Below are 65077 nucleotides of genomic sequence, written 5' to 3' on the forward strand. Positions count from 1 at the left end.
AGTGTCTGACTTGACCTCAGCTCAGGTCATGACCACATGGTTCATGGGATCAAGCCCTGTGTTGGGCTCTGAGTTGACATCATGGAACCTGCTTAGTATTCTCTCTCTCTGCCTCTTCCCTGCTCACTTGCATACTCTCTCTCTTTCTCACTCAAAATAAATAAACTTAGAAAAAAAAGTACACTGAAAAACAATTAAGCAGAGTAAAAAGAATGCAGAATGCCAGAGTGAGTGAGAATTGAAGCACTTCCTGTTGTGTGTTTCCTTTGGTTTGTTTCTCCCCACTAGAATATAAGCTAATGAAGGCATGGATTTTGTCTTTTTGTACTTTTCCCTATCATCAGTGGTCAAAACAATACCTTTGTATTCTAGAACCAAAATATGGGAGAGTGGACAAAAACTGGGATTCTTCTGCCAAAGTGGTAAGTTCTTCAGCCACCTAGTCAGCAGTGCCCTGACTTCTTGTCCAGCCAGAAAAATATGGCCAATAATTCTGGACAAAGAATTATTTGTCAGGTTGCTGTAGAATGAGGTAAAAACCAAGAAGCTTCTCAACTGATTTTATTAAGGAAAAATTTGCAGCTAGTAATTAATAAACAACTAGCTTTATCCAGGCTGACACATTCCACTTTAGGTTTATATCATCTCAGGCCACCATAACAAAGCACTGAGGACTGGGTGGCTTAATCAATAGAAATTTATTTTCTCTCACTTCCAGAGACCAGAGGTACCAGATCAAGGTGTCGGTAGGACTAGTTTCTGGTGAGATCTCTCTTCCTGGTTTGTAGATGGCCTGTTCTCTTTTCACACTAGCCTTTTTCTCTGTGTGCTCACAGAAAGTGGGAGGTGGGGCTTGGAGGGGAGAGGGGAAAGGGTAGAAGGGGACCCGGGTCAGGGAGAGGGGGGGAAGAGATATCTTTAGTATCTCTTCCTTTTATAAGGACACCAGTTTTATCTGATTAACCCTCTTAACTTGATTTAACCTTAATTACCTCCTTAAAGGCCCTATTGCAGGGCATCTGGGTGGCTTAGTCAGTGAAGCATCTGACTTCGGCTCAGGTTATCTCACAGTTCGTGGGTTTGAGCCCCATGTTGGGCCCTGTGCTAACAACTCAGGATCTAGAGGCTGCTTTGGGTTCTGTGTCTCTGGCTCTCTCTGCCCCTCCCTTGCCTGTCCTCTCTCTCTCTCAAAAATAAAATAAAAACATAAAAAAAAAAAAAACAAAGGCTTCTATCTCCAAGTATAAATACATTTGGGGTTAGGGTTTTAACATATACATTTGGTTGGGACACAATTCACCCCATAACAAGGTTACAAATATTATGTTATTAATTTTATGTTTTTATGAGGCCAATATGGAACTCCGAAAGTGCTCAACTTCAGCATTTAACTTTCAAAGCAAAACTAAGGATGGAGCCAGGGTGTGCAGCCAGCTGTTTCCCCAGGCCTAGAATTCCCCCAGCCCTGGAATTTATTTTAGACACTTATAATTGTTGAATGACAGAGATAGGTAGGGAATGTGCAAAGGGAAGTTTCTTTTTTTTTTTCTTTACTTTTTTTGATGTTTATTTATTTTTGAAACAGAGAAAGCACGAGCTGGGGAGGGATAGAGAGGGAGACAGGAACCGAAGCAGACTCCGTACTGACAGCCGAGATGTAGGGCTGGAACTCAGGAGCCAGGAGATGACAACTTGAGCCAGGCAGTAGCTTAGCCAACTGAGCCACCCAGTTGCCGCAAAGGGAAGTTTCTTTTTTTTAATTGCTTTCTGTCACTCGAGTGAAAGATACAGGATTACTATCACTTAGCTAGTGTTGCCCGAGGCCCCATCTTTATTCTTCTGTGGCTAAAACTCCTGCTGAGATCAATCACCCCTGCCAAATGAGGACACTTTTTTTAAAAAATGTATTTTTGATCTTGATTTCATTTATTTTTATTTTTGAGAGAGAGCAGTGGAGGGGCAGAGAGGGAGACAGAGCATCTGAATCAGGCTCTACGATGATAGCAGAGAATCTGATGTGAAGCTGGAATTTATGAACTGTCGGATGATGATGTGAGCCAAAGTTGGACCTTAACCAACCCAGGCACCCTTGATCCTGAATTTAAAACCTGGTTTGTGTTTAAATCCAATTCCTACCCAGCAGCCCACAAAATCTAACCCTGATAAAGCTATGACACATACTCAGTTTTCAAAAACTCACTAAAATCCTATACTTGTCCCTCATATACTCAATACAGAAAATATATAATCTCCAAAAATACTCGCTAAATTCCCTTCAGTTGTCTTCCATTTCCTGCCCTCAGGCACTGCTGAAAATGCAAAATCTTTTGGATTTCTTGCCTCAAATTCTTTTTGAGGGGAAGGGCAGAGAGAGAGAGAGAGAGAGAGAGAGAGAGAGAGAATTCCAAGCAGGCTCACTATCAGCTGGGGCTTGAATTTGCAAACTGCAAGTTCATGACCTGAGCTGAAATCCACAATCAGTCGCTTACACAACTGAGCCACCCATGCACCCAGCCTCAAGTTTGTTCTAAACGTGGCCTAGGATTTCCTTACCAATCCTATGCACTTCTAAACTCTCTTGTTTTCCTCTCCTTCAAAAACCAAGAACTAGTCTGAAAAGGCATTTTTTGAGGAAGGGAGGGAGAGAGAAAAGATAATAACACTGATATGCCAGTAATATTTTTCCCTGTTCCTATATCCTATCTCACCAACATAAATAATTAATGTACACTTATGAGGTTAACACACTGATTTCAGTAGATAAATGGTTAACCTTATTAGCACTAGATAAGAAAATAGTGTTCCAACCAATGATATTGAACACTGTAAATCAAAAGATATATGCACCCCTGTTTACTGTAGCATTATTTACAATAGCCAAGATATGGAAGCAACCCAAGTGTCAACTAAAAGATGAATGGATAAGGAAGATGTATATATATATATATACACACACAAACACAGTAGACTATTATTCAGTCATAAGAATGAGATCTTGCCATTTGCAGCAACATGGATGGATCTAGAGGGTATAATGCTAAGTGAAATAAGGCAGAGAGAAAAAACTGCCATATAATTTCACTCATGAAGGATTTAGGAAAAAACGAGCAAAAAAAAAAAAGAGTCAAACAAATAAAACAAAAAACAGACTCTTAGATACAGAGAACAAACTGGTGGTCATCAGAGGGGAGGTAGGTGGGGTACAGGTGAAATAAATAATGGAAATTGAGAGTACATTTATCTTTTTTGTTTAACAGAATCTCTTTAATGTTTATTTTGAGAGAGAGAAAGAGAGAGAGAGAGAGAGAGAGAATGTGTCCGTGTGCACGAGCAGGGGAGGGACAGAAAGGGCAGGAGAGAATCCCAAGCAGGCTCCACGCCGTCAGCTTGGAGCCCACACAGGGTTGGACCTCATAAACTGTAAGATCATGACCCCAGTGGAAATCAAGGGCTGGACACGGAGCTGACTGAGCCACGAAGGTGCCCTGAGAGTACACTTACCTTAATGAGCATTGGGAAATGTATAGAATTTTTGAATGACTATATTATACCCCTGAAACTAATACAGCACTGTATATTAATTACACTTGAATTAAAATAAAAAATGCAAGTTAAAACTCTATTATCATGAAAAAAATTTAAGGTTTCAGTGTATGGGTGAAATTTTAAATTGGATTAATCTTTCGTAAAAAGAATCTAATAAAATAGGACAAGAAAAACAGGGTGTCGATAAATGGGGACAAAACTACGGTAAGTAAAATCATGTAAATTTTTTAAAGCTGTTCCGAGCTGCATTATTGCAAAACGTAACAGACTCAACAACCTAAATGCCAGCACCTGAATATTAATTAAATAAATTGAGAAAGAATACGGCGAACTACTAGACTCAAAGGGTTTTAGAAGTGAAAAGGAACCATGCCTAAAAATGATTGTTACTGGGGAAAAACAAGGAGGCACAAGACCCTAGGTACAATTCCCTAAAATACACTTCAAAAAAGGGTTCCCCGATGATGATGATAATGATGAGACTTACCCCAAGTTCTCTTTATTGTTCTAACGTTTTAGTGTCCTGTAAAAATTGGCAAATGAAAAATTGGAAGACAAATGAAAATGAACAACTACACCTTTACCTTAATGTGTATTTGTACAGACATTTGAAAGGCGGTACGAATAACGGAAAGAACTTTATGAAGCTCCACCTTGCGTCCTTTGCAGAGGCGCGGAAACCCGAACTCGGCCAGACAAGCCGCGAGACCTCCAACGACGCAAGGCAACCTCTCCCGCTCGCCGAGGAAACTCGGTTGGTCCCGTCCCGCCCTCCCGGAACGCCTCCCGGCCTCTGCGACGAGGCCGGAAGTGACGCACAAGCTGCGACGCCAGTGCTGGCAGTCCGCTGTCGCCGCCGCAGCCGCCGGAGCGGACTTCAGGTAGGTTCGGAGACGGCGGGCTTTCACTGGATGGTTGCAGCAGGAGGATCATGACGGGGAAGAAGTCTTCCCGGGAGAAACGGCGAAAACGAAGTGGTCAGGAGGCGGCCGCGTCGCTCGCGGCACCGGACCTGGTGCCCGCTCTCGCCAGTAGCGGCAGTGGAAGCACCAGCGGCTGCGGGAGTACCAGCGGCTGTGGGAGCGTCACCTGCTGTGGGAACACCAGCTTCAGTGGAAGTGTCACCGGCGGTGGGAGCGGCGGTAGCTGCTGGGGCGAGAGCAGCGTGGAGCGCAGCGAGCGCCGGAAGCGGCGGAGCACTGACTCATCTTCCAGCGTCTCGGGGTCCCTGCAGCAGGTGCGTGTGCGTCCTCTCGCTGCTGCCCGAGCGGCTGCGTTCTCCGACGGAGGCGCGCGGGGGAGCTGGCTGCCGCGACGGATGGAGGTGTGGTTGTAGCTCAGTTAGCGCTGCGACCCAGAGGTTCCATCCGCTCTTGAGGTTCATTTTCCTGAGTACCGGTGAACGGCACACTCCCAAGTCTTGAACTTAAGAGTTTCTGATTTGCTGATCGTCTAGCTCTTTGAGTTTGGCCCCTTGCACTCCTGGGGCAGTCTGTCTGAAAAGTATGGGTCGGGGGCTAGCCTTCAGTGCCCATGAGAGCCACGCTTTACTTCTCTCTTCGTCTTCACCTTTTAATAGATTATGATTAATTTCACGCTACGGGATGAGAAAATTGAGGCTCAAACAGGTTAATGAAGTTTACCCCCCAGTCATAGTTTGTTAATAACACTTAAATTTGAATCCAGTATCTGATTGTAAAGTCTATGTTCTTTATACTTTAGCTATCTACCAGGATACCGCCATTAAAAAAAGAAAAGAAAGGAAGAAAGAAAACATTTGCTTATAAGACAAAAGCCTGAATACCTAAACTTCATACAACACAGAAATAAAGAAGAAAAGTCTCTCTTTAAGTTTCCCCATTATTTGCTATGCAGCTCTTCATTAACTCGTCTTATGGGTGTATTTAAGTTCCTACATGTAAACTTTATTGTGCTGTTGCCCCTGTTGAATAATACCTTATTTTTCAGTGACCGCAGGATATTTCATTTTGTCTTTATTGACGAATGTTTAGGTTTTTAGGTTTTTTGCTATCGGAGAGATAATGCGTAAATGAACTGTTGTACATACATATTGTGTAACAGTTACTTTAGGTTAGAATCTTAGAAGTGAAATTGCTGGGTCAGAGTTGATGCATTTAAAAAGATTTGGTAGAGGGGCGCCTGGCTAGCTCAGTGGTTAAGCCTAGGACTCTTGATTTAGGTTCAGGTCATGATCTGTGGGTTCCAACATTGGGTGTCTTCGCTGATAGCATGGAACCTGCTGGAGATTCTCTCTGTCCCTCCCCCACCCACTGGCTTTCTGTCTCAAAATAAATAGACCCCAAAACAACAACAAAAACAATGAAAAATAAAAAGATTTGCTAGGTACCCCCTAAATGCTTTCCAAAAAAGGCTTCACTCATTTATAGTCTAAACATTACAAAAGAGTATCCATTCCTGCAAATATTCGCTATATCTGTGTTTTAAAAATTTGTCAGCTTAATGGGTGAAATTAATATTTCATGATTTATATATTCTTGATTAATAGTGAGATCGAACATTTTAATATTTTTATTTACCATTGGATTCCTTATTATGTAAATTGGATATAAATATTCTCAGGCCATCTTTCTTTTTGGTTATTTTCAGCCTTTTTTTTTTTTTTAATTCAATTTTGAGCGAGAGCACAAGTGGGGGAAGGCAGAGAGAAAAAGGGAGACACAGAGTTTGAAGCAGGCTCCAGGCCCTGAGCCATGGGCACAAAACCCAACACGGGGCTAGAACCCACGAAGTGTGAGATCATGACTGAAGCTGAAGTGTAGGGCTTAACTGACTGAGCCACCCAGGTGCTCCAGTTATTTTCAACTTTTTATTGATAAGTTCTGAATCTTTCTAAATAAACTCTTAGTTCTGATCCTCTTTGTAAAGTATATTGCAAAAGTTACTACAACTTTATGGGGCACCGGAGTGGCTCAGTCAGTTAAATGTCCTCTGACTTCCAGGTCATGATCTCATAGTTTGTGAGTTTGAGCCCCACGTCAGGCTCTCTTGCTGTCAGCACAGAGCTCGCCTCGAATCCACTGACCCCCACCCTCTCTCTGTCCCTTCCCTACTTGCGCTCTCCTTCTCTCAAAAATATGTAAACACCAGAAAAAAAAAAGGAAGATCTTTCCATATTCCCTTTCCAACCTGTCCTAAAACGATTCCTTATTCTAATATTTTTAAACATTACATCTTTATTTTTTAAGTTTATTTATTTTGAGAGAGAGTGCATGGAACGGGCAGAGAGAGGGGGAGAGAGAGAATCCCAAGCAGGCTTTGTACTGTCAGCATGGAGCCTGATGTGGGGCTGGAACCCATGAACCATAAGATCATGACCTGAGCCAGAGTCAGACACTTAACCAACTGAGCCACGGGATGCCCCTAAACATTACATCTTTAAATTGGGAGTTGTGGAAGCACAGAAACCCATTTATTTATATGCATTTTCTTGTATGTAGCATTTCTTGTATGTAACATCATTATTAGTTTCAAATGACTTAGAAAAATAGGTGTTAACAGGGAGTTTTGTCTTTTCTTTTTCAGCACTAATATTTCTTGTTTTTTGTACTTTTGCATTATCTAAGACTTTTAGTGTAGTGTTTAACAGAAGCAATGATAGTAGACATTTTTTTCCCATTTGTTTTTTAGTGGGAACGTTTTTTTCTTTAGTTTTTTCTTTTGTTTTGGGGGAACATTTTTTTAAATGTTTTTATTTATTTCTCAGAGAGAGAGACACACACACACACAACATGAGCAGGGGAGGGTCAGAGAGAGAGGGAGACACAGAATCTGAAGCAGGCTCCAGGCTCTGTGCTAGCTGTCAGCTAACTGACATGCTAACTGACATGCTTAACTGACTGAGCCACCCAGGTGCCCCTTGGGGGAACATTTCTCATATTCCACCCATAAGCATATTTGCCAAAGGTTGTGAAAGATAGTTTTAATCAAGTTAAGGAGATTTCCTCCAATTCCTAGTTCACTGAAGGTTGTAAAGTGTTATTAGATGCTTCTATGGCATTCTGTTGAGATGATCACATAATTCTTCTCCTTTAATCTGAAAATGTAATTAAAATTTTTTTTTTAATGTTTATTTTTGAGAAAGAGACAGCACAAGTGAGGGAGGGTCAGAGAGAGAGGAAGACGCAGAATCCAAAGCAGGCTCCAGGCTCCAGGCGAGCTGTCAGCACAGAGCCCGACGCAGGGCTCGAACTTAGGAACCGTGATATCATGACCTGAGCTGAAGTCAGACGCTTAACCATCTAAGCCACCCAGGCACCCCTGAAAATGTAATTTTTGATAAGTTGATAAATTACGTTGAACTATCTTATAGTCTTGGGATAGATCCTATTTGGTTTGTTGGTTTGGTATTGTACTCAGCTGGAATTTGGTATTCTTCCTTTTGTCTTATGTTCTTAAGTTAAATCAGTCTATGGTTTTTATTTGTGTAAGTATCCTGTCTGGTTTTGGTATCAATATTATGCTAGCCTCATGGATTGATTTTTGGGAAACTTTGCATTTTGGAGATGTGTTCCAGAATAGTTTATATCTTTTCCTTTTTTCTTTTTTCTTTTTCCTTTTTTTTCCCTTTCCTTTCCTTGCCTTTCCCTTTCCCTCTTCTCTTCTCTTCTCTTCTCTTCTCTTCTCTTCTCTTCCCTTTCCCATCCCTTTCCTCTCCTCCCCTTCCCTCTCCTTTCCTCTTCTCTCTTTTTCTTTCCTTTCCTTTTGAGTGCAAGCTGGGAATGGGCAGAGAGAGAGAGGGGGACAGAAGATCCAAAGCAGGCTTTGCACTGACAGCAGTGAGCCTGATATGGTGCTCAGTCCCTTGAACTGTGAGATCGTGACCTGAGTTGAAGTTGGATGCTCAACAGACTGAGCCACCCAGGTGCCCCAGTTTGTATCTTTTTCTTGAGGGTGTAACAGAACTGGACTATTGGACCATCAGCTGTGTGGGTCTGGTGGGTTTTTAGGGACAGGTTTTATCTATCTTTCTATTTTTACCTTTTTTCCCTCCAATTCTTTGATAGTTATAGATCTATTCAGTTTTTCCAGAACCTTCTAGATTTAATTTTGGATATCATCATTCTTAACGTAAATTGTTTCCATATCTTTTGTACTCTTTATCATGATGAGAGGCCAATAAGCTCCATATTGTAAACATTCGCATGCAGAACTAAAACCTCATTCTAATTTATGAAGAAAAAAAGAGGTCAGTATAGATTAGGTATGTAGAGAAGATCTCAGAATTCTGAATGCCATTCTATCTGTTGTATATTGCATTCCCTATTATTGTTTTTGTTGTTGGTAACAGCTTTATAGAGGTATAATTCATACACCATATAATTCATATCTTTCAAGTATACAGTTCACTGGTTTTGAGCGTATTCATGGAGTCATGCAACCATCACTGTGGTCAATTTTAAAATAGTTCATCACCCCCAAAAGAAACCCAATGTGTACCTTTCAGCTCTCATCCCTCCTACTCACCCCTACCATATTCCATCCCTGGGCAGTCACTACTTCTTATCTTTCTAGATTTATAGATTTTCCTGTTGGGGACATTTTATGTGAATGGAACAATATTTCATTGAATGGCTTTTCCACAATTGGTTTTTCCATTTTTCACTTGATGGACATTTGGATTGTTTCCACCATTTGGCTATTATGAATAATGCTGCTATGAACATTTGTGTGCCAGTTTTTGTGCAGGCATGTGGTTACATTTCTCTTGGATGTATATCTAGGAATGGAATTGCTGGGTCTTATGGTAACTTTTTGAGGAGCTATTTTTCCAAACATTTGTACCACTTTCTATTCCAACTAGCAGTGTGTAAGAGCTCCGGTTTCGCTACATCCTCACCAACACTTGAATTACTTTGTGAGCCATTAAAACAAGAGCTAACGTTCTTTACGTTTTCAGTCTGGTTATCATAGTGTTCTTTAAAATTGGCATGTGTTTAAACCACTTTTAAAACAATTCTGTTAGAAAATATAATAAACCTACCTGAACTATATAATCAGGGAAATTTTTCTTGAAGAAATGCCTTTTGAATTGATACCCAAATTTGTTAATTTCAGGAGTATAGTATGGGGGAGGGGGAAGGGAAGGAAAGACTGTTCTGGGGGAACGGTACATACGGAAGCCTTGCCTATATGAAGTGAAGGGGGAACAGGTTACATTTGAATAATTCAAAGAAGGTTGTTGTGTTTGTAGCACAAGAAATGTACATGACGACCCAGAGAGGCTTTATTACCCAAAGATCAGTGTGAATTCACTGAAAGGTTATAAATAAGGAGGATGAATATACGTACATTTAATAGAATGGAACAGTATACAAAACAGATTGGAGAGACAGATTAGATGTAAGACATCCAGTTAAATAGCTGTTAAGGTAATCTAGGCAAAAGTTGATGGTACTTTGGACCAGGGTTATGGTAGTAGATTTGTAGAGACTGATAGATTTGGGAGATAGGAGGTAAAATTGACAGAAATGTCTTAAATTACTTGGCTGCTTTGAATATGATTAAATTACAAAGCATTTTAAAAGGAGCATAGCTCCTGATAAGCAGTAATATTTTATAATATTTTGCTTCCATCACATTCCTTCTTATGAATTTAAGAAGAATAATCATACATAAAATTTTGGGTTGAGTGACCTACTAGAGTAATATCCTAATTCTTCAGAAATCTAAAATTCTAGGAGATCACTCAATAGTGAGTATATTTTCTTTTTTTGTTTCATGTTGAGTGTGTTTTCTTTTATGTGTCCTCAGTATTATTTTTTCACTTAATATCACCTTACCGAGTTAATTGTAGTATGGAGAGTATTAGCAAAGAATATTGAACAACTAAATATACTTATTAATGGCTTTAGGTAAATAATCTATACAAGCAAAGAATTTGGAAATGTTTAATGACGTACTTGTTAAATATAAGTGTATGACTTCATATACATACTCCTTTATTTAATGGTTCATTGTCTCTTTTAATTTTAGGATACCAAATACCTTCTGCCAACTTTGGAAAAAGAATTGTTCTTGGCAGAGCACAGTGACCTTGAAGAAGGTGGACTGGACCTGACTGTATCATTAAAACCAGTTAGTTTCTATATATCAGACAAAAAAGAAATGCTTCAGCAGTGTTTCTGTATCATAGGCGAGAAGAAGTTACAGAAGATGCTTCCTGATGTATTAAAGGTATTTCGTTACATATATCATTGGATTGTACGCATGTATAGAAATATACAAGCACCTTCTTTGTAACATTCATTTTACTTAACATAAATTATATAATTGGATGTTTTCAACTAAAACAAGCTACTTCAAAAAGATTAAAAAACGGATTTTGGAGAATTGTAAATGGTTTTGTATATTTAAAAGTTTGCCAAGAGGGGCATCTGGATGGCTCAGTTGGTGAGCATCTTACTTCGGATCAGGTCATGATCTCAGTTTCTGAGTGGTTGGTGATTTCGAGCCCCACATAAGGCTGATGGCACAGAGCAGTTTTCAAATCTTCTGTCTCCCACTCTCTCTGCCCCTCCTTCATGCGCTCTCTCTCTTTCTCACAAAAATTAAAAATAAATAAACAAAAGTTTGCCAAGAAAAAAGGTAGCAGTGTACTGTGTTTATGTAAGGAATTTATTGGCCTTTTGGAAATAGTTCTATTAAATGCAGGCAATTTTAGTCACTAAATTAGAGGTATAATAATTCTGATGCTGTAGGAAATAATAATTCTGTGTAACAGGGCACAATATTGGTTGGTAAAAGCTTACATTTCATTAAATTCAGAAATATTTTTGTATATGCTATTCTAATTTTACAGTTATGGAAATAGGGCTTAGAAGATCTAAGATGTTTAGAACAAGCCCTTGAGTATTTAAATCATTAGAGAACTTACCTAACAAATAGACTGTTATTAAAAACATCTGGGCACTTGACTTACTCCTTAGTTTGGTCTTTCATATAACAAACAGGACTTTATTCTCATCAAGTATCTGTAAATTATGTTTACACATTAATTGACTGTTTTTCAGATTTCATCTCATGAAAAATTTATGTGGCTTTTAATTTGTTTTAATCTAAGATTTTGCTAACTAGACTTTTTTTTTAATTGCTGTTTTCTAGTTTACATTGGTGCTGTCTTACATTGGTGCTTTTTTAATGTCATTTTCTTTAGAACTGTTCAATAGAAGAAATTAAAAAACTGTGCCAGGAACAGTTAGAACTCCTATCTGAAAAAAAAATCTTGAAGATTCTTGAGGGTAAGAACATATTTCTACATTCTGGTAACTTATTAGTTAATATTATATTTAGTATAAATTCCAGGTTCTTTTTTTAACTTGAATATTACTTTAATTTCATTACTGGGTAATCATTGAGTAATTTTACTTCTGTTTGTACTTTGAAATATAGCTTACATATCAGAATAGCATTTCAAGAATAGACTTTTTGAATCATTTTCTGAAATCCAGTGTGTAGGTAAGAGCATAAGATTGTACACAGTAATAAAGTGAAATAAAATTATCGAGATAGCTTTTCTTAAAATAATATTTCTGCTTTACATTTTTAATGCTTTTAATTGCCTGTTGCATACTGCTTTTGATCTAATAAGACCTGGATGTAGAGTGGGAAGAATTTCTCAGTTTGCCTACATTTATCTGTCTGCCTGAAGTGTGACTCTGTGACATTACCTGTACAATTTTAGATTTTCAAGCTTTTTTTTTGGAACTGTAAGGATTTTTGCATTAACATTACAAGAGAAGAAGCAGAAAAATGGAGCCTCTGAATTTCCAGAGATAACATGTTTTTTAAAACGTAAAATGGTTTAATGGGGTTACCTGGCTGGCTCAGCATTGTGAACTTGAGCCCCATGTTGGGTATAGAAGTCACTTAAAAATAAATCCTTGAAAAAAAGAGAAAATAAAAAAATTTAAATGGTTTAGTGGAGTTTGTAACTTTGCTAATAGATGTGTACATCAGGGTATAGTCTGTAAGTATACACATACATACACACAAAACATATCTATAAAATAGATCAAGGGAAGGCAATGAGAAATACCTAATAAAGCACTAAAAAAACTCTTTTTAAATATAAGCAATTAAAAACGTCCTCTTTCAATAGCTATAAATTTCTTTAATCCGCATCACTTTTCTGGATGACACTTTGTGTAATGATTAAATTGTTCTGACATTTTATAAGCATGCTTTCAATAGTTTATTTTATTTATAAGGTGACAATGGTATGGACTCTGATATGGAAGAGGAGGCAGATGATGGCCCTAAGATGGGATCTGATTTAGTCAGTCAGTAAGTTAAAAACTTTCATTTCCATTTCAAAGTTTCTTTGGTGTTCCTTCAGTGATTTCTTATCTCGAGAATGTGATTGTTTTTCTGTGTTGTATTTATATAAAATGACCCAAGAATGTAAAATTGATTTGTTTGCTTGTAATAATTGGTCCTTTTGCTGTATATGATCATACAGTTAATTGCTTTCAGGATTAAGATGATTTTTCTTAAACTACTATTCATGGATATAAAATAGTGATGCCAGCTTGAAGCTGAATCACTTCTGTCATTTGGAATTTGAATTTACTACTAATGATACCCACAGTCATTAAGTACTTTCTCTACCAGGTATTATGTTAGTAGTTTAGAGCACTTTAACTCACTGAATTCTTCTTGTAACTGTTTTTTTTTCCTAGTACCTATTAATGTCAGGTAATAATTGTCTCATTTCACAGATGAGATAGTAAGGTGGTTCATTTTGTATAGGTAAATAAAATTTATTGTGATGACAGAAAAATGCCCAGAGTTTTTGGGATGCTAATATAAACCTTTTTAGTTTTGAAAATTTCAAACTTACATAAAAACTGAATCATATAATGAAATCAGCCACATTAACATTTTGCTATTTTTGCTTTCTCTGTTTTTATCATTTTTTTTTCTCTCAAAGTTCCTTGCATTAGTTTGTTAGGACTGCCATAGCAAAATATCATAGACTGGTTGACTTAAAAGTTCACTTACTTCTAGTTCTGGAGGCTGGAAGTTCTAGATCAAAGTACTGACAGGGTTGATTTCCTCTGAGGCCTCTCTTCTTGGTTTGCACATGGTTTGTTGCTGCCTCTTGATTTGTTTGCCCTTCTCTCTGTGTGTCCTTTGGTGTCTCTCCTCATGTCCTGATCTCTTAGAGGACACCCGATTGGATTAGGGTGGCCCATAATAGCCTCATATTAACTTAATTACCTCTTTATTAAAAAAATTTTTTTAAGTGTTTATTTATTTTGGGGATGGGGGCAGAGAGAGAGGGAGACAGAGAATCTGAAGCAGACTCCAGGCTCTGAGCTGTCAGTACAGAGCCTGATGTAGGGCTTGAACTCACAAACTGTGAGATCATGACCTGAACTGAAGTCAGATGCCTAACCAGCTGAGCCACCCAGGTGCCCCACTTAATTGCCTCTTTAAAAGGCCTATCTCCAAAATAATCATATTCTTTTTTTAAAAATTTTTTTAAGTTTATTTTTGAGAGAGAGACAGAGCGAACAGGCGAGGGACAGAGAGAGAAGGAGAGAGAAAATCTCAAACAGGCTCCACACTGTCAGCTGGAAGCCCATTGTGGGGGGTTGAACTCACAAACTGAGATCATGAGATCATGACCTGAGCTGAAACCAAGAGCTGGACGCTTAACTGACTGAGCCACCCAAGTGCCCCCAAAGTAGTCATATTCTGAAATACTGGGGTTACGGCTTCAACCTATGAGTTTGTTAGTGGGATGAGACAGGTAAGCCTATAAATCTGTTTTTTTAAATATGTATTAAAATTTATTTTATTTTATTATTTATTTTATTTTATTTCGTTTCGTTTCATTTTTTAAATCCAAGTTAGTTAACATACTGTGTAGTAATGATTTCAGGAGTAGAATTTAGTTATTCATCATTTATGTATTAACACCCAGTGTTCATCCCAACGAGTGCCCTCCTTAATGCCCATCACCCATTTATCCCATCCTCCCTCCCACCCATTAATTTTTATTTTATTTTATTTTATTTTTTATTTATTTATTTTTTTTCATTAATTTTTATTTTAAAGAGAGAGAGTGGGAGAGCAAGCAGAGGAGAGGGGCAGAAAGAAAGAGAATCTTAAGCAGGCTCTATGCTCAGCATGGAGCCTGGTGCAGGGCTGGATCCTACGACCCAGGGCTTAGACCTGAGCCAAAATCAAAAGTCCGTTGCTCAATTGACTGAGCTACCCAGGGGCCCCATCCATAAATCATTCAAAAATAAGTTGCAGATGTCATAGCAAGTCATGCTTAATTCAGTACACATTTCCTAAAAATAAGGACAGTCTACTGCATAGCCATAATACAACATCACTTTTAAAGAAATAAACAGTATCACTTAAAAAAAATTCAAATGTCCTCTAATATATTGCTCATATAAAATTTCCCCCATTACTAAAAATATATTTTATAGTGTATTTGTTTTTTTTAATTAATGAACTGATTCTGATCCAGGATCCAGTTAGAGTTTATGTATTACATTTGATTATCAGCATCACAAAGCTGAGTTTAAAGGGAAGGTTTATATATGAGAAATAAAAACTTAGTGACTAGCCTGGGAACTTAGTGCATATCTTAAAGGAATTTAAAAAATAACATAGGAGGGGCCTGGATGACACAGTTGGTTGAGCCTCTGACTCTCGATTTCTGCTCAGGTTGTGATCTTAAGTGTGGAGCCTGCTTGGGATTCATTCTCTCCTCTCTCTCTCTCTCTCTCACTCTCACTCTCTCACTCTCACTGTCTCTCACTCACTCCCTCTCCCTCCCTTTCTCCCCCTCTCCCTCCTTCCTTCTCCCTTCTGTGCTCATGTGCATGTGTTCTCTCTCTCTCAAAATAAATAAACATAAGAAAATAGCTTTAAAATAACAAGCCAGAAGAAAGTTGGAAAAAATGAAACAACCAATGTAAACATTAAAACTAAAGAAATAGGAAACAAACAAAAGGATGAATAAATATCTAAACTTCTCTTTGTAAAGACCAGAACATAGATTAACTCCTTGGTATAAGTAATGACATCAGTGGAGAACAATTATAATTGATATTAGAAAGAAAGAAGATAAATCATTATAATTATAAAATCACATAATTATAAATTGGTGTGAATTCACACATAGCATTGTTTAAACAAAGTTGAAACTACCATATGGATGATTTTCTATCAAAATACAAATAAACCGAATTGATTTACTGCAAAAGTAGAAAATTTGGAGATTAACAAAGAAGAAATTGGAAAGTGAATAGGGATCTACTGTTGAAGAATCTCCAAGACAGGTGAATTCACAGCCGAATTATTACTTAATGAGTCAAAGCATGTAATGTGTTTACAGCTATTAAAATATTCAGTAATGCCTTCTGTTGTTATTTTCAAACACATTACACCTGTGTTATTTAAATTATTCCAGGCCCTAGGAAAAGTTATAAAGGTCTTCAATTTACTTTAGGACTTGCATAGCTTTAATACCCCAGATCTCATAAGTAGTGACAAAAAAGTATATGGGAGATTATAGGCCTTCTCACTTGTGAATATAGATGTAAAGATTGTAAGTACAAATTAGGATGTAGAATCCAGGGTTGTATCAAGTGAGTAGTTACACCACTGACGGAGTAGAATTTATCCCAGGAATTTACAGGAAATTTAATTAGAAAGTTTATTACCATAATTTATATCAGCAAATTAAAGAAGGAAAATTATATGGCCCAATAAGTAGATGCTAAAAAGGCCTTTGATAATATTCAGCAGTCATTTCTAATATAAGCCATAGGTGAAAAAGGTACTGTAGAAAATGATTCCGATATGATGAAGGCATTTGATTAATTTTAACTACCCACTTAGTGAATTAAAATGAGGAACTAGATAGCAAGCCTATTATGGCCAATAATTTTAAACATTTTCTTGGAGGTTCTAGCAAATGCAGGTAGACCAAAAGAAAGATGAGTTGTGGAGAGTAATTAATTTTGATATGATAAACTTTGGAAAAGAAGAAATAACAGTATTTCTCTTTTCAGTTTATAAGATTATAACCTAAAATAGCTGAGAGATTCTAGACTTTTTAAAAAAGACTAGAATTTGGTAAGATGGACTACATATAAGCACAAGAAAATCAAGAACTGTTCTCTCTCATAGTAGAAACATCTATAAAGGAAATGCATTAAGGTTTTCCAGACAAATAGGTGTATACATGTGTGTGTTTAGGATATGTATAGGTATATAAAAGAGATTTATTATAGGAATTGGCTCATGTGCTTAATGGATGCCAAGAAGTCCCATGATCTGCTCATCTGCTCTCTGTAAGCTGGAGAACCAGAAGAGCTGGTGGCAAAATACAGTCTTAGTCCAAAGGATTCCAAAAGCTCAGAAAGCAGGAGTGCCCTTGTTCCAGGGCAGATAGATGTCTGAACTCCAGCAAACCAAGCTAATTTGCCCTTCTGCCCTTTTTATCCCAGCCCTGAAGGGATTGGATGATGACAACTATCAGGGCTATCTACTTTATTCAGTTCACCAGTTCAAATGCTAATCTCTTCAGGAAGCATCCTCACGAACACCCAGAAATAATGTTTTACCAGCTATCAGGCATTTATGTGCTGTCACAGGGAACTAAAAAAATTCTCTTCCTACAAATTATAAAAACTATGATGTACTTTCAAATACATTTTACAGGAAACTTAGGAAGATTCTAACATTTTATTAAAGACAAAAATCATCTGAGGAAATAGAAAGCATAACTTTCTTAATCATGTAATCTGTGATGGTAGTGGGTGAAGTTCTTAAATAAGACAAAAAACCCAGATACATTTGGGTAAAGATACCAAAATTTAGGTACATTAAAAAAAGATGCATTTGTGTGAGATTTTTTTTTTTTTAAGTTTGGGAGTTAAATTATGCCATAAATAAAGTCAGTAACCAAACAAAAGATTGGGGAGAAATACCTGGAATCAAGGTATGACGATCCTAATAGTGGTGAAGGTTGAATTCAGGGCAAAAAGATTTATGCAAGACAATTAAGGGCAGTTTATAATAATGTGAAATCAATAATAAAAAAAAGCTTTGTATAGGTTTTATGAGGCAAAAACTATAGGAATCATGATGTGAAACCAGAAGTGCATGAGTAATACGAACTTGACTTTATCTTTTTCATCTATCTAATGATAAATCAACTGAATGAAAAATAAATCAAGATTTTAAACACCTAAATGAATTAATTGATATAGACCATATTCTGTATTCTGAAAACAGAACATATCTCCTGTAGACTATTCACAAAAAAATGTTAATAAGTTTAGTCATAAAAGGTCAATAAAGTTCTCAAAGAACTACTGTCCTGATTTTAGAGCAATAAACTAAAATGAACAGAAAGGCTGTGGAAACTCACTACCTATATATTTTTTTAAAATTTTTTTAACGTTTTATTTATTTCTAGGAGAGAGAGAGACAGCATGAGCAGGGGAGGGTCAGAGAGAGAGGGAGTGACAGACTCTGAAACAGGCTCCAGGCTCTGAGCTGGCAGTCAGCACAGAGCCCGACCTGGGGCTCGAACCCACGAACTGCAAGATCATGACCTAAGCGAAAGTCGGACGCTTAACCGACTAAGCCACCCAGGCGCCCCTCATTACCTATATATTTTAAAACTCAACAGCTTTTAGGTTAAAGAGGAATTACAAAACTAACCAGTTCTATGGGATACATTAAAAGTAGTACTCAGAGGAAAAATTTGCCTTAAATATAGATAACTAATCCCCAAATAAAATAAGTGAACTGAGTATTCAATTCAAGAAGTTAGGGGAAAAACCCCAGTGAAGTAAACTTAAAAACAAATGCATACAGATAATGGCATACTTAATTTTGAAAATTTGCTTGGTTTCTTTGTAAGATAGGATCAAACAAAAATACCTACTCTCATTACTCCTATTCAGCAATGTACTGGAAGTCCCAACACACTCAGTAAAGCAAAAAAAAGAAAAGTCATGTAGATTAAAATGAAAAAGTAAAACTCCCTATTTGCACAAGGCTTAATGTGTTTTATCTGTTGGGACAGCTATAACAAAATACCACAGACTGGATAGTTTATGAACAGCAAAAATGTATTTTTTTAGTTCTATAGGCTGGAAGTCTGATATCAGGGTGCCAGTATGATCAGGTGAGGGCTCTTCCAGCCAGATTGCAGACTTCTTATATTCTCACATGGTGGAAAGAGCTGTGAGATCTGTGGAAAATGTTTTATAAGAGATAGAATCTGTGCCTGGCCGACTCAGTTGGTAGAGCGTGCAACTCTTGATCTGGGGACATGAGTTTGAGCATGAAGAGTACTATGAAAAGGAGAGATATATAATCCCATTCAGAAGACCTCTAGTCTCATGACCTAACCACCTCTAAAAGGTCCCACCTACTAACACCATCAGTTTTGAGGATGTTTTTTCTTTTTTAGATTTTTTAAATTGTATTTATTTTTTTAAATAGTTTATTGTCAAGTTGGTTTACATATAACACCCAGTGCTCATCCCAACAAGTGCCCTTCCCCATGCCCATCATCCCCCTTCCCCTCTCCCCCACTCCCATCAGCCCTCAGTTTGTTCTCAGCATTCAAGAGTCTCTCATGGTTTGCCTCCCTCCCTCTCCCCCACTATTTTTCCCCTTCTTCTCCCTCATGGTCCTCCATTAGCTTTTGAGGATGAAGATTTTGATATATGAACTTTGTGGGGGACACAAACCTTTAGACAGTGGCACAAAACCATCTATCTAGAAACATCTCAAGAATTTACCAAAAAACTCCCAGAACACAAATATGGTAGACAGAATAATGACTTCTCTCCAGAGAGGTCTACATTCTAATCTCTAGAACATACGAAATATGTTAATTTACATGCAGAAAGGAACTTTGCTGCCGTAATTAAATTAGGAATCTTAAGATCTTGTATTAACCATTTGGGATAAGTGTGATCACAAGAATCCGTATGAGGGTAGTAAGAAGGTGAATGGCATCCAAAAGAGATGGGATGACAGAAACAAGTTCCAGTGATGTGCTTGGAAAGGAGTCACAAGCTAAGGAGTGTAGGGCAGCTTCTTAGAAACTGGAAAAGACAGAGAAATAGATTCCTCCTTGGAATCTCAGAAGGAAGCATCACTACCTCGATTCTCCTGTGCCAAGACTCCTTTGGGATTTTTGACTTCTGTAAGAGTAGTCAACAACAGAATAAGCTCATGTTGTCGTAAACCACTAAATTGGTGGCACTTTGTTACAGTGCCAATAGAAAACTAATGCAAGGTACTTGATTAAAATGTAGATAGAAGCCAGAATTACAGATTGGTTGCCTAGAGCCATAGGGAGGTTTTGTTTGATTTAAACATGTAAAATTTCAAATGGTTTCTAGCATTTAAAGATCAAGTGATATCACACCAAAAATCTGTACTTCAGGGATTTTTGAAAAATCAGATCTAACAACTTTTCCTAGGAGGGCAAAAAATTATTTGTAGCTGAGTGTAGCCATTTTTGTCTGGTATGTCTGGTATGTATTTCAGTGTGCTACATAGTGCTTCATTTGCCTGAATGCTTACTGTACAAAATATCTATAAAATAAAACTCTGATTGAAGAAAAATATAGGAGGGCCAAAAGGTTGGCATTGGAGCAAATTATGTGTTTGTCAGTGCCTTATCAACTGAGACATGTACCTTTTCTACCTTTTTATCCTAATTTTAATGAATAAAAATAATTTCAAGTCAGTCCAGCTAAAGTAATCTGTTACTAAAATATATGAAAATTTGGTATTTTATATTAATGGGCAACCTATGTGCTTTTATTACAGTTTTTATTGGAAGCTTCCTAGAATTGTCTAAGAAGCTATAAAGTTACAATTTTCAATATAAGGTGTGTGTGTGTGTGTGTGTATATGTATATGGTATTTAATATGCCCTATGCAAATTAATCTTTTTCTAACTACTAAAAATAACAAGAAGGCAGAAGCAGTAGTTAAGAGGAATTTTTGACAGTGTGCTACTTTGAAACTTGAAATTAATGAGTGTTAACTTGTAACAATTTTTATAGAAATGAGATTTAGGAACTATAAAGATAAAACTTCTATAGTTTCTAACTATTCATTTTCAAAAGGGTGAGGATGGGGTTTTCACTTTAGTTCACCTTAGGTAAGCAAATGAGCAATTTTATATTAACACTCCAAAAACCTCAGCATCTCTAGTTTTGCAGTGTTTTAGAACTGGTAGGTATTGTGACAAGATTTGAAAAGATTACAAATTATGGCAGTCACTTAACAAGAACAATAATTTTAAGTAAATAAAGTAATAGATCCAGAATCAGGGTGCTGTCTTCATTTGGAATGTTCTGGAAAAGAAGTTTTATAGTTAAAATAGCACTAAAAATGAGGATAGGTACTGGTTTGGCCTATGATGGAAGATGATTTTGCTCTAAAGAATATGTTTATATTGGTATTTAAATCTTGAATAGTGCAATAAAATAATCAGGATTGAAGTTTTATATATAAAGAATAAAAATACAAACACCTTAGGGAGATCTTAGCAATGTTTTAGAATTGCTCTTAAATAACTTTTCATGAGGGTTTTTTTTTGTTTTGTTTTGTTTTGTTTTTATTTATTTCTAGGAGAGAGAGAGAGACAGCGTGAGCAGGGGAGAGTCAGAGAGAGAGGGAGTCACAGACCGAAACAGGCTCCAGGCTCTGAGCTGGCAATCAGCACAGAGCCCGACGTGGGGCTCGAACCCACAAACCGCAAGATCATAACCTAAGCGAAAGTCGGACGCTTAACCGACTAAGCCACCCAGGCGCCCCTTCATGAGTTTTAGATTTTTTTTTTTTTTAATGTTTTATTTATTTCTAGGAGAGAGAGAGAGACAGCATGAACAGGGGAGGGTCAGAGAGAGAGGGAGCCACAGACTCTGAAACAGGCTCCAGGCTCTGAGCTGGCAGTCAGCACAGAGCCCGACGCGGGGCTCGAGCCCACGAACCGCGAGATCATGACCTGGGCGAAAGTCGGACGCTTAACCGACTAAGCCACCCGGGCGCCCCAATGAGTTTTAGATTAATGTGTTTTTAATGAGTGGTATTGGGGGAAGATTTGGTGGAAATGAACTAAGTTCCCCTACAGATAATAAATATTATTGAGATAATATACTTCTAGAAGATAAATTAAAAAATCCAACTTCTGAAAATAAAGTATACCGCAAAGTCATTTCTATGAGTGTTATGGAAATATTGTTCCTGGTCACTGCTGCTTTCTTGGCAGAGGACAGGCATACTCTAAATTAGCTATTACTGGATTCCCATTTTGGGTAATTAACTTAAAAAAAAAAAAATAGATTCCTAAATAGGCATTACAAGTTTTAGGTAACACATAAAAATTGCACCATTTTATGTTCACTAGAATATTTAAACTAAAGAATAGTGAACAGGAAATCGTTTTTACAAAGTGAATAATTTTTGGCAGGAAGTATTTTAAATCTCCATATAATCATCGTTTTGCACATCTCAGATGTGAATATATTTATTTAAAATGGAATACATGGTTGGAGGGGTCCCCTGAGTGGCTCAGTCAGTTAAGTGTGTGACTCTTGATTTCAGCTTGGGTCATGGTCTCACAGTTTGTGGGTTTGAGTCCCCACATTGGATTCTGTGCTGATAGCGTGGAGCCTGCTTGGGCTTCTCTCTCTCCCTCTATCTTGCCCCCTTCCCACTTAAAAATATAAACTTTAAAAAATGGAATACATGGGTATTATAAATACAAGTAGTTGAAAAGATCAAGTTGGTGTCATCTACTACTAGTTACTATTTATAATATACTAGATTTTAGTCCATTGTAATAATTATATTTCTTAAATATTTTATAAGTTATTCCACCCTTCAGAATAGGAGTAGCTTACTGTTTGCTGCTGTTAATGGTTACTTGAGGGTTAGGCACTTTAGTGAAGATAGAATGCAAGAAGAGTATAGTGTTTAGAGGTAGGTGAGTTAAATGACTACTTTGCATTAAGATGGTTATTCCTGAAAGTACTGAGCTATTCCTCCGGCTTGGTCAGTTGTCTTATTGAGAGCAACAGCCAGAACTGTGTTGTATGACCACTCTTCTGTTAATGAACCTTGGCAACGATATGTGATAGAACTTTGATGCTGTTAGGGATTAGCAGCTGCTTTAGTTTTCCTATTGAGCTATCCTAACACAGCTACTATTGAGAAAATTTGAAGTGGGATTCATGAGCAAATGGCTAAGGAAGAATTCCTGAGACGTTTTTGCTGCAAAATGGTGATTTTATTATAGCATGGGGACTGGAACTCTTCTGGGATTGTGAATGACTGAAGATATATTTTAAAGTTTGTGGAGGGAGGGGCGCCTGGGTCGCTTAGTCGGTTAAGCGTCCGACTTTCACTTAGGTCATGATCTCGCAGTTCGTGGGTTCGAGCCCCGCATCGGGCTCTGTGCTGACTGCCACCTCAGAGCCTGGAGCCTGTTTCAGCCTGTGACTCCCTCTCTCTCTGACCCTCCCCTGCTCACACTGTCTCTCTCTCTCTCCTAAAAATAAATAAAACATTAAAAAAAAAAATTTAAAGTTTGTGGAGGGAAGGGGGATAGAGATAAAGTAAGTTTCTAAAGAATTTGGAAGCAAGACTTTCAGGACCTTGAGGGGCTAGCTGCTGTTAAGATAAGGTTACCTTTAGTCTTTAATAAAATGTAAACATGAAGGCACGAAGGCAGCCATGAGTTCATTGAGGAAGCTCATGTTGTTCATGTTTCAAGTGTCTATCAGTGGGCTGCAGGCTGTAGGAAATTTAATTTAAACTACATTTCTCTTGCCTTTGTTTCACTTATTGCTTACCACCTTTAGTTTTTAATAAGGGAAAAACATCCACGTCCTTTTTGATGAATTGGAGCTATCCAGTGGGTTCAGCTCATCAAACAGGCAATAGTGTCAGCCAAATGCGAAGTTTTCAATAAATGTCAGTAAAACTGAACTTGTTGGGAATAAAAGAGTCCTCCATAGACTACTGTTACTAAACTTCAGTAGAATAAAGTATTTGAGGGCACCTGGGTGGCTCAGTCAGTTAAGCACCTCACTCTTAATACTGGCTTGGTTCTTGGCTATTGTGGGATTGAGCTCTGCATTGGGTTCTGTGCCCAACAGTGGAGCCTGCTTGGGATTTTCTTTCTACCTTTCCTCTGCTTTCTCTCTCAAAATAAACATTTCAAAAAAAAAAAAAAAAGTTAAAGTATTTGAGTGAAATTTACAGTGCTCTGGAGCACTGGATCAATGAGTAGAGTAATACATAAGTAAGCATTTTAATCAGTGAATAAAAAAAATAGGTCTCAAGTAGAACCAAGACTAGAGCTTTTCGGGAATGATGCACTTCAGTAAATGACCCGTGGTTCATCTGACTCACATAACCCATTTGTGCTGTGTACCAATTACTTATTTGTGTGTTTGTTTAACTCCGTTGTGGAAAATTTTATTGTACAACCAACCTTTTCATACCTATCTAACCCATTTGTCCCCTTCCATATTGTTTTAAAGCCCCTCCTCCCAATTTCTTCCAACTTGATAACTGACAGATATTGACCCAATTACTTCTTTTATGATTGTTTTTTTTTCAAGTTACATAAAACATAGTATAGTCTTGACACCAAGAGTAGAATCCAGTGATTCATCACTTACATATAACACCCAGTGCCCATCTCAACAAGTGCCCTCCTTAATGCCCATCACCCATTACCCACCCCCCACCGCCCCCAACACTCAGTTCTCTGTATTTAAGAATATCTAATGGTTTGTCGCCCTCTCTATTTTTATCTTATTTTTCCTTCCCTTCCCCTCCCCTATGATTATCTGTTAAGTTTCTCAAATTCCATGTATTAGTGAAATCATGTGATGATATCTTTCTTTCTGTGACTGACTTATTTTGCTTAGCACAGTACCCTCCAGTTCCATCCATGTTGTTGCAGGTAGCAAGATCACATTTTTTTCATTGCCAAGTAGTATTCCATTGTGTGTGTATTCCACATCTACTTAATCCACTCATCATTTGATGGACATCGGGCTCTTTGCATAATCTGGCTATTGTTGCTAGTGCTGCTATAAACATGGGGGTACATGTACCCCTTTAAATCAGCACTCCTGTATCTTTTGGATAAATTCCTAGTAGTGCAGTTGCTGTTAACCCAGTTATTTTTAAATGTTAAGTAGATTGGCACTTCGCTAGAATCTCTGGAACACTCTTTAGAATGGGAGGAAGTGAGCTTCTCACAGGTCTCAGATGTGATTTTCATTTGAATTGCAACTTCATTTCCCCATGAAGAACTTTGAGGGACTTGGGAAGCATTGTTTTGTCGTTTAGTAACTTCTCTTTTCACAAAACAAGTATTCTTTGTGTTACAGAAACCTAATTTAAAAAAAAATTTTTTTTTTATGTTTATTTTTGAAAGGGAGAGAGAAAGAGCATGAGCATGGGAGGGATAGAGAGAAAGGGAGACACAGAATCCAAAGTAGGCTCCAGGCTCTGAGCTGTCAGCACAGAGCCCAACGCAGGGCTTGAACTCACCAACGATGAGATCATGCCCTGACCTGAAATAGGACGCCCAACTGAATGAGCCCCCCAGGCACCCCCAGAAACCTAACTTTAAAATTGTATCTATTGTCATTTTTATTGTCTGTCAGTTTACTGTCTCATCTTGTTGCTCGAGGACTTGTTTAAATGTTAGAAGGTATTTTTCTTTTTTCTGCTATTTCCTTATCACTATTTTAAAAAGTTAAGTCCTTTTGAATCACTTAACTGATTCTCTTTATATTAATTGCCCTTTCTAGTTCATTTGAAGAGTAAATTCACTGATGTTCATGGTGTGCTAATCTGGTTGTTAATGACTTTTCTCTAATATCTCTAATATACATGTGAACTTGTCTAATATAGGTGTAAACTTTATACACCATTTGAAGTATTTGCTTACCAAGAATCATTCATGTTTGTTTCCAGTTCAGTTTACTGTAGTTGCCTAATTTAGTTAAACATATAAACAGAGGAAATAATCAATATGAAAAGAATAGTTGATTAAATTGATTGCTTTGAAAAACTCAGTGGAGTTATTAAAAAAGTCAGTTAGCTATGGGATAACAATAAAAGTTTGGGGAATATTGAATAAATATAATATGACTAACATTTTTTTGCAGTCAGATTTTTACAATTTAAGCCAAAAGTAGAAGTAGTTTATGTGACTTGGATGAAACTGACCTGTTTTCCATGAATTCACAATAAATATAAGGCTGTGGCCTGAGATCCAAAGATGGTGAAGCAAGGTGACATTTCTGTTTTATGTTAACCGAAACTGCTTAAATTATATATAACTTTTAAAGATGTTTCCCTATGTTAATACAAGATTTTTTCCAGACAAATAACATTACTTGTCTGAGTTAGAAAAAGGAATTTCATTGTATTAGGTTTGTTTGTTTTTTTTTTTGTTTACTTTTATTATGAAAAGTGTCAAAGGTAAAGAAAAATACAGAGTATAATAGTATAATGACACTCCCATATTCTTATTGGCTAGAATTAGTGATTATAGCAATTTCAGTTTTCCATTTCTGCTTCATCTTTTTTCTTGAAGTTATTTATAAAGTGAATTATAGTAATTCTGAGTATTTGTGTGAATTTCCAGAAAATAAGGACATTTTCCCATATAACCATGTATCTAGTGTCTGTTATTTAAGAGCTTATTTATTTGAATGGTTAATGCATGCATGTAGTACAAAAGTTTTTAAAACATATAGTGAAAATAAATCTTTTTCCTTTTTCCCATTTCCCTTCCTGTAGGAAACCACAGTAAGCCAGGTTCTCATGCATCCTCCCAGAGATATTCCATAGTTGACAAATATATGTGTGTATGTATTTTTTCCTTTCACACATAATGACAGCATATTGTGCAAACTATTCCATACCTTTTCCACTTAATTTTTTTCCATACAGTATTATGTCTTTCCTTGGGTTTTGTTCTACCTAGTACGGATAAGGCTTCCTGCATATACCTGTATACTACTCTTTTGTTGATGTAGCAAAAATTTAACAGTCTGTTGATGGACCTGTAAGTTGTTTACTCTTCTGTTACTAAAAATGATATAAATATTTTCATATATAAGTAATCTTGTTCATTTGTGTTTGTGTATATCATAAATATCTAGAAGTTAATTGTTGAGTCAGATGTTTGCATATTTGAAATTTTAAAAGGTTTTGCCATAATTGACTTATAGAGGTTAAACTGATTTGTACCTCTACATGTGGAGTGTATGTGTAAAACTGGGTGGCTCAGTTGGTTGAGTGTGACTTTGGCTCAGGTCATGATCTCATGGTTCTTGAGTTCAAGCCCCATGTCGGTCTTGCTGTTGTCAGTACATAACCTGCTTGGGATTCTCTTTACTCCTCTTTCTCTGCCCCCTCCCCCCCCCCACATGCTCTCTTTCTCTCTCTCTCTCAAAAATAAAAATTAAAAAAAGCTAGTATCTCCTGGAATTTTAATTTGTATTCTCTTATTATGAACAAAAGTAACCGTTTTTCAGTTTATCATAGAGCTATTGGCGCTTTCTGTGAACTCTGTCATTTATTTATCCTTTGTATGTAGTTGGAGGACTTTGGTCTTTTTTTTTTTTAATATTTTATTTATTTTTAGGGGAGAGAGAGAGAGAGATAGCGTGAGCAGGGGAGGGTCAGAGAGAGAGGGAGTCACAGGCTGAAACAGGCTCCAGGCTCTGAGCTGGGTCAGCACAGAGCCCGACGCGGGGCTCGAACCCACGAACCGCGAGATCATGACCTAAGTGAAAGTCGGACGCTTAACCGACTAAGCCACCCAAGCACCCCATGGACTTTGGTCTTTTTAATATATTGATATAAATATAAAAGATCATATCTTTTAAAATATATTATTGGGTTGCAATTATTTTTTGCTTGTTGCTCTTTTAAAAAATACTTTTAAGGCTTTTATTTTTTTTTTTCATGCATGACTATTTCATGTTTATGTAGTCTAATTTTGTTATTCTGTTTTCTGAGTTTTATATTTAGAAAAGGCCTTCTCTATTCTGAAATTATAAAAAGTATTTTTCATATTTTCTTTTAGTACTTTTTGGATTTTTTAAATGTTTAAATCTTTGATTCATTTGAAATTTATTTTGGTTTAAGTTTTAAGGTAGGGCTCCGAGGTACTCTTTTAATTTTAATTTTGGCATATTTCTCTTTATAACCGTCAAGAATTATCTTAGAATATTGTTTTCACAATTCTTGATTAGACTGTTCTTAATCAGTAAATTTGTTCTGTATATTTATTTCTTTAATTTCCTTTCAATCCCTCCTTTGTTTTCTGTTACAAACTTGTGTGAACCTATACTTCCATCAATTTTTTTAAGTGAATAGCCAAATACATGGCATGGTTTAAAAAATACAAATAGTACCATCTTTCTGTGCTGCCATAATGGTGTACATGAGTGCCTTGGCACATGCTCTCAAGAGCATTGACAATGCCAAAGAACTAAACTAAACAATAAACAGTGCCAAAAAGTGAGGCAGACACCATGTTCTAGGTTCTTACTAGGCTGTGCTCCAAAGTCATGGTCCGTTTTCCAACTGTGATGATGAAGCATGGTTTCATTGGTGAATTTGAAATCATTGATGACAGAGCCGGGGAAATTGTTTGAACATCATGAGCAGGTTAAACAGTTGGGAGTGATCAGCGCCAGATTTGATACATGACTCAGAGATCTAGAAAAATGGCAGAAAAGTTTGTTCCCATCCCACCAGTTTGCTTTCATTGTACTGACAACCTCAGCTGGCATCATAGACCATGAGGAAGCAATGTGAAAACACACCAGAGGGACAATCCTGGGATTCTTTCTTCTGATCGTGTAGTACATATGTGCAAATAAAATGCCTCAGTGGGGAAAATAATTCAGACAGTACGAAATAGTACAAAAAGTCATACAGTTAGAAATGTTTCCTGACTTTTCATTCCCATCCATCTCAGGCCCTTTCTTGCAGATTATGAGTCTTTTGTTGTCTGCTCATGTGTCTTTTCATTGAAATTTTCAACTTTTAAAATAATAATTCCATCTTGATGCTTTAAAAGCTTAAGTTTACCCAATAAGAAAGAAGTATTTTTCTCTGGAGCCTAGAGATTAAGAGTGAAAATTGACTTTATGCTTTGAGATATATATTAGCTGTATGAATATATATATATATGGCTATGGCTACTTGTAATTTTTTAGGTATTACTATTTAGAGAAGTATTTCTGTAGGTAGTAGCATGTCTAAATAAATGCAAAGAGTCAAGGTTCTATAATAAAACTGTTTGCATTTTAAATTTAATTTAAATTTAATAATGCCTGCCAGCATAACTCCACAGCTTGCTGCCTCTCTGATGTTTGGCATGTTACTTAAATCTGGAGAATAGGGGTAATATCGGCACCTCACCTGTAGGATTTTGATGGTGATTAAGTGAGAAAAAGATTGTTAAGGTGCTTAGAATAGTACCTGCCACATGGTAAGCATTGATAAAAACACATTGCTGTATTTGCTTTGGGATTTTTACTCCGAATCTGGAATAATAACTGTTCCTAAAATTCCACTTTATGCTGCTGAATATTGGGGATTTTCCCCACATATTTTGTTTTAATGAAAGCCTGATGAACATGAAATAATTCATTGTGATTTTTAGTGATTATTTTTTACTGTTGCTTTTAAAAAAACTATTTGTTGCTTATAAGTGTCTAAAATTTTCAATTGTTACAAAAAAAAGTTTAAGAGAAACTACTGTATATATATTTTCAAGCATAAAAGGATTTTTCTCATAAATGCGATCAATTTGTTATGTTGAGGTTACTCTTTATAAGCTCAATTGTCTTAGACATATATGAATTATAAAGGACTGACTGTGTTTTCAGGCTGGTAAATGGTAATAAATTGGTTATCTGTATCCCACTTATGTTCTCATATCCTTTATAAATTGCTGTTAGGCTATAATACTTAAGTGTAGACTATTCTACATAATAGGGTAAGTTTATCAGAAATGAAAGGATACGTTTTTCATGAAATCTTCACAGAAAGTATTACTAAGTATTGATGGCATTGTGACCTAATTCTTAAGACTCTACAAAGTTTACAAAATTTACACATCTTACAAGTTTGTACTTGTATTTTTTTTCCTAAATATTTTTAAATGTTTATATTTGAGAGACATGCACGAGCAGGGGTGAGTCAGAGGGATGAAGACAGAATCTGAAGCAGGCTCCAGGCCCTGGGCTGTCAGTACAGAGCGTGAGGCGGGGCTCGAACTCAGGAGTGATGAGATGGAGACCTGAGTTGAAATTGGACTTTTAACTGACTGAGCCACCCAGGTGCCCCCACAAGTTTGTCCCTTTAAATGCACTTACAAAGTGATCTCATGCTAATTCCTTGAAAACAGGAATATTGGGATAAAACAAAAAGAAAAACCTCTTTGATTTCCTTTCGTAACTTTTATGTAGAATATAGCCCCATATTTAGGGAATTGCCTCTTCACAGAAACAGAGTTGTGGGGACAGTTATACTATGATTCCTTAAAGAATCATGGATCAGAAGAAACCTGGAGTTTACTCTGATTCTTTGCATAATATTTGGGGAGAGGAAATGGAGGAAAGATGTAAATTTTGCCATCTTTTGCTGAGGGAGGTTGCTGAGGGACATAGAGCTATGGATTTATTTGCTTTGTGGAAAGGCCCTTTGAGAAAAATTAAGATTGTTTTGCCTCATTTCTTATTTTTTGAAGGTAACAGTTTACTACTATATGATCTAATTTTTTGGAGCCGGCTCTAAGACTTTTGTGGTATTTCAATTTTAAAAAGTTTAAGGTATAATTTAGATACAGTACAATTCACCTTTTTGCTATACAGTTCTGTAAATTTGGACAAATGGATGGTAATTTATCTACCACCATAATCACAATATAGAATAGTTCTGTCACACTAAAAATCTCCTCCAGGCTTCTTTGTAGTCCACTCCCTCCACCCTCAACCTCTGAAAACCACTGATATGATTTCTATCCCTATACCTTTTCTTTTTCTAGAGTGTCATATGGGTGGAATAATACACTTTATTGCCTTTTGAGTCTGGCTTCTTTCACTTAGCATAATGCATTTGAAATTGATTTGTGTTGTGTATGTCAATAGTTCTTCCTTTTTATTGCTAAGTAGTTAGTGCTTTACTGTGTGGGCTTACTATAGTTTTTTAATCTACTCCCATTTGAGGTAATCTTGTAAGCCAAAATAGTGACTCTCCAAAGATGTTTGTATTCTGATCTTCAGAACCTGAGGATATGTTACTTTATTTGACACAAGGGACTTTGCAGATTTGATTTCGGTTAAGGACTTTGAGATGGAAAGACTATCCTGAATTATCCAGGATATCCTGAATTATCCAGGATATCCTAACTTAATTCTATGAGTTCCTAAAAGTTGAAGAGGAAGACAGAAGTGGTCAGAGACATCTAACACGAGACTTCACTAGAATCTGGACATGATCCTCAGCTTGCACCCAGCAAGGAGGCAGGGACTTTGGTACAATATCTGTGAACTGAATTCTGCCAGCAGTCCAAAGGTGCATAAAATGAATTCTCCCCTAGAGCATCCAGAAAGGAATGCAGCATGTGGACACTCTTGATTTTAGTCCAGTGAGACCCATACCAGATTTAGGACCTACAGAACTGTAACATGATGCATATATGTTGTTTTAAACTATCAAGTTTGTGGTAATTTGTTATGACAACAATAGAAAATTAATAAAGTGACATTTGAGTTGTTTACAGTTTATGATGATTTCAAATAAAGCCATTGTAAGTGTTCACATGCAGATTTTCGTATGAACATAGCAATTTTTCATTGTCTTTGGTCAAGTACCTAGGAGTGGGGGTTGCTAGGGCATGTCTGCATTCTTGCTGATATTGTGTATGAGAGTTCCATTTGTCTGCTGTTTTGATTTTAGCCATTTTAATTTATGTGTAGTAGTATGGCATTGTGGTTCCAAATCTGCATTTCCTTAATAACAAATGACATTGAACATAGCTATTACTGTTTATTTGCATCTGTATATCTTCCTTGGTCAAGTGATCATTAATTTTTTAACCAGTTTTTTACATTGAGTTCTTTATTTTTTTATTGTGATTTAAGAGTTTTTTGTTTGTTTTTTGAGAGAGAGAGTGGGAGCAGGGGAGAGGGGTGAAGGGGTGAGCGAAAGATTATCTTAAGCAAGCTCCATGCTCAGCATGGAGCCCGATACGGGGCTCAGTCCCAGGACACTGGATTCATGACCTGAGCTGAAATTAAGAGTTTGCCTCTCAGCTTAAAGAGCCAACCACGTGCCCCTTGAGAGTTCTTTATATACTCTGAATACATGTTCTTTATCAGATATGTGGCTTGAAAATATTTTCTTCCAGTCTTGCTTGTCTTCTCTTCTTTCACCATCTCCTTAGAACAGCAGATTTTTTTTAATTTGCGGGAAATCCAGTTTATCAACTATTTTATATATAAGACCATGTTTTTGGTGAAATCTTTTTTTTTGCTTAACCCAAGGTTACAAAGGATTTTTTTCCTGCATCTTCTTCTAGAGGTTTTATAGGTTTACATTCTTTAGGTTTGTGATCATTTTGAGTTAGTATTTGTATATGTTACAAGATACTTATTGAAAATTGTATCTGGGGATGCCTGGGTATCTCAAGTTGGTAAAGCATCTGACTTCATTTTTTTTTTTAATGTTTTATTTATTTCTGAGAGAGACACAGCGTGAGCAGGGGAGGGTCAGAGAGAGAGAGGGAGACAGAGAATCAGAAGCAGACTCCAGACTCTAAGTTAGTTGTCCGCACAGAGCCCGACGTGAGGCCGGAACCCATGAACCATGAGATCATGACCTGAGCCAAAGTCGGACGCTTAACTGACTGAGCCACCCAGGTGCCCCTAAAGCATCCGACTTCAGCTCAGGTCATGATCTCACTGCTTGTGAGCTCGAGCCCCACATTGGGTTCTGTGCTGACAGCTCAGAGACTGGACCCTGCTTTGGATTCTGTTATTCCGTCTCTCTCTCTGCCCCTCCCCTGCTCATGCTCTGTCTCTCAAAGAGTAAACGCTAAAAAAATCAAAAAAGAAAAAAAATTATATCCGTGTGGATATCCAGTTGTGCCTGCACTGTTCATTCAGTTCCAGTGAATTGCCTTTGCGCTTTTGTTGAAAATTAGTCAACCATGTATATGTGGGTTTATTTCTGGGCTCTCTTTTGTTTCATCAGTACAGATGTTCATCTTTTTTCCAATATCATAGTATCTTCATTGCTGTAGTTTTGTAGTCTTGAAATTTGATAATGTGCATCCTTCAACTTTGTTCTTTTTCAAAGTTGTTTTTGCTACTCTAGTTTCTGTGCCTGTTTCTTATTTTTAATAGTAGGAAGCTCAAGAATGATAGGCCGATAGGCTGGCTTCTTTTAGCCTCTTTTCCTGTTCCCTGAAGTCTGGGCAAAATCCAGTTACACCTTTTGTTATGCCAGTTTGCATACTTTTGCAAATTGGGGAGCTTACTTTTGCCAGAATTGGGAGACACTGGCTTGTTGGTCTGGTTTCTTTACCCTTGAGATGTCTTTCTTTTGTATTTTTAAAAAAATATTTATTTCATTTTGAGAGAGGGAGAGCATGAGTGGGAGAGGGAGGGAGGGAAGGAAGGAGAGAGAGACAGAGGGAGGGAGGGAGAGAGAAATTGAGAGATAGAGACAGAGACACAGAGAGAGAAAGACAATATCCCAAGCAGGCTCCATGCTGTCAGTGCACAGCCCATCCTGGGGCTTGAACCCATGAACCGCGAGATCAGGACTTGAGCCGAAATCAAGAGTGGGACGTTTAACCGACTGACCCACCCAGGCACCCCCTCTGTATTTTTTATTTGGATAGAATTTAAAGACTCTTTCTCTTTAAAAGTACATTTTAAACTTTTAGTAATTCACCCGTATAGTTGTTCTCAAGTTCCACAGATCTCCCCAGTGTATTACTCTGACTTAAAACAAATCCGTTAAGTGTTTAGTTTTAAAAGTTCTTTGTATATTTTGAATATTTGAATATAACCTTTTATTGGATGTCAGTTGCAAATATCTTCTCTTATTCCATAGGTTGCCTTTTAGTCTTGTTGATTGTTTCCTTTGCTGTGCAGAAATCTTTTATTTTGATGCATTCCCAATAGTTTATTTTCTATTTTGTTGTAAAAAAGAAAGGGTCAAGAGTGGAATTGTATTTGAGGTAAAAGAAAGTAAGTTGGACTGATGTTGGTTTGAGGACTTAAACCCCAGAGATGAGTATTAAGGCTCTCATATTTCAAAGCCAGGATTGTAAATTAAGCTGCTTTAAGGAGGAGCACTGCGGATGTGAGAAGGGAATTAGAAAAATAAAAATAGGCTTTTTTCCCCCCTAATGAAAAGGAATACAAAAGTCATCCCAAGATTCTTAACACAAACTGGATTTAGCAGTGTGTCCCCCTCCACCCCCCCACAACCCCCCTTTGTTCTCTCGCCTTCTCTTTCTCTCATGTTGTTATAAAATCCTTATCTAAAGGGTGTGACAGAAATATTTAAAGTCATTTAAATATAAATTGTAATTACTTCAGTTTTCCTAACTTTGACACTTAGTATTTATCTGGGAGTAGACATTTTTTATTTTCATAAAACTAGAAATAAAAAGATATCATAAATCTTTTTGTGTGTGTATCTTGCCTTCCATGCTCTTTGGTAAGGATCTTTAGATTGTATTGGAGAACTCTGAATGTGTATGATAATTTTAGTTGCAAAGCCTATATCTTGGAAAAATGAGCTAGTATATATTTTAAAATTCCAAGCTATTTTCTGGACTATTTTTCAACTTCAGAAACTACTGAGGTAAAAGCATATTGCATTTCATTTTTCAGCCACAAGGTGGTATACTTGTACTGCATCTACTTTCTGAAATTCTGTTTGGTGACTTTCTTCAATAGCATGTTCAAGCCTGACTTAAGATAAAACGGAATGTTATAAAAGTTCACTTTGGGCACTAAAGCAGTTCTTTATGGCAGCAGGTAATCTTTATAGAGGTGTCCAGTTTTATTTGAAGGAGAACCAAGGGACTTTCACAGAGAAAATAAAATAATGCATTGACTAATGCATTTTACTGCATTATTACTCAATTTTTATTTGACAGTAACTTTACAATTATTAAAATGTTATAAGAATAAGAATAGTACAAGAAGCATCCATATATCTTTTACTTAGATTTCCCTGTTTTTAACATTTTATATCATTTACATCCTTTCCTTACGTAGGTGTGTGTCTGTTCTAAAACATTTGAGGCTCTAAGTTACATATATCATGACATTTTACCCCTAAATATTACATTGTGATTTTCATAAGGATATCAATAGTCTGTACATAACCACAATACAGTGCCAACTTCAGTAAATTTAGCATTGATACAGTACTTTTATTCAATAACCATCAGTATTTCAGATTGTCATTTGACTCAGTAATGTCCTTTACAGTGTTTTTGCCCTCCAATTCAGCAGTCTCCAGTGAATTACAACACTTAGTTGTCATGGCTCTTTAGCCTCCTTTAACCTGGAATATTTCCACAACTTTTTTTTTCCTTGTATAACATTGACATTTAACTCCCCACCCACTTTTAATAGAACATAACATAGGTCCATTTTTTTTTAGTATTTACTTATTTATTTACATTTATTTATTTTTTGAGAGACAGAGAGAGACAGAGCACGAGCTGGGAAGGGGCGGGGGGGGGGGGGCCAGGACACAGAGTCCAAAGTGGGCTTTAGGCTCTGAGCTGTCAGCACAGAGCCCAACGCAGGGCTTGAACCCACAATTGTGAGATCATGACCTGAACCAAAGTTGGCTGCTTAACCAACTGAGCCACCCAGGCACCGCGTTTTAGCTTTTATTTATTTATTTTTTACAAATAGTTTATTCTCAAGTTGGTTTCCATATAACACCCAGTGCTTATCCCCACAAGTGCCCTCCTCCGTGCCCATCTCCCCCCTCTCCCCCCCACACACCCATCAGTCCTCAGTTTGTTCTCAACATTCAAGAGTCTCTTATGGTTTGCCTCTCTTCCTCTCCCCCAGTGTTTCCCCCCTTCTTCTCCTCCACGGTCCTCCGTTAAGTTCCTCCTAATCCTCCTATACGTGCAAACATGTGGTATTTGTCCTTCTCTGCCTGACTTATTTCGCTCAGCATAACACCCTCAAGGTCCATCCATGTTGCTACACATGGCCAGATTTCATTGTTTCTCATTCCATCCTATAGATAAACATCTTGATCCATTCGTCCGTTGAGGGACACTTAGGCTCTTTCCATGTTTTAGCTATTGTGGAGAGTGCTGCTATGAACATTGGGATACATGTGCTCCTATACCTCAGCATTTCTGTATCCCTTGGGTAAATTCCTAGCAGTGCTATTGCTGGGTCATAGGGGAGTTCTATTGTTAGTTTCCTGAGGAACCTCCACACTGTTTTCCAGAGGGGCTGCACCAGTTACGTTCCCACCAACAGTGTAGAAGAGTGCCCGTTTCTCCACATCCTCGCCAGCATCTAGAGTCCTCTGATTTGCTCATTTTAGCCACTCTGACTGGCGTGAGGTGGTATCTCAGTGTGGTTTTGATTTGTATTTCCCTGATGAGGAGGGATGCTTGAGCATCGTTTCATGTGTCTGTTGGCCATCTGGCTGTCCTCTTTGGAGAAGTGTCTGTTCGTATCTTCTGCCCATTTCTTCACTGGATTGTTTGTTTTTGGGTGTGGAGTTTGGTGAGTTCCTTATAAATTTTGGATATTAACCCTTTATCTGATATGTCATTTGGAACTATCTTTTCCAACATAGGTCCAATTTGGGTTTGGCTGATGATTTCTTCATTTTATAGCTCATACATTCTCAGCTATAATATTGCATTGGTGATGCATTATGTTTTCGCTCAAGTCATATAGATGTTATGTGTTTAGAAGAAGAATCGAGTGGTACCCATTTAAGGCTGTGTAAGGGCAAATATTTTATGTAAAGAAAGTATATTTCTTTAGATAAATAGATTAATACTCCCAGTAAGTAAAGTCTAATTTGACTGTAAGGCTCAAGGTAGCACATTTTAACTTTCTTCCTTACAAAGCTCTTAATGTGGTGTATTGGCATTTTATCTGTCCCTGGATTACCAAAGATGTTTGTTGATATCTTCCTTGGGATCTGACAGCCATTCTGGGGAAAGAATAAAAACTGAGTAGGTGATAGTAGACATAAAGAGGTATAAAATATATATATCAATCTCAAATCTTTTATACATTATAATTAATATCAGATCCAAGTAATTTTGTAGTCTCTATTTCGCTTTGTGCTTGCATTAGTAAAATTTTTAATGCAAAACACATTAAGTACGAAATATGTTGACTGGAAAGAATGTTGTAAACTTAAAGAAATGATCCTGTCTTTATCCTTTGGTTATTTGAAGGATGTGTTGTTAAGTGGATAGAAATAGTTTCATGAGGGGCACCAAGGTGGCTTAGTAGGTTGAGTGTTGAATTTTGATTTTGGCTCTGTCATGATCTCACAGATCGAGCCCCGTGTCCAGTTCTGCACTGACATCACAAAGCCTGCTTGGGATTCTCCCCACCCCTCACCCCTGCCCTTCCTTCTTTCTTTCTCCCCCATCTCTCTCAAAATAAATAAACTTTATTAAAAAAAAGAAAGTTTTGTGAGTAGGAAAATTCGTATGTTAGTTTATAAAGAAAACAGTCATTTTGAATATTTGCAACTAATTTCTTTTGCTGAAAAGTGTTTGTAATATTAATATCTAGATGGTATAATGCCCTCTAAGAAAGAACATTAGTTTGCAGCTCTGTTAGAGAACATGGTGAATCAGAACTTTTTTATGATCTTATACTTTAATCCATTTACTTTGATTACATATGTATATTATGTATAAAATATGTATTTCCCACATCAGAGAATTTAAGGTATGAAGTTAGATGGATATAAAATAATTTGAATGCCGATGTGCCCATTAAATTTAACAGTTGAACTTGAAAAATTACTGGATTCCTCTTAAGTTTTGATTTCTCCTACCAGCTATCCTGCACGGTATTGGAAGTGAGGAAAGTTACCTCCCATTTTCCTCCAGTTTTGCGCCTTAATTTTACAAAGACATGTACCACGTAAATTGGTAGCGGTTTATAGCTGCTTCTTTTGACACTTGTATAGACATGTTTCTGAGCTTCCAAAATGTACTAAGTGGTGTCCTGGGGACTCAGAAGAATTCTGTGCGTCTTCCCAAGTGTCTGACTTAATTCACGGAGCCTGAGCAGTAAGTGGTGTTTGAGTGAATGGAGTTTTAAAAATTGTTTTTATGTATTTTTATTCCTCAGACAAGACATCTGTGTAGATTCTACGTCAACCATGAGAGAGAACAAACAACCTGAAGGTTTGGAATTAAAACAAGGTATAAACCAAGTATTTAATTTTTATATAACTTTTACCTGAAGATTATAAACATTTTACCAATAATAAATTTTCAGTGTTCCAGCTTGCCCCCATTTTACAGATAGGGGAATAATTTACTTGGTCCAAGATTAAAAGAATAAAGAATATGTCCTTTATTTCATACCAAGATTAAAAGAATAAAGAATATGTCCTTTAGCCATTTGGACTAGTTCTGCCTTAGTGATATATGGTTGCATTGCCACCAGAAGGCTATCTTGAACAGTTTCAATTTAGTAATCTGTACTGTAAATCATTAGCTGCAAGATATTGGAGATACATTAACAGGGTAGCTTTCAGTTATATGTGAGGAAAAAAAGCTTTATGGATAACTTTTTTGTCTTTTCTGCAGAGATACTTCATTATTACTTTCTTCTTTATTTTATATAAATCAGTAGTTTTTGACATTGCCAGCTAGCAGAAGTGAAGTGGTAATTTGTAATTTATTCAAGCCAAGTAGATCAATAGGGCTAGTCTTTTACATGTCTTTTTTTGTTTCTTTTCATCCTCATTAGGAAAATTGAAAGTAAAATGAATTTTTATTAGCTACTCAAAGACCACCTCACATTTTTCCTGTTTCCTGGTATAATTACTACAGAGCAATGACAATCTACTGTAGCCAGAATGATTGTGTTATTTATTATGTAAACAGCTAATATTTGCTTGACTTAGAATAGTGTCTAAAACTTGAATCATAAGAACTTATTGGTAGAGAAAAGTAGGTCATCAATTTGTTTAGGCAAACTTTCTTTTTTTACTTGTGGTCTGTATTACTAAGGCTTAGTTGACACAGTGAAAAAAGTTGGATAACTGATTTTGTGATTCATTCGATTTATATGTAGAGAGAACAAAATCAAGATTTTTCTGTAATTCTAATTTATGTACCTTAAGGTTTTTATAAATACTTTTGACAGTTTCAAGAATTCCATGGTTTTTCAGAAGTCCTGTTGTGTTAGCCTCTTAAGTAGCCAGAAAAAAATTGTATCTTTATACTCTGACTACTTCTGAGCACCCACCACAAACATAAACTCAGATTCAGTGTCGTTTACATTTATTTGTCATATATAAATAAATACTAAGCATGTTATCATTTTCACATAACTCTTGAACCCCATGAGTAATTGAACATCTCTGCTTTTGTTTCTGTCTTTGTTTCTGTTCTTTGCATCTAATGAGCAGGCAGTGTCAAGGGTATGCTTTTAGATCATCTGTGGAGAGAAGAATGTCATGTAATTGACATGGTTGATTCCAGTTCCTAGGGAAAAAGGAATGGACACCTCATTGTACAAATTAGCCATTGCTGCCTTCTTAGGGAAGATGTTTTTTGCTTTCATGTTCAGATACCCGGAGCTCTTTAAACTTGCTTCCCAGTGCTAATAGCCTATTTTGCTGTAATTTTATATGGTAACTTCAGTCATTTAAAAACCAGACATGGAGGCAAAGAGGAAGAGAAAAAGAACTCAGAGTAGTCAGATATCACAAAGCCCAAGTCTTTTATGCTTAGGAGCCTATATAGACCACTCTTAGGTTCTCTCCTGGGCATCAGAAACATCAAGAACACACTGTCATCGGTAAGTGACATCAAGCAGAGGTGAGAAAACATAAGATCAAAGCACAGTAGTACCATCATGCAGTACAGTTCATGTTCATGTTATGACTAAATCTGTAGAAATGGTCAAATTAAGTTGCAATTCTTATTTTAAAGAATACAGGGAAATAATAAGGTCTTTTAGAAAAATGTCTGTAAAGTAGTTAAAATATAAAATGTTTTGTTGCATAATGGAATAAACATAAGTTATCTAGAAGATTGAATTGTGTAGAATATTTTCCAGGGAAATATGAGTATAGCTAAAATCTGAGCCAGATAGTGAGTAACTTGCTTGGAGTTCCCCAGGAAGCTGAGGTTCACCGGGAAATAGAAGTCCTAGTAGTCTGAAGATTGTTGCCTTTTTTCCTAAATGAACCAATGTTGTCTACTTTTAATATTCACAACTTGCAAACTTGATTTAGTATTATCTCCAACTTTTCTTGCATAGCTAGCTGTTCTTGCTCACAGTGAGCTCAATAAAAACAGAATATAATGTGCCTTGTGAAAGTTATTGTCATTTTATTTAATGACTTGACCATTTAAGAAAATTCATTGAAGCTTAGTTAGAACTAAAGTAACCCTTTGTTCAGAAGACCAAAAATATAAAGCAGCATTGAATTTTCTCTTTGCTTTTTTCAAATAAATCAAATTCAAATTTGACCTGTTCATAGTATATGATACTGACATATTAAGTATATTATATCTTCAGTTTTTTCAGGTTCTCAGCTTCTAAAATAGTCAAATATTGAACAGTATTAACTGAATTAGTTAATTGACATTTTTTGGTCTAGTTCTGGTTTCACCCATTTCATTGATAAGAAATAATCATTTCTGAAACTAGCTGTGCTGAAGATGAGTATCTGTGCGCTAACTTTGACCACACTTTCCTGATAGACTAATAACCCAAGATCTGCCTTCACTTTGCAGACATTATTTAAATGTAAATACAGTCTACTGGTTGATTGGTATGCTAATAAAATTGGAACTCTTCTGTTGGGATTAGTTTCTTCACTCATTCAGTTTTAGCAGGAGGGCAGCTGTATAAAAAACATCAGTTATAGTTTTGCTTTTTATCTACAGCACAGCTGTGTTTGTGAATATGAGCAGATATACATGTACAAGCCTGAGATCCTTTATTAATTTCCTGGACCTCTGGGCTTGTATTATTGAAATGGTTTAGCTCACTTTTTAAAATAATAATTATTTATGTAAATTTTCTAAATTGGTCATTTGTTGTAAAAATATTTAAAAATTTAAATTTCAGTTTACAAAAATGAAAACTGCTATTTGTTGGAGGTATTTAAATTGTAGAAAATATTTTTAAAATATCAAATCTCTACTAATATTAGTGAATTCCCTTTTTATATATAGCCATAAATAAATTTGCTTAAGACATTCAGTAATATTAAAATAATGGTCTGTATTTAAATAGTTGCTTTAAACTTTACAACCAAGGGTATATGTAATTTTGCAATTTTTCTCCTTAGTAACTTAAGAATTAAGTTCCTTTCTGTTTCTTCTTGGAAGTGGCCATGAGAAGTTTTTTTAACTATACATGAGAAGTAGCTAATTTCAAATTTGGATACATAGGTTGAAGAGGTGGCGAGGTTTTCAGCACTCGCTTTAAAATATTTGAATATCTGTCAAGTGGAAGAGTGATTGGGTGTGTTCTCTATTGCCTCTGAGAGTAAAAATAAGGCCACTAGGTAGCATTATCATCAGACAGATTTTGGTTCAATTTATTAATCCCTAATCGGAAGTTAATCGTAAAATGAAGTGGGTTGCCTTCTGTATTGCCAAAGGGTGTTTGAACACAGGTTTAAAAAACTGCCACTTGGTGGCTCTGTTGTAGAGCTAATTGAAGCAGTGTGTGTTTGGATGTTTGGCCTTGATTTGAAGTTCCTTTCTAGCTGTCAAATTTTGTAAAGACCAGTGCTGGGTGCAGTGTCTGTACTTGAGAAGAGTGCTTAATAACCGTTTTTTTTTTTTTTTTAGTTGCTTAATGGAAACAGAATAAAATATACAGTGTTTTTCTTTCTTTATATATTTTTTTTATTCTTTTGGAATATCATTCTTCCTTTCTATTAGAGAAAGACACACACAAAATATACAAAATGAATTTTGCTGTAGTGAGGCTCAAATTCTGCCAGTTATTGGTGTGTGTGTCTGTGTGTGTGTGTGTTTAAATAATGTAGTTGCCTCATGCAATTATATTTTGACCTTACAATTCACAAATTAGTGAATGATAGACACCTTTAAGAATTCTCTTGTTAACAAGAGCTTCAAAAATTTGAAAGGTAGACTTTAATAGGGGAAAAATGTTTATCAGTGGTTAAACTGTCTGATGGAAGTTTAGATATTTTCTATGGGCTTTTTTTTTTCAGCCTTTTAGACTAGTGGTCACCAAAGTGTAATTATACACACTTCCAGAGAAAGCAGCAAAAAGAATACCAGTACTTCTAAAGTAAATGAAATATACAAACTTATATACTTGTCTCTCCATTTTAAAATTTCTGATTGCATGTATCATTGTATTAATACATACTAATTTATTGTTATAATACATATTATTTTATAAGTAAATAATATACACTGGAGCAGGCACTTAACGTTTTCACTGATAGGTTTATGTAAGTAATGAAATTGAGAGACTATCATAAAGAATTGATGATGGTCACAGCTTACTTGTTTATTACTTAAAAAAATTAAATGTGGTAGAAGAGATTTTTGCCATCACTTTGCAAAGCTATTAAATATAAAAGTGTGTGAGACCATTTGAATTCTTAAGGTGAGGGAAAGCCCCAACTGATTTTTGCTCTTACTGTTGTTTTTGTTACTGCTTTTGTTCTAAGCAAAGGTGAGTAAGTAGAGGGCCTATAACAAAAAAAAGAATGAAGAAGTGAATTTGCAGTTGAAAAGGAGTTGAGTTTTGCCAGAAAGAACTTTATAACCATAGCTGAAGGACTACATACAAGTTAGAAGAAGCTAAAAAGATAATGAGAAAAATGCCCTCAGAGATTTGTGTTGCTTTGGGAAGGAAGAGAGAATGAAGAGCATCGGTTAATTAAGCGGTATTCGTGTTCAGAGCAGTTTGACCTGTGTGTTGCTGTCGAAGCTGCTGGATGGGCAAGTGAGCTCTTGTGCTGCCTCTTCCTTTGAGGAGGTACACTGGCGGCATGAGTGTGAGAGCTGTGGGGAGACGGAAACAAAACTGTTCAGGCCACTCGGAGTTTGGAAGCACAGAAGCATATGTACCATTGATTTGCTCTCAGAGTTTGAGTCTGATTTCTTTTTTCCTCGCCCTTGATTATCTCGTTGACTGGCTCTAACAAATTAGAGCCACAGAATGCAGCTTCTTATTGTGAGTTAACTTTAAAGGATTTTAAGAAACTCATTATGGGGAAATGAGGTCCACTTCAACAATTGGTGAAGTAAAAAGAGATTGTGGTGTAACCATCAGTATGACTTTAGAACTTATATTTCTCTTCTCATTCCTTTGTGCTTTTTCACAAGTTATTACCAGCAATGACAGCAGACAGGATCCTCCCGCCTTTTCATTTGTCTCTTTCTGTGTGTCGTAATTGAACAAAAGGGTGAAAATTACATTTTGTTTGGCAGATTAGCCCATACTGTTTCTTTACCTTTTGAAGACCCCTCTGTTGCATTTAATTTTGCAACTTTTCTGAATTAAAAAAACAAAAAAGTACACTGGCAGGGTTTTTGGATCCACGATGCCTTGTGTGTGTTTTTCAATAATGACATTATGAAGGCTTTGATTTAGTATCTGAGAAAAATGTGGGTTACCATGCTTCTTTAAATTATACCCATTCTATCTTGTGGTTTCATAGGATCGTAGACATACTATTAGGGCAGCCACTTCAGAGGTTACATAGTCCAAACTTTTAACGGAGTTTGGATCTCCTTTGGATCCACTGAGCTTTTCAGTAATTGTGTTCTTGTCCAATTGTGAGCAAAAGTCCCTCCTGTTATAGAAGTACTGCTATTAGTGATTTGGATTTTGACTATTCTAATAGATGTGTAAGTGGTATCTTACTGTTTTACTCTACTAATGATATATGATGTTAAGCATCTTTTCATGTGCTTCTTTGTCATCTATGCATCTGCTTTGGTGACTTGTCTTTTCAGATCTTTTGACCATTTTTTTTTTAGTTGTTTTCTAACTGTTGAGTTTTAAGAGTTCTTTATGTATTTTGGATACCATTCCTTTATCCAGGTATGTTTTGTGAATATTTATTCCTAGTCTGTGGCCTGTCATTTCCTTAATAATTTTTCATATTTAATACATACTTTTTAGGTCCATGCCTCATATATTGTATTTATTCAGGTGGGCTTAAGGGACCTTGTACAAAACGAAGATAAATTCATTCTGAGCCAGCATTCTCATCATTGATGCTTCACTGGTCATTCTGATTCTGTTAAGATCTGGGAGGCACTGTAGAATTTTTAAATGCATAGATCTGTGAAGTATACTTGGGCTTGAATTTTGGTTCTGCCACTTCAGTTGTGTAAACTATAGGGCAAGTTACTTAAACTCTTTTCCTCAGTTTCATCATTTATAAAGTGGAGATAGATAATAAATATGAGTACCTATTCCATTATGGTTGGCATAAGGATTAAGCGCGTTAATATATGTAAAGCTCTTTAGAGAAGTGATTAGTACTTAGTAAATGCTCAGTAAACATCCGCTCTTGTTATAATTGTTTCTTGTTATCATTATTGTAATCAGAATTTCTGCTTCATCCCCTCAGTATCACCCTGGCTGTCTCTAATTGGTAAAAGTGTCTCTATATTGAATCATAGTCTGCCAGTACGTAATTTCCACTCATTTGTCCTTGTGTGTCCTTTGGATTATAGAAAATGAATTTAGTGCTTTTTCTAAATGATGTCCCTTCAGATTTTGAAGCTCATCCCTTCTTCCAACAAACAAATTGTGGTTTTGTGCTAGGCACCAGAAAGATAAATAAAATATGGCCTGGCTTGGAAAGAACTTCTCTAATAAAGAAAAATAGATGTGTAAATTAATTTTTCATATCTACCTGTGTCTGAACTTATATGGTCCCTGTCTCTCCTCTTAACATGGGTGAACTCCTTGTGTTGTGGAGACCAGCCCCAGTATACTGAACACATTCTCTTTTGATACCTGCAGGTGTTTTTTCTCTGTCCCAAATTATTGCCCCCATCTGTGTAGTAAACAGTTGCCAGTAACTGTTTCACTGATGTGGCTGAGTCCTTATCTTGGCCTGTCAGCCATGTTTAACACCATTAATTATCCCTCGTTCCCTGATACTTTCTTCTGTTTCCTTTGAGTTCATTGTCTCCTCTACTTGATTTCTAAAGGGTGAGTGCCCCCATTCTCTGGACTGTTTCTCTTTTCTCCGTCGTAACGTCATTCCAGGACAGCCAGCTTCAAATTCATTTCCCCAGTTCAAACTTCTTTCCAACCCTTTATATCTAGCTTCCTTATTCGATGTTCAGTAAGCAACATCTTTATTAGATGTTCAGTAAGAAAATTAATATGTTCCAGAATAAATTCTAGATTCTTCCCTGACCTCTCCCCAAAAGCAACAAAGAAGTAAACGGTACCGCTCCCCCTCCAAAACTTGCTTCTCCTACAGTCTTCTCCATCTTAATAACTAGCATTTGCATTCTTCTGAGTGTCTAGGCTAAGAACTTGGGAATCATTCTTGAGTGTTTTCTTTCATCTCTGTCAGCAAATCCTGTCAGCTTTTCTTTCACAATGTGCAGAACCCAAGCACTTCACACCTCTTCTTGGCCATATTATTCTGGTGTTGATTCTTACAGCATGTTGATCCCCTCTGTTTCTGTCTATGCTCCCCTGTAGTCTCTGCCCTATAGCAGTCTGAATGACTGGAAAAATTAAAACTAAAAGTAATCATGTCACTGTCTTATCAGAGCCTTCCAGTAGCTTCCCATCTCAAACAGAATCTGAAGTCCGTCCTTCCTGTGAGCAGTACAAGCCATAATGTGATACGGCCTGTCACTCCCCCCCCCGCCCCTTGTTTTTTCTGTGCCTTCCTCCTCACTTTCCTCTAGCATTACAAGCGCTGTTGTGTCAGAGACCTGACTTTTGCTGTTCCCTCTGCCTGCATGTTCCTCCCAAGATAACCAGCAGTCTTCTGCATATCATGTAGATCCCCCATCAGATGTTACCTTTTCTGTCTAAACTACTTAGCAGTACTTTTTTCAGAGGTAATTAACCTCTCAGTAAATTTTGAATTTTACTGAGCATTGATGTTAGGTTTACTGTACTGTAGTTTTTAGAAGTGACCATTTTTCGAACACAAAACTCTGATGCTCTGTTATGTGTCTAGTTCACAGCATATATCTGAACATAAATGTTAATCTGTACTTTGTGACTACAAGTTTTAGTGCCTGTTATGCCCTTTGTCCAAATCTGAGAATTAAACTTCTTCACACCAGTGGTGTACTCTTATTTAGATCAGGTACTTGTTCTGTAAGATCCCACCTCTCCAAATCCACGAGGTCTTCCATAACTTACTTGTGTTTACCTCACCTCTTCTCTCATACAGAATAATTATCACCTAGTTCATCCTACTGTTGTCTGTTTAATTGCTTATCTGATCCATCGTAAAGGCTGGCAAGAGGTCCCTGTTGTGCTTTTTCTACTACAATGGTGATGTTTTCAGAGGCAATAACTTTGGATCCTGCCCTTTTCTGTGTTCTTATGTGTAATTTTATCTGTTAGGCTCACATACTTCTGTATTAAATTTAGCTCTAGCACCTGTCTTTCCATTCTGTTCCTTACACTTGGAGTTTCCTCCTCTGTCAACATCATGTATGAGATTGTGAGACCTATTTCATATCACATCTGTAGATCTCCTTGGATGTTTCCGTATTGCCTTATACACTCAAAAATTCTGTTATACTTTACACTGCACAATTTAGCACTTCAAAGTATCATGTCCATATTTTAAGCATACCATAAAGGCAAAATCTGTGCCTTAGATATGCTACAGATAATTTAGTTTACCCTACCTGTAGCATTTTGTAAGGCCCACCTCTTCTGTGGCCTTTTTGGCACCATTGTGGTGTAGGTAACAGATACTGAGTTAATATTTATTGATTCTTGGAGTAATCTATGAACTTGTCATTCATGAAAGTTAGGTTTATAGGCTGATGGAAACTCAGTTGTCCAAAGTTGAGTGTGGGCTTGTTAGTAACTAGACAGGTTTTCTATACTTAATTGTTTGCATGTTCTTCTTTATCTCAGTAACAATCAGATAATGTCATGATTAAATTTTGAATATGGTAGTTAACATCATACACTTAAATTTAAATTAGTAGTTTAAAATACTACATGAAAGAAAATAGCCAGGTTCTTCCAGTTTTGCTGAGAGAGAGATTAAAGTCCTCTACAAAAAAGGTTATTTTTATAAATTAAAAAACCAGTTGTTTCTTTTTCAGAAAATAAAGTTTTGGTTTCTTCAAATGGCTAGAACTCACTAGAACTGTTACAAGTTGACTTTCTACAGTTAGAATATAGAATTATATTCCTTATAATTTAAAATTTAGTAAAACCAAAGTTTTCTGTTGTCTCAGAAAAGAAATCCACAGAGGCATAGCATTGCTAGCCAGTGAGCTCTGGACTTTGTTCCTAATGAGATTGTGGCAGGTTGCTAACACTTAGAAACCTTGGAGAGTTGAGATTCGAGAGGGAAGGACCAAGAGGGAAGGATGGTGAATGTGCTATTCTAAATGGCATAACCACTGAATGTGATTAACTGAAAATCAGATGAGAAAACCAAGTAAAATAGTTTAACCCTTTTGATAACCCATTAGGGATATTGGGATTCTGATTTTGTGTTCTCCTCCAGGATATATATATATGTTTTTAGGTATTTTCAAAATTGTTCTTGTAGGTTTCCGAATAGAAACTACCATAAGAAACGTTTTTATCTTGGAAATTATCAAAAAACTTTTTTAAGAAATAGGAACACTAACGTCCATGTACCTCTCTCCATTTCGGTTAATCTCCACCTATGGCTAATTCTTTCATCCATACCCCTGCCTGCTTCTTACTGCTAGATTATCTTAAAGCAAATTCTAAACATCTATTCAGCTCATCTGTAAATATTTCAGTATGTTTGTATCTCAAAAATTAGATTCAGAAAATGTTCAGGGTTTAACTTACCACATGCATTCATTGATTTTATTGTGATATTAAGATTGATTGGAACAGGTGTTATCAGCCTAACAACCAATGGTTTTAATATCTATTACTGTTTAGATCTAGTATTTCATTAGGGGTTACAGAATAGTGATATTTTTAATCCTCAGATAACCGAGTGTTTGGTTTTCTCAGGTTTTCTTATACTAGTTTTTAAACTGTATTTGTATGAATGGAAATCCAGATAAGTTCCCTATATTACAATTCGTTGGATACTGTCTCTTTTTAATCTGTATGCTTCTCCTTCCCATCCCTCCCTGTCACTCTCCTTTGCTCTCTCCTTCTCTTCACAGTTTATTTCTTAAAGAAACTGGATTGTCAGTGTTTCTCAGTTTGAATTCTGCTGTTTGCATCCCATTGTTTTATTTAATGTTATTTTTCTATAAATAGGTAGTTGGATAGAGAGCCTTCATGAGATTAATGTTCAGTTTTTTGACAGTGTTTTAGAAGCAACATTGTGTCCTTGAGGCACATAATATACAGTTACCTTTCTTTTTTGTGATCATATTCATAGCCATTGGGATATCTTGTCCACAGGGCTGATAGAAATGCTCTTGATTTCTTGAGGCTAGCTTTTGTTGGTAATCTAGCTTTTTTCTTCTGGAAGTTTTTAGTAATTATTTTGCCCCTGAGTTAGGATTTTTTACAGGATATGTCTTAGGTATGATACACTGCAATTGGCAAGCCTTTTCACTGTGAAGACCTTCTTTAGCTCAGATCACTCTTTTTCTCATAATTCTCCCTCTCTACCCATTTTTCTGTTTTCTTACTTATTCTGTCACTTTATTCAGTTCCCTGCTCAGATGTTTCCTTATCAAATCACATTGATCACTCTCTGTGAAAGCATCCTGCTATCTTCTTATCCTGCCTTATTTTTTTCATAACACCTGATATTTATAGTGTTTTCTGTGATTTAAATATAATACAAGGACTTGTTTTTTTATTTACTGCTGTTTCCTTAATGTTTAAAACAGCGCCTTGTACATAGTAGGTGCTCAGTAATATTTACTGAGTTAATTATATTAGGTTGTTGGACTCGTGGGTCATTCATCTCTTAACTTTTATTGCATATTTTAAACATTTTTAATTCTTTTCTACATTTAGAGGGGTTTTTTTCTTTCACTATCTTCCAGCAACCACTGAATGTTTGCTTTTGATGACTGTATTTTAAAATTCTAACATTTCGGGTCTCCTGGGTGGCTTAGTCGGTTAAGCGTCCGACTTTCGCTTAGGTCATGATCTCGCGGTTTGTGTGTTCGAGCCCCGCGTCGGGCTCTGTGCTGACTGCCAGCTCAGAGCCTGGAGCCTGCTTCAGATTCTGTGTCTCCCTCTCTCTCTGACCCTCCCCTGTTCACGCTGTCTCTCTCTCTCCTAGAAATAAATAAAAAATATTAAAAAAAAATAAAATTCTAACATTTCTTGTTCTCTGTTCTTCTTTCACTGCATCACGTACTTACTTTATGGCTGCAGGGTCTACTTCAGTCTCTCTAAGGATACTAATTAGACTCCTCTGCCTTTCCTTTTCTTCCATTAGATTATCTTCTGATCCCTAGATTTTCTTTATTCTGTCCTTTGTTCATCTTGATTCTTTCCTTCCTGCAGCTAGGTTTTTCTGAAAGCTGGTTTGGGTCTCATCAGTAGTTGTTTAGATATATTTCAGACTCTAGGAGAGCTCTTTAAGTGGATGAGGTGGGCCTCCCACTAGAGTGCTGGGGCATGTGGTAGGGAAAGGAAAAGAAAGAAGGAAGTGTTCAGTTGGCCCAACTATTCTGAATGGGTTTAACTTCATTATCTTGCTGTGTGTTTCACAGCCAACTCTTCCTTGCTTCCAAGACTCTCTAAGAAAGAATTATACTTGTCTGTGGTATCTTTGGCTGTGGTTTTGCTTTGCTTTTATTTTTCTGTCAATTTCATCCTGCCTGCTTACATTTTGTAAAACTACTGGAAAATGTCTTTTTAAAATGATACCTTTCTTTGTTATCTAATATTAAGGTTTCATTTTTTCTTTTTAAACTTTTTACAAGGTTATATTCTTGGAAATTGTTGAAGAAATACATATGTTCATAGAGCAAAACTAGAAAGCTCATTTTCTTTTCTTCTCTACTTTAACTTTCCTCCCCTGAAGTAACCACTATTAATAATTTACCTTTGTTATTTTGAACATAGAGACGGTTATTACTCTTTAGCTTTCCTGTTGACTTCATCATGTCTTGATCATTTTTCCATCTTCTGAATATATTAATTTTTTTTACAGATGGATAAAATTTCTTTTTTAACTAATGAGTTAAAAGTAATATTTAATTTGCATTTCTTGGTTAGAAATTAAGTTGAGCATTTTTAATGTGTTGATGCTTTTTATTTCATATTTTGTGAAATGCTTGACTTGTTTCTACCCTTTGCCCATGTTTGTAGTTTTTTCTTTTTCTTTTTTTTATTTCAAGATACTTTATTCTTAAGACAGGTCACACCACTAAGCTTCCGGCCCATTCTGTCGCCGCACAAGCTACAAACGCTTGCTTGAGCAGCCGAGGGGTGCTCTTCAGTAGCATGTTTGAAAAGTGAATAAAAATCCATATAAAACAAATATTCAAATAGTTTCCATAGGAACATAGATAAGTGACTCTCGTCTCCTAGTCTTCCGTATTGTTGCCTCCGTGCCGACCCTACTTCCAGAGACATTTCAAATCTAGCAGTAATTAAGTTAAATGGTCCCCCAAATCCCAGATTTCAGGCTAAACTCGAGGTTAGCAGCTCCAGGAGCGGCACCTACGTGTTAATACTCTCCCAGGCACAGGTGGTGGGGCTGCTTCGGGTGCAGGACCCAGGCAGTGCTCTCACGTCCGGCTCCTCCACTCTGGGTGGGAAGTTGTGGTTCCGGATCTGCTGCATCAGTTGCCATAGTTATTTCTTAATGATGCCTGGACATTGTATGTATTATATTTGCCTTAAAATGTATTTCATTAATATTTTATTATAGAGTGCCTCTGTCTTATTTTTTTACGGTGTTTTTTCTCCCCCTCAGAGTTCTTAATATTTATTTAGTTAAATTTGTTGATTTTTCTCCTTTATGGATTCTCTGTTTTGAGTTTTACCTATAAAGCACTTTATCCTCAGTTAATGTGTAGTGTTTTATTCTCAGTTAATGTATAGTGTTTATGCTTTTATTGTATTTTTAAGTATCGGTCTTCTGTCACTTCAGTGGGTTCTTGGTAGGGAAGGGAATTAGATATGTGTGCTCAATTTGCCATCTTCAGCAGGAATTCAGACAGATATTTAATTATTCCATGTTTTAAGATTTGTCTTCTGGCTTAATTTAATAATTCACTATCAGGGAGTTTCACGAGAATACAGTCACTCATGACACTAGATACGCCTCTGTTTTATGCATTAAAACTACTCTTAAGTTGAATTATTAGCAAGTGGAATGTAGGCTGTATTGAGTTTAAATATGCCAGCATTGGGGCGCCTGGGTGGCTCAGTCGGTTAAGCATCCGACTTCGGCTCAGGTCATGATATCACGGTTTCTGGGTTCGAGCCCTGCATCGGGCTCTTGCTGACAGCCAGCTCAGAGCCTGGAGCCTGTTTCAGATTCTGTGTCTCCCTCTCTCTCTGACCCTCCCCTGCTCACGCTGTCTCTCTCTCTCTCAGAAAGAAATTTTTAAAAAAACATAAAATTTTTTTAAAAATATGCCAGCATAACTTAAAAATCCTTTAAAATTTTTATCCCTCAAAACCTTTGTGATTAATTCTTGTACATTTGTATATTTCCAGTTGGGTATTTAAAACTTTTATTTTAACAAAAAGCAAACCTAAGATAACACACACATACTTAAAAAATTTTTATTTTAACAAAAAGCAAACCTGGGGCACCTGAATGGCTCAGTTGGTTAAGCGTCCGGCTTCGGCTCAGGTCATGATCTCACAGTTGGCGAGCTGGAGCCTGTTTCAGATTCTGTGTCCCCTTCCCTCTCTGCCCCCCTCCTGCTTACCTCTGTCACTCTCTCAAAAATAAATATACTTTAAAAAAAATTTAAAAACCTGAGACACCTGTGCACGCGCGCACACATGTATGCATGTACAGGCACGCACATGCATGTGGAATGGTGGAAGGACAGGACAGACAATACTGATATTGTAAGGATTTTGAATGAAACATTTTGGAGTAAGGTTACTTTTTTTAGAAACAATGTACAAGTTTCACCCCTTCTACCTTGAGGATCATAATTGATAAGAAAAATCTATAATTTCCTACTACCAAGAAAGAATAAATTATCTTTGGAAGTATATTCATGTGTTTGCAAGTGATACTTTAAAAAGCAAGTTAGAAGAATGATGACAATTATGAGTGAAGTACATTCCTAGGTCTTCAAATAATTTGCGGTATTACATTGTACAAGTCACCTACTTGTTTTCATATTTGTGAAATGAAGTGTTATGCTAAGTTGTTTAAGACACCAACTCTACAAAGAGTTGGCGTCCATGGTGCAGCTGTAATGGGTAGATGGGATCCTTGTACGTATTCACCAATACTGTGTGTGGAGAACTCAGTCACTTAGACTTTGGATAATGTTTTTCCAAGTTTATTTATTTATCTTGAGCAGGGGAGGAACAGAGAGAGAGGGAGAGAGAGAGGGAGAGAATCCCAAGCAGGTCCCACACTCTCAGTGTGAGCCTGATGTGGGGCATGAACTCAAACCATGAGATCATGACCTAAGCTAAAATCAAGACTTGGGCACTTAACTGATTGAGCCATGCAGGCACTCATGGATAATTTTTTTTAAAGATTTTATTTGTAAGTAATCTCTACATCCAGTATGGGGCTTGAACTTACAACTCCAAGATCAAGAGTCATGTGCTCTACCAACAGCCAACCAGGTACCCTGATTTTGTATAATTTTAAATGTAAAGAGAGAACACCAAATTTATGGAACGCCATTTCTTCAGTGATAGGATATGTATAGCTGTTTAAAATAAAGAAATAAAGCAAAGCCCACCTTCTGCCCACTGAAAAGTTTGAAACAAACTCATAAAATATATACATTAAAAAACTTTCTTGTCAAGATTTACCTCCTTTGAAACATGGGGAGTGTGTGTATAAAACACTTTAACCCTGAATCTCTGGTGCTGATAACTTTATAAAATAAGGATTTTATTATTTTAAGCTTGAGGCAGTGAGGCTCTTTAGCTGTGGTTACTTCTTTTCTTAAGCTTATATAAATAGGCTTCAATAATTATCTGAATTAAGTGAGAATATATATAGCTTAATGGTTCTTAACCATTTGTTTGAAGTGTTTGAAAAAACACAGTAATAAGATGAACATAATGTACATTCCATTAAAAATATTTATATACATTCATATATATCCCTGTAGTCTTTTGGTAAGAAATATAAGTTGGTGATATATGATATTCCGCTAAGAAGTTTACCATCTATGTCTTAAGGACCTATGAGTAAAGATTCTCCACTTATTTAATGAAACTATCTCTAAGATTTGCTGTTGTTATTTACCTACATATAAACTCAAAGCAAATTAATTTCACAAAATTATAGCTACTTCAGAATTTGTGACTTAGCATATAAAGGATTCCATAGTTATAATATTACACATTGAAACCTGTACTCAAGATAATAAGTGAGCTTCTGTTAATATTACCTGGATACTGTAAATGTACTTCTTTTCTCTAGAAAATCTGTTGTCCTTTTAAAAGGTTACGTGGGAGTGCCTGGCTGGTTCAGTCAGTAAAGCATGTGACTTTAATCTTAGGGTTGTGAGTTTGAGCCCCATGTTGGGTGTAGAGACTGCTTAAAAATAAAAAAACCAACAGGTTGTCACATGAAAAAAAGTAGAGCATGACTTATTGACTTGTTACGTACCTTTCATTGTCTACTGCTGTCAGTAGGAAATTATTTTGTGTTATTATGCGAGTGATGAATACAGTAAGTGAAAGATAAGTGGTAACCATATCTTGGGAAAAAAGCAAAATATCTTCAAGTATTGTCATTTTATAAACATTTATATAGACTTAACTTAGGGTAGTATTAGACCTTGTACTTTAGAGATGTCCTAGGGACAGTTTGCCTTAATTTTCAGGAGAGAAATTCTGGGAAGGTAAGGGATTTGCTCAAATCACATACTTTATAGTAGAGCGAGGCTTTAGAACTTGGGTATCCTAACTTTCAGACTCTCCCTCTCTCCCCACCCACCATTATATTCTTCTCTTTATTCATTATCAGACAACAACTTATAGTTTGAAAAACAGATTACATTTTTTCAAAAACTTATGTTTTAAAATCTTTTAAACAGACTGCAGATTTTCACTCAGAATCAGTGAGTACAAATTTAGAATTTTAGAAATTCTAAATTTGTTTTTGTCTCAAATTGCAATACTTCTATAAAGCATTATTTCTCTACATAAAAAACTGTATTCTTTTTTTTTAAGCTATTTGGGAATATTTATTTCTTTGGGGGAGATATGTAAAATATTCTTGGGCATCAAATAAAATTTGCAACCTTTTTTAAAACAAGTTTTATTTGTGGACACAAATATAATTTAATGATTTATTTTTCCACTTTAATTTTAGAATAGGGAGTAGTGTTTTAATTATTAGGATGTGGAGGATCAGCCAAGGTCAGTAAATTGTTATTACAAAACCAGTGGAGTAGAATTGTTTATGGCCTACCCTATAACATTGCATTATCAGATTTTCCATCTGTCAGTAAATAAGTTTTTCCTACTATAAGAAGACTAACAAAGCTAACACTTGGGGGATCATGACTTAAAAAAAAAAAAACATTTAAAAGATAAATAAATTGGAGGTATAAGTGAGCACACAAAGTTTAAAACACCTGGACGTCAGTAATGTCCAAGGCTAAGGTAGTTGAGGGCCATAATCTGTGCCTATAGTCAAGGTTTTAGTATCAGTTATAGAAGTTTTATAACAAACAAATTTTTTAAAGTTATTGTGTACTAACTTTATTAATTAAAATTCTCTTGATGAAGATTTATCTTATCTTAGAAAATGGCCTTAGGTATTCTCCTTTAATTTATTGATTTAGAGGGGCATCTGGGTGGCCCAGTTGATTAAGCATCTGACTTTGGCTCAGGTCAGATCTCACAATTTGTGAGAGCCCCGCATCAGGCTCTGTGCTGACAGCCCAGAGCCTGGAGCCTGTTTCGGATTCTGTGTCTTTCTCTCTCTGCCTCTACCCCACTCATGCTCTGTTTCTCTCTTTCTCAAACTATAAAAAAAATTTTTTTTTAATTTATTGATTTAGAGCAAAGTGTTTGAAAAAGCATATGATAATTGCAATGCACATGGTGTCCAGCTTGCCAATGATATTTTTCCTTTTTTGTAGTAAAGTATTTTAACTCTTTCTAGAATGGAATTTTACTTTCTTGCCAATGAGCAATGCTCTCAGACGGTTTCCAACATCACCTTTAATTTTGTAACGTAGAAGCTTCACTGTAGTATAGTGTTGTGACGTTTTAATTAGGGAAAGAGATTATGTGATGGTATAAATTTCCCACTGCTTCCATGTTCTGCTAAATTAGAATGAAAAATACATTAAAATTTACATTAAATTATATTTGTTTTTAGAGTTGAGGGGTTGGGGGAAAATGGATTGGGATAAGGATTATGGAATGTGTTTGGGTCTCCATGGTGGGAGGTGGGGTCAAAGTAGCCCTTTAATCATAAATAGAAAGGATATTTTGACCAGGGCATTAAGGTTACATGGTTCTTTCCCCTTTTTTGTTTGTTACAGGCAAAGGGGAAGATAGTGATGTACTCAGTATAAATGCAGATGCTTATGACAGCGACATAGAAGGCCCATGCACCGAGGAAGCTGCCGCTCCTGAGGTCCCAGACAATACAGTCCAGAGCGAAGCTGGTCAGATAGAGGACCTGGAGAAAGACATTGAGAAAAGTGTGAATGAGATTCTGGGGCTGGCAGAGGGTAGCCCCAAGGAGCCCAAAGCAGCCACCCTGACTGCTCCTCCACCCGAAGACGTTCAGCCTTCCGCACAGCAGCTGGAGCTGCTGGAACTGGAGATGAGGGCGAGAGCTATTAAAGCCCTCATGAAAGCTGGTGACCTCAAAAAGCCAGCCTAGTTACTTGAATCTGAATTCTAGGTGTGTTTGAACAAAGCCACATCATACCATTTTGTATATGAAGTTTATTTTGGGTCTTATGTGATAGTTTTCATGTAACCCTTATTAGGTAAACTCATCTTATGCCTCAAATATCTGTGGTTTTTTTGGTTGTTGTTACTTTCATATTATATATGTGTCATTTGTTGTATGAATTGATGGCAAATAACATTGGATAACCTGGATTCTTTGTTGGATGAGTATTTAGCTCTGTCTGCAAATTGATATCTGAAAAGCCATTAGAAAAGAGTCACTGTATTTTTCCCCTTCGTTTTTAAATGTTTTGGCTTCAAACCTAAAAGCTTAAGAAAGATTTGACCAAGCATGTTTCTCTTAAGGCTACCTATGTTTTGTAGTAGAAAATTAAATTATTGCTCCTAGATTTATTAACAATTTAAGAAGTTTAGTCATGCTTCTATGCATTTTTAAAATAAGTCCATCTTGAACACACCTTCTGTGGGTGTGGATTTACCAGTAAAAACTGAATAACATTTTTTTGTTATAAGTCTTAGAGGTCTGAAATGGCTAAGAAAAATGTTTTGTATAAAAGAAAAAACGGACTTAGGGCCATTTTTAAAAATGTGGAAGTAATCGCCCAACTTTAATTCTAGCAGACAAGCCATTCTAACAGGTATTTGATTTTATCGGGCACTTTCTTCAGGTCTCTTTTTTTTTTCAGTAAAAAGGGAACATATTTTCATTTACATTCCAAGCTATCAGATAAAGAATATTTTATTGTACAGGCTTTTACCTCGTGTTTTTGCTTGAAGATCTGATGTGCTATAATTCCATGAATTAAAAATAATAAAGACTATCATTCTGGATCTGAAGACTTTTGATACATTTCCAAAAGCAAAATTAACTTCAGAAAGCTTTGATAACTTGATGTTAAAATTAATCTAGTTTTGTATAGTTTTTGTAAATAAATTAACATCCTGCCGCAATAACGGATGCTTTTTGCCCCATCACTAATTGTAGTTGTTTGATACCAAAATAAATTTAGGTAGAGACTCTTAATTTTTCTTCCTAAAATATAAATCTGAAACCATTGCTTTTATACTTGCTTACAAATATATTTTATTTGTAAGCCATGCTCTCCTAATGTAGTATGAGGATTTTCATTACACATAAGACCTCCAGGGATTGTGTTCTATTAATTATATCTAAATCTCAGTTTCTTCTGGAAATAGTGTTTATGATACATTAGAATTCCAGGGTTACAAATTTATTTTTTTCTTGTTTTTGAACATGACTGTTATTCCCCCCCCCCCCCCACTGCCCAAATCTTTCTGATGTAATACAGTCCTATATCATTTGAGGTCCTCTTTTAGGCTGTTAAATGTGGGTGTGACTTCATTTATTTTTGTTTTTATTTATTTTTTTTATGTTTATTTTTGCCAGAGTGAGACACACAGTGTGAGTGGGGTAGGGACAGAGAGTGAGGGAGACAGGGAATCTGAAGCAGGCTCCAGGCTCTGACAGCTCAGAACCTGATGTGAGGCTCGAACCCATGAATTGTGAGATCATGACCTGAGCCAAGGTCGGATGCTTAACTGACTGAGCCACCCAGGTGCCCTGATGTGAGTGTGATTCCACTAGTGAGTTCTCTCATAGCTACTGCTTCTAGATGAGAATCCATTGATTATAGGAAAATAATTTTTTAATTCCAACTTAAACTAAAAATTACAATAATAACAAAGTAGTATGGAACAAGCTGTTTTGCTGCTTACTAATTATAAAATGCAGTAGATGACACATAGCCGTAGACGAGGGTCTGAGTGCTCTATAGCCGATGAGTCACCCCCTTCACATGACATGGTGTGTCTGCTCTGTTCAGTGTGCAGAACAGTGCACAGGACATCTGACCAGAGTGTGAGGTAGAATAAGCTGAACAAATTAGAAGCTACTTAGTTTCCTACCTTGGAAAATCAGCTTTTACTCTTTATTTTTTTAATGTTGAAAGACACGAGAGCTTTTTTGAAAAATAAATGGCTTTAGAGAACAGGAATACGTTTGTTTTAGAAAAGACCACATATTGATCTAATGCTGCCATTTAAATCCCCAGCTCACAGGTATTTATTAAATAGTCTTGTTCAGAATCTCTGACTCAGGGATATTACAGGATAGACTTGAGCACAGAATAGACCCGAGCCCGAGTACTAATAGAGATGTGGGTGCTGCTGCTTTTCATGCCTCATTTCTCCCTTGGGCCAAGATAAGGAGAATTTTGAGGTAGTGTATAATTAGTAAAATAAAAGAGCAAAAAAAATATTTTTGTTCATTTATTTATTTAGAGAGAACCGGGGAGAGAGAGAGAGAGAGAGAGAGAATCCTAAGCAGGCTCCGTGCTGTCAGCACAGAGCCTGACACGGGGCTCAAACTCATGAATTATGAGTTCATGACTTAAGTCAAAATCAAGAATCAGATGCCTAGCCAACTGAGCCACCCACGTGCACCAGCAAAAAATTTTTTGACAGCCTTATTCTTTATCAAAATTCAAGTATCCAGATATTTGGTGAGGAACTTGACCTAAGTCAGTCAAGTGGTATCAGGTGGTAACTGATGATAATGGGTCCTATACGTTAGGCCTTGGGCCAGTTTTCGCTATTCCTGCTAATTCATATGCACTCAGGTATAGATCTTAAAAACCTACTACGGGGTGCCTGGGTGGCTCAGTTGGTTAAGTGTCCACCTTCAGCTCATGTCATGATCTCAACAGTTTATTGAGTTCAAGCACTGAGTCAAGCTCTGTGCTGTCAGCTCAGAACCTGGAGCCTGCTTCTGACTCTGTCTCCCTCTGTCTCTGCCCCTTTGCCACTTGCACTCTCTCTCTCTTTCTCAGAAATAAACATTAAAAGAAAAAATGTTATTAAAAAAAAAAACCTAAACCAGTGTAACATACCAATTATGAAAATTTTAGTAAACCTTCCCAACCCCAATTCTTTTGTTGAATGCTATTAATTCTTTTAAACCAAGAGGTAGTGAGTGTACTTTTTCCTTATAAATCTTGCTGACATAGCCTACTTTAAGCAAATTATTAGGTTTTAGGGAATGTTTTGCTATCTGAGTAAAGGTGTTATGAATCATTTGAATAGTAACACAAATTGCAAGAAAATGTACATTTTCCAGTGCCATTTTCAAGGTAGATAAAGGAGGAATGAACCCACAATTTAGGCCAAATAAAGTTGCAGCCTAAAAATTTCAAAAATATCTCAGTTCTATTTATCATGAAAAGTAGGAAGAAAGTTTGGTTATAGATATTTTTTCATTATTGTACCTGTTTAATCCTTAAGTAAAACTCTGATATGCTTTAAGTAAAAACTATTTTTTATATAAAACTATTGTTTGTTTTTTATATTTTCTTCCTTTTGGTGGGGACAGGTTATTTTCTTGTTTTAATGTTAGTATTTTCCATTATCAAATGCCCTTCTTGAACATTTCCATTTTATGAAACAGGCATAATGGCATTTATAGCCTGTCTCTGTGATGCTGTTGTTAGACTTTGCAGTTGCCTTTCAACATTTTCTTTCAAGTAGACTCCCTTTTTTAAAACAAAAAGTGTCAATAGACATACAAATATATTGACTTGATATTTAATCGTTATTTGAAAATGCATTGTGATGCAAAGAGTGTGAGAATTAAAGGGCAGAACATTCTTACTCTGCACAAGCCAGCTATGTAACCTTGAACAAGTGACTGTAAAATAAGGAACATAAATTGTTAGCCGATATAGAAGATTTCTTTCTGCTATAACAGTCTGATTTCAGTACAGAATGCTATACAATTTGGTAAACTTATTTCTTACCTCTTCCCTTCCCTTTTCCCCTGATTCAAAAATGAAGCAACCTGTTAAATCGTTTTTTGTGCTGCAGTGTTGCTGGATATGAACAACAATCCAGTTTCGGTTTTTTTTCTTTTTTCCTTTTGCCTGTTAGAGTCTTCACTGTCATGATCTTTTGGTAAGTATATTGTCTAGAATTATTCAAATTGGCCCATAAACTTAAGTTATCTTTAATTTACTGTTTTATTTAATTTCAAGATAATAAGTAGATGATTTTAATAAAGGTTTTTCCCCCTCAAGGCTTCATAATGGAAAAACGGAGCTCTCCTTCCCTATTCTTTTTATACCAGCTGTTGCTACTAACAGATAGCCACTTTCAAATCTGTTAGATATTTTTCTATTTATCTCTGTATTTTTTTTTTTTTCCCTAGGAGAGAGAGAGAGAGAGACAGCGTGAGCAGGGGAGGGTCAGAGAGAGAGGGAGTCACAGACTGAAACAGGCTCCAGGCTCTGAGCTGGCAGTCAGCACAGAGCCTGACCCGGGGCTCGAACCCACGAACCGCGAGATCATGACCTAAGCGAAAGTCGGATGCTTAACCGACTAAGCCACCCAGGCGCCCCTTATCTCAGTATTTCTAAGTAACATAATTATTATGCTGTTTCCTGATATTTCAGTTTTAGGTTTTACTGACCTGTTTTGGAAGATGAAGATGAAGATCCATTCCTTCTACCTCTTTCCTAAACACATGACTTCCTCCTCCTCCCTCCTAAGACAGTGCAGTTCCCTCATGCCTCTTGGTTAACATTCACTATTTATACTGTTTTGACTGTGTAAATACTGTTCACAAATGGGTTGTATGGTATGTATAATTATACTTTCTTTTTTGGTCCAATTCCTGTTTTAAGTTTTTTGGAATTAATAATATAATTACCCTATTATTGCACTCTTCTGTGTAACACACATTGACTTATACCCTCACTGTCCTTCGGGGTGTAAATCTCTTCTCAGGAGGTTCAAATATATAATCTTATGTTTTTTCCTTTAAAGACATTCCTCCTGGAACTTCTGTTCTATGTTTTTAAAAAAATTTTTTTTAAATAAACACCTTATTTTGGTGGTGTGCCTCTTCCAACAGTTTCCTTTGAAAGAATTTATGAACAATAAATTGTTTTGGTTCATTGGTGTGACTCAGCATGGCTCAGTTCTATCCATACACTGAATTGAAACGTTATGTGAGTGTTGATGCGTAGGCTAGAAATCATTGTCCTGATTTTCCAACGTTACACCTGTGCCTTCCAACTTTCACTGAAGCTGTTGAGAAGTCGTTTGTCATTTTGATTCTTTTTTTTTTTGCCTTTTTTTTTTCACTTGTCTTTTTTTTTTTTTTTTTTTTTTTTTTTTTTTTTTTTTTTTTTTTTTTTTTTTTTTTTTTGTCATTTTGATTCTTGATACTTGAATGTATCCTGTTTGTTTCTCTTCAGAAGCTGTTAGGATCTTTATTCCTAGCATTCTGATATTTCTTGATGATGTGTCAGAGAATGGCGCTTTTTCATCCTTTGAGTTAATAGGTGAACTGGTGAACTTTTTTAATAGGGAAATTCTGGGAAAATTTTAAATATTACTTCTTAGATACTGAGTTCCTTCCCTCTGTTTTTTCCTATCTCTGTTTTTAGAACTTTTCGTAAGATACTGACATCTAGCTTGACTATTAAATTTTTTAGTTCTTATTTTCTGTTTTTCATCTTTTTCTTCTACTTTCATATTCTCTCAATATTCTCTTCTAGTTCTTCCATTGATTTTTAAAACATTATCAATTTTAATATCTCAAACATTTAAGATCTTGTAATATTTTATTTTCCAAATGTGTCCTTTTAAAGGTTGCGTTATGCTCTTGTGTCTAGGAGAGTGGCTCCACGCTGGTTTCCAGGTGACCTTGCACGTATCTGGGAAGGTCATAGAGGCAGAGCTTGTACCTCTGACCAGCCTACATCTTGGTGCAACAACCTGCGATACTCCTGGGAACATGGCCAGACAGGTGGTCTTGTGAAGAGTAGTCAGAAGAACGTTTTATTTGCCTTTCCTTCTTGAGGAAGGCTCCCTGTCTTGCAGAAAGATGTCTTGAAGCAATTTTCCCATCTGCCTCCTTGGTTTCTTTGAAACTTGAGACTTTCTGTCATGCCCCACTTAGGATGCAGCTGCAGGCTAGACAGTCACTTAGCTACAGCATGGCATTAGCTCTTTAGCAAAGGGGTGTCCCATTTTTCCTCTTCCACCTGGTCCCTTTTTCTTTGGTGTCACCCTGCACAAGGGTCGTGAGGAGTTGGCACCTTTTGACCACTGTTTTCTCACTGTGTAAGTAATAACCTGCCTGAATGGAAAAAGAGCTAATTATTTTTCTTAACTGGCTAAATTTGCCAGGTCTTGTTTGGCCCTCTTCTTAGCTCTTGGTGGATGTAACATTTAAAAAAAAAATTTTTTTTTTAATGTTTATTCATTTTTGAGAGAGACAAAGAACAAGTGGGTGAGGGGCAAAAAGAGAGGGAGACAGAATCCAAAGCAGGCTCCACTCTGAGCATGGACTGGATCCCATGATGGTGAAATCATGACCTGAGCCAAAATTAAGAGTCGGTGCCTAATGAACTGAGCCACCCAGGTGCCCACATCATATCTAATTCTGATTCATAGTTACTCTTTTATGGCTTTTATGATTTTTTAAATGACTTATTATATACAAGTAACAGTTTTAATATTTTCTGTGTGTCTTTCTGGTGAACTTTTGCGTCTATAGGGGTTATTCTATTCCTTTAATTTATAACACTATTGCATAGCATTTGATCCTGATGTTTTTGTTTCCCATTTTTTTTATGTGAAGCTTCACTTTTCTGAACTTTAGTAGGAACTGGTTCGGATTAGCTTTTCTACCTTCATGGCCTTTTGACTTTTTCTTGTTCCCTAATATTCGATTATGGTGGCTTGCTTTCTGACATTTCCTGGTTATGTGCCCCTCCTTCACTTTTACCTGGGCTTCTCTCTTCATCTTGTTGATATTCTCTATCCTGCTTGTTTTGATTCCATAACCAGTTGATTCATTCTCCTTAGTGTGGAGCTCTGTCCTGGAAGGGAGCCCTGGCTGATCAATTTCAGGAGTTCGTAGGGGTAAGACTTTTCCAGGTTCTTTAGACCTTCTTATGTTCTGCATTCACCTGCTATTATTAGAGGCAAAACCCCTTCCAGTTTCAGTTGCTGTGTCAAATTTATTTGCCATGATTTCTACTAATTTTGAGTTTTTCCTTTTATCAGGTCTATTAGATTCCTAACTGGCCTCTCTTTTCCTCCCACAGAAATGCTGATATTACGGTTTTATGACTTACTAGTGGTTTGTTCCCACCTGCTTATATTTTGGGGTTGTGAGGATACCTATGCTTAGTTTTGTTGTTTTTTTTTTTGTTTTTTTTTTTAATTTTTTTTAATGTTTTATTTATTTCTAGGAGAGAGAGACAGAGACAGCATGAGCAGGGGAGGGCCAGAGAGAGAGGGAGTCACAGACTGAAACAGGCTCCAGGCTCTGAGCCGGCAGTCAGCACAGAGCCCGACGCAGGGCTCGAACCCACAAACCGCGAGATCGTGACCTAAGCGAAAGTCGGACGCTCAACCGACTAAGCCACCCAGGCGCCCCTGCTTAGTTTTGTTTTAAGTGTTGTCCATGGTTTTTGGTTTTTCTTTCTGTCATTCAGCCTGGTATTATGTAGGGACTTGAAGAGATTTAGAAACTGTATTTCATATTAAGGAAAACTAATTTATATGTAAAATATCTTACTCAATTATTTGCAAAGTATTCATATTCTTAAAATTATTTGGTAAATTTTGACAGGTCTGTTTCTTTTTTTTTTTAATTTTTTTTAATGTTTTATTTATTTCTAGGAGAGAGAGAGAGACAGCGTGAGCAGGGGAGGGTCAGAGAGAGAGGGAGTCACAGACTCTGAAACAGGCTCCAGGCTGAGCTGGCAGTCAGCACAGAGCCTGACGCGGGGCTCGAACCCACGAACCGCGAGATCATGACCTGAGCGAAAGTCGGACGCTTAACCGACTAAGCCACCCAGGCGCCCCTGACAGGTCTGTTTCTTAAAATATAAAATGATATGAGAATTTTAATTCCAATTAGTTAATGTATAGTGTTATATTAGTTTCAGGAGTACAATATAGCAAATAAAAACGTAAAAAAAAAAATTAAGTTTGACAAGTCTTTCTTACGATTTTAAAATTATTCTAAAACCAACACCTGTTTACCTTATTGGGTAGAAGCAGTTATTAGCCTGAAAGTAAAACAAATAAGTATTGCTCTTTAGTAGCAAAGGAATTTAGGCTTATTAGGTATATTTTCATGCTTGATAGTTATTTTCAGTTGAAAGATTTAAAAAATCTGTTAGGGTTAAAAGTCATGTATATAAAAATAAGATACAACATTATAAAGGACCAATACTTTGATGTTTTGAAATTTGGGGGAATATAAGAATTCACTGTGTGACTTTTATTTTTTTTAAGTTTATTTTGAGAGTGAGAGTATGCATGCATGAATGGGGGAGGGGCAGAGAGAGGGGGAACAGAGTATCTGAAGTGGGTTCTGTTGAGAGAGCAGAGAGCCCGATGCGGGGCTCAGACTCACAAACTGTGAGATCATGACGTGAGCCAAAGTTGGGCACTTAACTGACTGAGCCACGCAGGCACCCCAACTGTGTGACTTTTAAATAGTAGTTTCTTCCTAGCAGGAAACAACCTCCTTGACCTCCACCGCAGCAACTTCTTACTCCACACATCCCCAAAAGCAAGGGAATCAAGAGCAAAAATAAACGATTGGGACCTCATCAAGATTAAAAGCTTCTGCACAGCAAAGGAAACAACCCACAAAACTAATAGGCAACCAACAGAATGGGAAAAGATAGTTGCAAATGACATATCAGATAAAGGGTTAATATCCAGAATCTATAAGGAACTCACCAAACTCCACACCCGAGAAACAAACAACCCAGTGAAGAAATGGGCAGAAGATATGAACAGACACTTCTCCAAAGAGGACATTCAGATGGCCACCAGACACATGAAACGATGCTCAGCATCCCTCCTCATCAGGGAAATACAAATCAAAACCACACTGAGATACCACCTCA

General features: G+C 36.6%; 1 protein-coding gene and 1 pseudogene across 1 annotated transcript; both read left to right on the forward strand.

Annotated features, from left to right (window-relative positions):
* Positions 1-4274: 4274 nt before the first annotated feature.
* CAAP1 (caspase activity and apoptosis inhibitor 1) lies at positions 4275-56947 on the forward strand. Its single transcript, XM_039221807.1, has 6 exons — positions 4275-4783; positions 10561-10761; positions 11741-11825; positions 12795-12870; positions 38049-38122; positions 55745-56947. Exons 1-6 carry the CDS (start codon positions 4478-4480, stop codon positions 56089-56091), a joined length of 1089 nt encoding a protein of 362 aa, XP_039077738.1. The 5' UTR covers positions 4275-4477; the 3' UTR covers positions 56092-56947.
* On the forward strand, positions 28073-28509 carry LOC120223604 (annotated as a pseudogene).
* Positions 56948-65077: the final 8130 nt, after the last annotated feature.

Source organism: Hyaena hyaena, unplaced genomic scaffold (genome assembly GCF_003009895.1).
Source record: "Hyaena hyaena isolate Hyena2069 unplaced genomic scaffold, ASM300989v1 scaffold_1015, whole genome shotgun sequence".
NCBI lineage: Eukaryota > Metazoa > Chordata > Mammalia > Carnivora > Hyaenidae > Hyaena > Hyaena hyaena.

Coding starts and splice junctions, on each gene's coding strand:
- CAAP1 (XM_039221807.1), top strand. CDS start 4,478: ATGACGGGGAAGAAGTCTTCCCGGGAGAAACGGCGAAAACGAAGTGGT. Junction 11,826..12,794: donor AATCTTGAAGATTCTTGAGG/GTAAGAACATAT, acceptor TTTATTTATAAG/GTGACAATGGTATGGACTCT. Junction 12,871..38,048: donor GGATCTGATTTAGTCAGTCA/GTAAGTTAAAAA, acceptor TTTATTCCTCAG/ACAAGACATCTGTGTAGATT.